This window comes from Centroberyx affinis, unplaced genomic scaffold, assembly GCF_046629955.1.
Source record: "Centroberyx affinis isolate AG114_WGS23_722 - 3 ecotype Tasmania unplaced genomic scaffold, CSIRO-AGI_Caff_v1 ptg000029l_1, whole genome shotgun sequence".
In the NCBI taxonomy this organism is placed as follows: domain Eukaryota; kingdom Metazoa; phylum Chordata; class Actinopteri; order Beryciformes; family Berycidae; genus Centroberyx; species Centroberyx affinis.
The window spans coordinates 438,556-491,003 of record NW_027278743.1 but is presented as its reverse complement, the minus strand read 5'-3'; the positions used below and the strand labels follow the sequence as shown (position 1 = coordinate 491,003).

General features: G+C 39.2%; 1 protein-coding gene and 1 long non-coding RNA gene across 3 annotated transcripts; both read left to right on the top strand.

Moving 5' to 3' along the window:
- The first annotated feature begins 2,381 nt into the window (after positions 1-2,381).
- On the top strand, positions 2,382-4,285 carry LOC139641221 (uncharacterized). The gene is made up of 3 exons (XR_011694975.1): positions 2,382-2,519; positions 3,251-3,319; positions 4,195-4,285. It is a non-coding gene; the product is annotated as an uncharacterized lncRNA (long non-coding RNA).
- Positions 4,286-25,857: 21,572 nt separating this feature from the next.
- Positions 25,858-52,205, top strand: slc38a9 (solute carrier family 38 member 9). Of its 2 annotated transcripts, none has more exons than XM_071515633.1 (15): positions 25,858-25,972; positions 30,841-30,981; positions 31,855-31,984; positions 35,691-35,809; positions 36,166-36,229; positions 37,934-38,027; positions 40,022-40,192; positions 40,468-40,527; positions 41,906-42,115; positions 42,631-42,738; positions 43,449-43,555; positions 45,316-45,429; positions 46,760-46,908; positions 50,539-50,628; positions 50,978-52,205. In XM_071515633.1, the coding sequence occupies exons 2-15, from the start codon at positions 30,884-30,886 to the stop codon at positions 51,141-51,143; spliced, it is 1,680 nt and encodes a 559-aa protein (XP_071371734.1). In that variant the 5' UTR covers positions 25,858-25,972; positions 30,841-30,883; the 3' UTR covers positions 51,144-52,205. The 2 variants fall into 2 exon arrangements, with proteins under 2 accessions (XP_071371734.1, XP_071371742.1); XM_071515641.1 differs by lacking the exon at positions 25,858-25,972 and adding an exon at positions 26,102-26,247.
- Positions 52,206-52,448: the final 243 nt, after the last annotated feature.

Below are 52,448 nucleotides of genomic sequence, written 5' to 3'. Positions count from 1 at the left end.
TATATCCCACAAAATCTATGCCCATAACATTGTTAATATAGTTTACATAGGCTTCATTTGATACAAGAATACAATATTGTAAATAAATTTGTCATGGGACCGGTTGTTCCATTGCCTGCCTCTCCTGCTCCTTTCACTCCCCAGTCCTGCCATTCTCCACCTGTCCACCAGATGTCCTCAGACTTCCCCTCATCACCTGTTCCCCCCTCCTGCTTCCACCACACCTGTCTGTCATCGTCTGTCCCATTAGCTTTGTGTCCTTGTTCTGCTTTCTCCTGCCTGTCATAAGCCAATCACCTCCCGGACTCTCCCCTGCCAGCCAGCTGTCCCTCATGTGTAATCAGTCTGTGTGTATATCTTGTCTTGGTTCCTTGTAGTCCTTGCCAGTTCGTTTGTTGTGTTCCCCGTGTTCCAGTTTTGTCACCAGTGTTTCGTGTTGGTCTGCTTAGACCATTCTGCCTGGTTTGTAGTCTTAGTTTTGCCTTTTGCCTGTCAGCCAGTTTGAGTTTTGCTTTTTGGTTTTCCTGTTTTGTACTTGCCTCAGTTCTTCATTAAAACTTCTAGCTTCAAAAAAGCTCTCTGACTGTCTGCATTTGGGTCCTAGCCTCTGCCCCTCCTGACAAAATTATTTATTGAACTAACTTGAACTCTATGTGAACAACTGAATAACTGATTAAGATGTTTTTAGATATGTATTTACTATGTGTATATAATATACATATTATATTATATTATATTAAAGCATATTGTAGTGTATTAGAGCCTATTGTAGTCTAATTTTACATGTTTAAAAAGATGTCATCGTCAATGGTGTTGGCTCAGCGGTCAAGGAGTTGAATTTCTAAAGTAAGTTTGTGCTTTTCAAGCTCCAGCTTCTCTTTTTTCCACTCTTTTTCCACTCTCTGTCTCCATCTCTACTCTCAATATTTCTTTCTCTGTTAAAATCTCATGGCGATCCGGACTTCATCTCTTCATTGCTTGAGAGGTTTTAGGTGAGGGGGCTGCTGTGTCGGCCTGAGTCTTTGTTGTCCTTGGTGCTGAAAGTGGTCTGGGGGGATTAAAGGAAACATTTTTTTAACCTTATCTCCATATATTGGTATAGAAACTACAACCGCTCTCTTCTTGGATTCTCGTCTCCGCCTCAGGGGGCGGGCAGTCCGACAGCGACCAGGAAGAGGCTACTTACTCCCCTTGTGGAAGCGTCTCTGCCGGGAATCGAACTCTGGTCTCCCGCTTGAGAGTCTGCAGTCTGACTCCCTGCGGGTCACGTGACCCATAAAGTGGTGAACAGACTGACCAACAATACCATCCATAGAGCCCCTGCTGTTGCGGGGCTAAAAATATATCAAATGTGAATCACTGGCTCACTTATATATATTTTTATGAGATCTTTTTAAAACTTGTGAATTATGACAGATTTGGTATAAACTGCGATATATTTTGACATACTCTGCAAATGTTCTGCAACCACAGCCTATGATGGGAAAACAGTGTAAACCGCACTCTTCTTGGAACAATGCATATAATATGTTTATCAATGTGTTTGCATCTGTCCATCTACAAATAAACCACATACACAAAAAAAAGAGGAAGATGGTGAAAGCCACAGAGCAAATGTGTCTATCACAATGGAGTATATTTTCCATTTACAGATTAAACTCCTTTAAAATGAATTTTTTTTAGACATGAAAACTCAAACATTTTGTTCCATAAGATCAGTCACATTACTTATGTATGGAGCAAGTTCGGATTTTAGATCATGACAACACAGGTTTGAGTCTTAGTCCTGTGGTGTCTGGTCGCTAACTAATCAGAATACCATAATAAATGAATTGCTACTTTGAATCAAGTGCTGAATTTCAATGGAAAAGACGGTGGTGAGCACTATTGTTTTTTTAAATATCTATTTTTGTACATGTAATGGTAGTTTAAGCACTTTTAAAGTTACAAATAGTTTTACATTAATAGCTACAAACAATGAGTTTCCTTTCTGGCTGGCCTGGCAGTCCAGAAATACTAATACACTTCCACAATAAGATTTCCATAAATGTGTTGAGTCACCAGCATTCACTGTCAGTGTTGTGTCATTTAAATTATGTGGTTCCCGTTGTACTTTCATTACCACAAAATGTATGCCTCAAAATGTATCATATTCATGGTATTCAAATTGTTTCATAAGCAAGAGAGCACCATTGTTTCAGCCAAACAAACATGCTGCGATCACTGATTATCTTCATCTTCAAATGATCAGACTGTCACGCACATAAGGAAGAAAGAGTCAGAGGGGTGGGAGATGTTTACCAACACACAGGATCTGATGTAACCTCTCCATGTGCTATTAAAATAGGATGTGCAGCTTCAAAGACACCTGTCTTGAATGCACTGATCAGACCTGTCCTCACTACACTTCTATTACACTGACCCTTCATCCATACTGCCAAGTCAGTGTCGTCAGACTGCAAGTGAGGTGAGAGGAAGATTAATTGACACGCAACATTTCTCTGTTTTACTTAAGAAGGGTAAGTCATTTAAAAGTCAAAGCTCAAAACATTCTTTTTCTCTGTGGCCTTCTGCTAAATCATCTGTATGTAGATGTAACAGGTGTTATCTTTATTTATTTCTTTTATTTATGTTTTACATATTTTATCTCTTTCTTTCTTTCTTTCTTTCTTTCTTTTGTAATGTAATTCTGAATAGTTGCAGTACTGTGTGGCCCTGAGCAAGTTGGCTTAAGAGGATTTTTATGTATTTTTTCTGTTTTATGTGAAGCACATTGGATTTGCCTTGTGTATGTAATGTGCTATATATATCAAGTTTGCCTTGCCTTGCCTTGCCTTGCCTTACATTGATATGTTTTAAACAAGTGTGCTCTTCATTATTGATTCAACAAATATTATATACATTATTTAAAGCTGCAGTAGGTAACTTTTATGGATTAACATTTGTAAGTAATAAAAATAAATAGGCATGTTTGGTGGCCAAAAACGAGCAGGATAATGTGTGAGAATCTCACAAACAGTGGTAGCTCCATTCCTCTGCTATTCTCAAACCCATCCGACCAATAAGGTGAAGTCTGAGGCAGAAAGCGTGACTCCGTCCTGTCAATCCCTCCTCCTGTCACTCACCGAGGAGTGGGAGGCGTATCAATCCTTGCGTTGATTTGAATTTCCAGAGATTTGATCTCTTTCCTCCAAATTTACCTACAGCAGCTTTAAAAATTTAAATAATTGAGCTTCTCCTCTCACCACAGCAAGGTGCAAGCGAGCTGTGGTATCGTACATCATGGAAGGGAAGGCATTTATTATCATGGTCTTATCAGGTTAGTGTATTTTGATGATCATATTTTTTCCAAGGAATTCTGATCAAAATAAAGTCAAATGTATCACACTTTAAGGTCCCATATTGTGGAAAACGGGATTTCCCTTGCCTCTGGGATGATAAAGGAGTTGGATGGTCTATCTAAACATGGTGAAAGTATCAAAACGCACGGTCGGCAACTAAATCCACACAATCCATATTAGAAAAGTGAGCCTCTAAACAAGCCGTTTGGACTTCCGTAACTTTGTGGCGTCACAAAGGTTCGCTCATTATCTTTTTTGTAACAAATAATAGACTAACAAAGTGTTTTTTTCAAAGCGGTTGAGCAGTTGTCATTGTTTATTACCGGAGAGTTTTCCCTACCTGTAGCCGCCGGGCCGCGGTGTCTCACGTTTCACTCTTGAAACGGTTAGCCAATCAGAACAGAGGGGTCGTTATTATTAATGAGCCTTAAAGACACGGTGACAGAAACAGCCTTTTCTTGGTAAGGCTCAGAGAGATGCTGGAAAATGAACATGTAAAAATGGATTGAGAGTGTTTTTGGAACATGACACCACACACACAGCTTTGAATGGACCTCAAGACACAAAATAAAATACTGGAAAGTGTAGGATGTGGGACCTTTAATGTACTTCATAAGAGTTGTTGGACAAATCAAGATGGGCAATACGCTTTCTGAATTCTTGATTCATGATTTTTAATGTGTGAGAGATACATGAGAGTGTAAAACAAATCAGGCATTGTCCATCATCTTTGCTTGTATCTTGTGCCTTTGTCATCTGTACACCAAGTAATAAATATCACATTTAACTGCAGTTAGTATTCACGCATTGTACAACAAATGCATTAAACTGCATGCTTTGATTGTCATCACAGGACTGTGCATCCTCCCCTCATGTTTTCCTCATCAGTACCACTTTGTTGAAGAACTAAAGACCTGGACTGAAGCCCAGAGCTACTGCAGGGAGAAGTACACTGACCTGGCCACTATAGACAACAAGGAAGATATGGACAAGCTGACTGACACTATAGGCAGATACTATAGTCAAGTGTGGATGGGACTGTATGATGCCATTAACAGTTGGAGGTGGTCTCTGGAAAATGAGGGTTACTATGGTGAAGGAGAGGCTGAATTCAGAATGTGGGAATCTACTGAACCCGAGAACATCTTCACAAAGACATGTGTGCTTACGATCAGTGCTGGGAAATGGGGGGATGCTCCTTGCAGCAGTAGATTCTCATTCATCTGCTGCAACGGTAAGAAGAAAGCAAAGTGAATGTAAGTGATAATAATAACAATAATGATTAAAACTGCAAGCAGTGATGGGCGGGCCCTCGCCTCTGTGTGCAAGTCGGGGTGTGCTGCAGTCGGGGTGTGTAGCAGCCGCGGCCTCGTTACTGGACATTGATTGGTCGATGTGGCCCACACCATGAAAATTGCATGTAAATCCAATGATGATTGTCACACAAGGCTTACTTCCTGTCGCCAGTAGGTGGCGCAATGCCTATGACTCCTAATTGGCGTGTAGATGTCCTCAGGCCTGGACTGTAGTCCAGCATGTGAAATCTGGTGCAGATCGGACGATGTAAACTCAAGTTATCGCAGCTTCCTGTTTCATGGCGAAACATCGTAATTCGCCGCGCCGCCATGGCAACGCCGTTCGACGAAAGCTCCCGATGTTCGCAACTAAGCGTCATCATGGTCCTACGGCTTTTCTGACCACATTTGAGGTGGATCTGGCCAACCCGCTGGGAGAAGCACAGCAAAGTTTAAAACATGTAATTTCCTGTCGCCAGTAGGTGGCACTATGACTATAACCGAATATTGGCATGTAGATGTGTTCAGGCTGGGACTCTCATCAAATGTGTGAAGTTTGGGCCAGATTTGACCATGTACAGGCCAGTTACAAGCCACTTCCTGTTTCGTGGCGAAACATGGAAATTCGACGCCACGCCACGCCCACGCCGTTTGACGAAAACTCACAGTTCGCACAACTTTGCATCGTCGAGGTCTTTTATACACGCTGACCAAGTCTGACGTGGATCCAATGAACCGCCTAGGAGGAGTTCGTTAAAGTACAACCCCTGCAAATGGCCAAAAACGCCCAAAAATGTCACAATCAATTCAAAATGGCCGACTTCCTGTTGGTTTTAGGCGCATGGTACCACCAGACTTTTTTTTAAGTCTGGACATGATACACGTGCCTACCAAGTTTCCTAAGTCTAGGACAAACGTACGGCGAGGGATACTCCGTTGAAATTTTGTAGGGGGCGCTATCGAGCCGTTTTGCCACGGCCATGCGCAAGACCCATAAAATATATAATTTTTCGCCACTTCTGATGCGTGTGCAAAGTTTCGCAACTTTTCGAGCACGTTTAGGCCCTCAAAAACGCGAGCAAACAATAAAAATAAAAATCATCACTAAGAACGAAATACAATAGGGCTTCGCACAAAGTCGTGCTCGGGCCCTAATAATATTAAATATTGGGTACATGTGACATTAAATAAAAAAAACACAAGACTTAACATACATTTAGAGTTTTTCTTGCTTTTCCATTTGATATTTTGTAATGCTACAAATCTGGGGATTTCTCTAGACCATTTACAATTTTTCCATATAAAATAATAACATTTAACAAAAAAAATCATATTCCTATATAAGATTTCCTCATATGTGATCATAAGATCTCTGCAGGTCAGTTGTATCCTTGCACCAGTGCATTTAAACAAAAAGTTGTACATGGATATTCATAAAACAAATGCATTATAGTTTCTTTTTCAATTAGACAGAAAACACAAGTCTCATCTATATAATCTCTCAATCTTGAAATAATCTGGTTGACTGGGTAGATTCTGGTTTCTTACAAAATGATTCACTGACAACTGTATTTAGCTGCAGTGTGTAAGTAGCCAATGACGTCAAATCTTTATGTACCTGGTGGAATGGTGATTTTGTTAGTACTGTGTGAGTCCAGGGCAATGCCTGCCTGGAAAAAGAGCATTCTGCTGTCTGATCAGCTCTCTCACAAAACAAACCAACCAACCACTTGTTCAGGTAACGTTTTAAGTGACAACTACGGATACTCTAATTTGGCCCCTCAATCTGTGTCGTCCCCTTCCCCTCTTTCAGCGTAGAGGCTACACAGTGTTGGTTAGCTACTACTGCTTTGACTGAGTTTCTGGATAACCTGTAAACCAGCAAAACACTTTAAAAATAGCATTGTGTAGAAATTCCTTCATGGTCATTGTTGAGGGCAACATCATTGCTGAGACTGCAGCATCATGATTTTTGCTAAAAAAAATATTTTCAGGGGCCAGTGAAGCTGACGGCTCTTCCAGATTCATCTTTGTGACTAAAGCCAAGACCTGGGCCGAGGCTCAGAGCTACTGCAGGGCGAGCTACACAGACCTGGCCAGCGTAAGGAACCGAGCTGAGTACGAGGAAATAAAAAGGTTAATACCCGCAGGAAACTTTGTGTGGATCGGCCTGTTCAGAGACTCGTGGAAGTGGTCAGATGGGAGCGCCAATTCATTCAGTAACTGGAATACTGAAAACAATCAACCAGGTCGCGCAATCAAAGAATCTTGTGTGGCTACACGTTCTGGCAAATGGGAGAATTGGCCTTGTGGTCAGAAATTTTACTTCGCCTGTTACAGTGGTGAGTTCTGTCACCACTGAATTCTGTCAATTCAATATTCACAAACAACTTCTGGTCATCATCTTTAATTTTTACTTTTTACTGGATGGAAAGCCTATTTTATTAATTTAAAATATCTATCCCTAAAGCTCTGAGAAAGCAGGTGGTGAGGGTGAAGCTGACCAAAACAGACTCCTCGGTGGACCTGGAGGACCTGAAGGAAGCCATCCTGCAGCAGGTATAATAATAATAATAATAATAATACATGACATTTATATAGCGCTTTTCTCTGTGCTCAAAGACGCTTTACAAACACAGGATAAAACAAATTTAATAGAGATATATATAAAGATAGAAATAGATGAGAAAAGGACGTATACATAGGGAGGAACGGGGGAGGGGGGAGGAGAAGAAGATTAGAGGTCAAAAGCAAGAGTGAATAGGTGGGTTTTGAGGGCTTTTTTGAAAGATGACAGAGTGTTGGCCTTTCGGATGTGGCTGGGGAGGGCGTTCCAGAGGGAGGGGGCGGCTGCAGCGAAGGCCCTGTCGCCCCAGGTCCGGTGCTTTGTCCTGATGGTTTGGAGTAGGTTAGCGTCTGCGGACCTGAGGTGACGGGTAGGGGTGTGGTGGTGGAGGAGGTCAGAGAGGTAGCGGGGGTCCAGGTTGTTGATGGCTTTGAAGGTGGTGAGTAATATTTTGAAGTGAATCCTGTATTTGATCGGGAGCCAGTGGAGGTCATGGAGGACAGGGGTGATGTGATCCATGCGGCGGGTGGAGGTGAGCAAGCGGGCAGCAGAGTTTTGGACATATTGGAGTTTATTGACGACATTGTTTGATGAGCCATATAGGATGCTGTTGCAGTAGTCGAGCCTGGATGTTATGAATGCATGTATGAGTGTTTCAGCGGCGGAGAAGGATAGAGAGGGTCGGAGACGGGCAATGTTCCTAAGGTGGAAAAAGGCTGTTTTTGTGATTTGGTTTACATGAGGGAGGAATGAGAGGGTGGGGTCGAGGATGATTCCAAGGTTGCGGACGTGAGTGGAGGGGGTGACAATGGAGCCATCGATGTTGAGTGAGAAATCCTGGGTGGAGCGGGTGAGGGAGTTTGGGCCGATGATGAGGACTTCAGACTTGTTGCAGTTGAGTTTAAGGAAGTTCTTTTGCATCCATGTTTTGATGTCAGTGAGGCAGGTGGTGAGGGTGGAATGGGTGACTGCAGAAATGGTCTTGGTGGAGAGGTAGAGCTGAGTGTTGTCTGCATAGCAATGAAACTGGAGGCCATGATGGCGGAGGATGTGTCCAAGTGGTAGGATGTAGAGGATGAAGAGCAGGGGACCAATTACTGAGCCCTGGGGGACACCATGAGTGACTGGGGCAGTAGTGGATTTGCAATTGTTGATGGAGATGAATTGATGTCTGTCAGAGAGATAAGATTTAAGCCAGGAGAGGGCAGTGCCGGTTATGCCAAGGGAGAACTGGAGGCGAGTGATGAGGATGGAGTGGTTGATGGTGTCGAAGGCAGCGCTGAGGTCAAGGAAGATGAGGATGGAGAGGGAACCAGAGTCGGCAGAGAGGAGAATGTCGTTGGTGACCTTTAATAGAGCAGTTTCGGTGCTGTGTCTTGAGCGGAAACCGGATTGAAATGGTTCATAGAGGTTATTGGAGTCCAGGTGAGATTTTAATTGGGAGGCAACAGCTCGCTCTAAGATTTTTGAGAGGAAGGGGAGGTTGGAGATGGGCCGGTAGTTGTCGAAGCTGTCAGGGTTGAGTCCTGGTTTTTTTAATAGGGGGTGACAGCAGCGAGTTTGAGGACGGGGGGGACGAGACCAGTGGACAAAGAAGAGTTTATGACTTTAGTGATCAAAGGAGAGAGTGAGGGGAGACAGGCCTTGACTAGGGTGGAGGGGATGGTGTCCAAGATGCAGGTTGGGGTCTTCATGCCAGTGACTATGGAGGATAGGTCCGATGCAGTGATTTCAGTGAAGGATGTGAATGGGTGATTGGAAAGTGGAGGGGAGACGGGTTCCGGATCAAAGACGGTGGAGGCAGAGGTGGTGGCCAGTTGGCTGTGTATAGTGTCAATTTTAGTTTGGAAGAGAGATAGAAATGAATCGCATTTACTGACGGTGAAGGAGTTGGAAATGATGTCCATAGGTTTAAGGAGTTTGCTTATGGTGGAAAAAAGTGTCTTCGGGTTATTGCTGCCAGATTGTATGACGGAGGAGTAGTGAGAGGAGCGTGCGCTGTTGAGGGCGTCTTTGTATTGCTGTTGGTGCAGTTTGTAGGCATCTGAGTGGACAGTGAGACCGGTTCTATTGGCGAGCCGTTCAAGCTGGCGGCCCTTTGATTTGAGGTGATGGAGGTGGTCAGTGTACCAGGGGGCGGAATGAGTGAAAAAGATAGACTTGGTTTTTATGGGAGCGAGTTGATTGAGACAGGAGGAGAGAGCGTCGTTGTAGGTGTTGACCAGGTCAGTGGGGGAAAGATTCTGGATGAGGGCGGAGTCAGGGATGGTGTCAGCCAATAGGGGGGAGAGAGAGGAGGGGTGGATGGATTTGAGATTCCGGAAAGTTATGGAGCGTTTCTGCTTGACGAGGGGGGTGGGGATGAGAATGTCCATGGTGATGGCCAGATGGTCGGAGATGGTGAGGTCGGAGCTGGTCAGGTTGCTGATGGTGATACCGGAGGTGCAGACCAGGTCCACTGTGTGTCCTTTTTTATGGGTGGGAAAATCAACATGTTGGGTGATGTTGAAAAAGTTCAGAATGTCCAGGAGTTCTGTAGTGGTTTTTGAGTCAGTTGAGTCGACGTGTAAAATTGATGTTTCACCATAATGCAGAAAGATCATTCTTACAGTTTAGGCTTTTAGCAATAGCACTAGGACAAAGCAAGAGCTAGGAAAAAGACAGAGGGCCAGCTTAAGAATTGCTAAAAGCGTTTTCCTTTTATTCCTGGCTTCAAACCTTTGTGAGGAGAGTGCTGATTTTTCACTTTCTGCCACATCTGTCAGTTTTCTTCATTCATTTGTTTGAATACTTTGGCTTACTCCTACACACTTTTCTCTACACTGTTAACCTTTGGAAGGAAGAATGTTCAGGTGTCACATTACAGAAACATCTTAACTGCATCTTTCTACCTCCCTTTAGATTGCAATTAATTTAATTTTGCCATTGCAGAAAGACCTAATATATGCAGACAGGAGTGAGTTAGGATCTAACCCACAGTTTGGACTGTGCATATTATAGAAGCATCCTAACTGGTGAAATTTCCAAACATAGCAGCCTCATTTTAATACACCCAAATGGCTATCCAAGCTGGTTATCAGCCAGCTATTACTGTACACTAAAATAATAAGTTAAACTTCAAACTAAAAACATTCCACTGAACTTGCAAGGTAAGTTTCAAACTTTGTCAAAACTACTGAGATGGTCAGACAGTGTCAAAGTGACGGAACAAAAAGTTAATTTTCTATTGCTACAACATTGTGGATTAACTATCTATCTTTAGCTGGATGGACATAGCAGTAAACAAAAAGCAACCATAGCAAAAAGTTGGAAATTGCCAGTGAATTACACTGTGAATATTCCAGTTATTATCCAGACAATGTGCAACAATTGCTCTGGTTGGTGTCAAGTACAGTTGCCACTGATGAACGATCGCCTAATACAGACAGCAGTGAAACATGAGAAACAAGAAAGGATGGTAATGTTAAAGGTCCCATATCATGGAAAACAGGACTCCCCTTGCCTCTGTGATAATAAAGGAGTTGTATGGTCTGTCTAAACATGGTGAAAGTATCAAAACGCACGGTCACCAACTAAATCCACACAATCCATATTAGAAAAGCGAGCCTCTAAACGAGCCGTTTGGACTTCCGTAACTTTGTGGTGTCACAAAGGTTCGCTCATTATCATTTTTGTAAGAAATAATAGACTAACAAAGTGTTTTTTTCAAAGCGGTTGAGCGGTTGTCATTGTTTATTACCGGAGAGTTTTCCCTACATGTAGCCGCCGGGCCGTGGTGTCTCACATTTCACTCTTGAAACGGTTAGCCAATCAGAACAGAGGGGTCGTTATTATTAATGAGCCTTAAAGACACAGCGACAGAAACAGCCTGTTCTTGGTAAGGCTCAGAGAGATGGTGGAAAATGAACATGTAAAAATGGATTGAGAGTGTTTTTGGTACATGACACCACACAAACCACTTTGAATGGACCTCAAGACAGAAAATAAAACACTGGAAAGTGTAGAATATGGGACCTTTAAGACAGGAAAGAAAGATGTTTACCGGTCCAGTGAATCTGATCTAACCTGGCTTGAATGTCAGAGGAAAGGTGGCTGGCTATAAAGTGGACTCCTACCATCATGGTAGGAGTCCACTTTATAGCCAGCAACTTATGCTCAATTAGGCCACAAAACACCAGAATGCTGAATGGTAGTAATGACGTGATGCTGTAATGGAAAAATGGAAGTTTTCTTCTTTTACTGTTGAGATAAGATCCGGTGGACAAGATTTTTAGTCTGATTCCTCTTCTTCTTCTTCTTCTTCTTCTTCTTCTTCTTCTTCTTCTTCCATTTATTATTAAAATTCTAATAATGGTATTATAATAGCAAAGTGTTTTTGAGACAGAAGTGCATCACAAACAACAAGGCAATAATAAACAATGTGTCTGTTTCTCAGTTGAATCAGAGACTGAAGGACCAAGGACTGAATGAAAACGTCAAGCTGAGATGGGTGAAGCAGCCTGATGGAAAGGTCTTCCACAAGGAAGAAAGGAAGGAGGAGAAGGAGAAGGATGAGCTGTAACCTCATATGATGCTTTTAATTTTCAAGTTGCGCTATTTCACTTGAAGTATTATTCATTACTTCACAAGAATAAAATCTAAAATTATGAACATGCTAGCATATTTGTGCATCTATATTTTTCACAGGGATCCTAAACCTTGAGGAATAACGTTTGTCTTCAGCAAAGTTTTAGTAGTTTAAGTTTCGGAAAAGTTTGATGGATTTTGTTTTGTTCTTGGTGGATTTTAATAATAATGCTAGTTTATGAAATAGCCATATTTAATTTTTCAATTTTAAGAAATGTCATTAATTTTGGATGTAAGTGAATTCTGCATTACTTACCTTATATATCTCTCTTATCTCTAATAGAATTATCTTTGTTTAATGATGACAACATGCACACACACACACACACACACACACACACACTTCACTATCACACTCACAATCACATCCTCATTTCCCTTAGATTAAATTTTCTGCAGCCAGCGTTTGTTATAATTTGTTATATTTTAATGTACTTTGGTTTTTCTTCTTGTAGACTTCTTTTTTCAGGTTCTGTTAACCAATTCAGTTGTGTTCTTGTTAAATTTTTCTTCTGATCTCTTGTTTGATTTTTCTTCTGATTTCTCGCTGATTTTTCTTTGTCTCTCTTGAGGTGAGATGGTTTCTTAAGCCCCTTGAAAATGACAGATGTGCAGTAACTGATCCGGTGCTGTTGGAAGACAAGGGCAGACGTATGGTAAAAGTGTATTGAGAGATCTGATGTAGATGATTTTCTGCCCACATAGGTGTTCTTCTAGAATAGGACAGAGGATAGTACATATCTTTAAAAAAAAACAGACAGGTCTACACTTTGCTGTATTTGAACACAAATTAAAACCCATTTGTTTTTATTTTTCAGAAAATAAATTAAAGGGATTTATTCATTTTCTATTTACTCTTTTTTAAAACATATAAATTACGACAGATTTGATGTAAACTGCAGTTTGTCTTTCTGTTGTACAGTTCTATGTCATTAATTCATTTTTATTTTCCTTGTTTGTAAAGAGCTATATCAATAAAAATGATCATTATTATTATGATGACTACTATTATTAACAATATTATTATTATCATTACTGCTAGTGCTACATATTTTGACATATTCTGCAACTTTTTCAACAAAAACCTCAAACAAACAGAAATGGATAAGATAGAGTTAAAAAATACAAAATAAATGTAAAAAAGAAAAAACACAATGCATAGAAATTCAGAAATATAAAATGAATAAATAAATGAGTAGGACAATGCATTTATATAGTCATTTATTTCCCTATTTATTTGTTTCCCTATGTATTTCTGCATTTCTCCCATATGGTAATGAGGCTGTACACTTAAACACGTGTGGCTGGTGTTCAACACACTGTTGGTCGGTCATTGTTCTGGTGCGTTGCTTGATTGGATTTACCTCACTTGGCTGACAGCAAAACAACTTTGCCTGCAACAAACTTCAAGTCCCATAACTTCACAACTAGACTGTAGAGGTTTTTTTAATCCTGTTTTTTAATATTCCATCACAGTTTTGTCCCGTGACGTAATGAGAATGAGATAAGCTTTCTAGGCTAGCTGTAGCTACAGGAGCGTCATTAGCTCATGGTCTAGCCAATGAGAAATGACCGTGATATTGAGTCATAAATTATTTGATTAATTTTGTTGGGATCTTTCAACAATTCTTTTGGTCCCATGTAATGGATATAGATTGTTTTAATAATAATAAATAATAATTAATTTTATTTATATAGCACACTTTAAAATACAATGAAATTCATGACGTCATGTACATTGTGCCTTCTGTGGCACATCAGCAGATGGTGGTCAGGTGGAATGGAGTGGAGTAATATTCATACTCAAAATGTCGCTAGCAAAGGTCAAAGATCAATAAAACAGAAGGTAGAGCAGTGATAAAAAAAAAAAATATTGAAATAAAATAAAATATAATAGTTTCAGACACAAGGATACAACAAAGGTGGAATGAATAACAGTCTAGGGAGATTGAATAAAATAACACAATGAGAATAAAAAGAAATAATAAGAGCCAAAGATTATAAAATGGCCTTATGATAAAACTGTTTTAAGACAAATTAAAGGAGAATAGGATTGGCCCAAGAATTGAGCCGTGTGTTACATCACATGCGATGTTAAATAAAATAAAAATAAAATGTGATTGAAAGACTGAAACTCCTTACTAGCATATTATGGAGCAGTTAATACAGAAATAAAAAAATGAATACTGAAATAAATCAGTTGGGAAATAAATGAATTATAACACATTTATTACTTACATTTTCTTTATTCTGCATTGATTTACTTGTTTTTTGAATGAATTATGTTCACTTTTATTTTGAATTTTTTCCATTGACTGGGTTCTCTGTATATTATTTTTATAAATGTTTTTATTATTGAATGTATTCATAGATTAATATATTTATTAATCAATTTCTAATTATGGCCGATTCTGTCCTCAATAGAAAAAGAGTTGGTCACTGGTCTGCCTCGAATCAATCTGAATCAACCACTAGGTGGCAGCAAATCACCACCACAGTTTCTGCAGACTGTTAATCATCCCTTTGTAGCCTATAAACACAGTCCATGTACAATGAAAACATGTTGGAAAGACAGACACACATACACATATACAGTACATACATATACAGACAACTGTGAATTTGTGTATTGGTATTGCTGTAAGTAGTACATTTATTACAGCTAGTCCTAGACTAAAAAAAATTGAATAACTGGAAATCTAGACAGAAATGTTCTTTTTTTTATCATCAAAGTGGCAAAACAATAAGCATTTTTCTGGCAATGTTCATGGACGATGTTCCCACCACTGGGCAACACAGTGAGCCATGGGGTCTACAATCAAATCTATTGGTTCAACAGTACTGATGCAACTGGGAAATGTTGTTCATTACATTTGCTCCAAAAATTTGCAATCTGCATTGACTTCAAGGAAGTTATTTATTTATTATACAAGTATTTCATTACTACCCAGTGCTGTATGTGTATTGGTAAATGTCTTAAATTGCATGGAGAGAAAGAAAAATACAGGTTCAAAGCTGTATTTCCACAGATTTTTGTTTTTGCTAGAGGGTGGCTGGACAGCTGAGCGGGCACTGGCATCCAGATGAAGCTGCCAGTTAAGCCAGCAGGGCCAGCCAGACTTACCTTAGCCTAAGCAGATACGATATGGATATGCGAGTTGGCCGGGTATCTGCTCTCTCCTCGGGCAGATGTGTAACTTTAGAATGTGGAAGTCCATTAGTTCTGCAATAGAAAGGTATATTGATGGTAGTGTTGTTGATAACAAAGGCACAAGTGACATCAGTACAGTGGACTTGGGTCTGCTGAGACTGGGAAAAGAGGGGGGTGTTTCTGGGATGCTGGAATACACTGTTGAGCCTTCTTGAGGTGTCGTGGGCCTAATTCAACGAAGCATCGGTGAAGGGATCTGCCCAGTTAATAACAACAGTGATTCGCCTACACTCACTGAAAGCTTGAGTAGATAGCTGGTGAATGTTGCTATCTATTTTATAGTGCTATAGATTAATACAGGATAGCCTGTTTTCTATGATTTGCATGGTAGTATATCATTCAGTTAAACTTTCGATTGGGCCTCTATATGAATGCTCACCTTGGATTATGGCACAAGGGATGCAAATTCATCTTTGAAAAACTGAATTTATAATGTGATTCATTGGCTCCCTTTTATGTTTTCATGTTTGAACCCCCCCCCCCCCCCCCCAAAAAAAAACAACAACTTGTGAATTATGACAGATATCTCAACATATTCTGCAAAAACTATGATGGAAAATAGCATAAACCACACCCTTCATGGTACAATGCAAATGATATGTTTATCATTTGCATATGTGTTTGCATCTGTCCATCTACAAATAAACCACTTACAAAAAAGATGGTGAAAGCCACTGAGAGAAAATGTGTCTAACACAATGAAGTACATTTTCCATTTACAGATAGATAAAACTAAAATAAGATTAAATCCATTTAGACATGAAAACTCAACATTCTATTCCATAACACATTGCTTGTAAATGAAGTCCAGATATTATATCAACACACTGAGGATTGAGTCTTAGTGTCTCAGACTCATCAGAGTAACATAAGAAATGAGTTGTTACCTTGCACGAAGTGCTTCATTTCAATGAAAAGACAAATTTTGGTGAGCAGTTGTTTCTTTATCCAACATCTATTTTTGTACAAGTAGAAAAATCATGCCATTTTTAGTAGTAGTAAGAATAATAGCGTAGCACTTTTAAAGTTACAAATAGCTTTATAGTACTTGCAACAAAAAACATAAAACAATGATGAAATCAACTATTCTGTATGAACTACGGATCTGTGATGTTACTGCTTCCTTTCCATTCCATTTACTGTATGTATTTACTGTCTGTATCATGTCATTTAAATAATGCGGCTCCTTTTGTGCTTTCATGAGCACATTATCACAACACCTGAGCCACTTTTTCAAAATGAGTAATAACTTGTTCATGATATTCAAATAGTCTCATAAGAAAGAGAGCAGCACTGTTTTAGCTAAACAAACATGCTGTGGTGACTGATTAACTTCATTTTCAAATGATCAGAATGTCACTTATGTAAGGAAGAGAGACAGACAATACACTACACTACACTTCTATTACACTGACACTTCATACTGCCAAGTCAGTGTTGTCAGACTGTTAGGAAGTTAGGAGTGAGAGGAAGATTGAGTGACAGACTACATTTCTGCCTTTTACACAAGAAGGGTAAGGCATCGCTTCTTTGAAAACAATATTTCTATCAGCTATTACATAAAGAGCATTTGAAAATGATTTCAATCAGGTAATGATAATGGTGGTGAGGTGATGATAAAATGAGATTTGACAAGAAAAATGTAGAGTACTTTTCACAAGTACAACACTACTTATGGAATATCTTCAGAGTTTAGCAGCAAATGATGTTATGGTTATCACAACACTTATTCTGAGATTGTAAATGCAAACTGATTAAAATGTATTTGTCAGCTGTGTAACACTTTCATACACAATAGTAAAGCTTTTGATGTTAAATGGAGGTGCTTGAGATACAAAATGGATTTCAGAGAAATTTGATGGCTAAACGTATCAGTCCACAAATATACATTCAACATAGTGACTGAATACTGAATGTAAAGTGACTGAAAGTGACTTTTTTGATTTTTTTTCAGTACATCCCAAATTTACCTACAGCAGCTTTAAAAATGTAAATAACTGAGCCGCTCTCCTCTCACAGTAATCATCTTATTCTGATGACACTGAGGTGCAGGCGAGCTGTGGCATCGTACATCATGGAAGGGAAGGTGTTTGTTGTCATGGTCTTATCAGGTTAGTGAAATTTGATGGTCATAAATTTTAGCCCCGTGACAGCAGAGGACTCTTAGTCTTGTTTCCAAGGAATTCTGATCGGCATAAAGAAACTCAAATGTCTCACACTGAATTTACTTCACAAGGAGTCATTGTACAAACCAAAGAGATAAAAAAGAAATTTGAATCTAGAATGCAATTTGCGTATAATTTGCGTATGAGTGTAAAACAAATCAGGCATTATCCATCATTTTTACTTGTATCTCGTGCCAATATCATATATAAGTAATAAATATCACATTTAACTGCAATTGGTCAGCATTCACCGATTAACTCCTTTGTATGCAGGAGTCACTGAGTTCACTAAATGCATTAAACTGCATGCTTTGATTGTCATCACAGGACTGTGCATCCTCCCTTCATGTTTTCCTCATCAGTACCACTTTGTTGAAGAACTAAAGACCTGGACTGAAGCCCAGAGCTACTGCAGGGAGAAGTACATTGACCTGGCCACTATAGACAACAAGGAAGATATGGACAAGCTGACTGACACTATAGGCAGATACTATAGTCAAGTGTGGATGGGACTGTATGATGACATTAACAGTTGGAGGTGGTCTCTGGAAAATGAGGGTTACTATGGTGAAGGAGAGGCTGAATTCAGGATGTGGGACATAACTGAACCCAATAATCTCTACCATGAGACCTATGCAGTAATGCATGTATCTGGAGGATGGTGGGATGGTCACGGCAATTACAAATACCGATTCATCTGCTACAACGGTGAGAGGAAAACAACAAAATGAGTACAAGTAATAATAATAATTATCAACATCGTCATCATTTTACATTCATTTAGATACAAACAAAAATTTCTACCATCTCCAGATGATGAACGCAGCCAATAACATCTCACCGATAGGGTGACGGTAAAGGGCTTTAAAGGACCGATCATTGCTTTGCACTGTGGAAGAAAAAATGACGTGAAATCTTTATGTACCTGATGGAATAGGCCCTTTTCACAAACATGGCTGCTGTACTTCCACAGGGTATAGATCGGTTCTCACCATTGGCAGCAATTTTAAAAAGCCAACTTTCTGTCGCCCATAACTCTGTCTTTGATGACTGATTTTGTGTTTCAACATAATGTATGACACAATACAGGTGCTGTCACTGACATATCTTTCTGTTTCTGTTGTCAGACGTCTGCAAAACTATAAAAAAAAAAAAGTGATTTGATCAAGGGTCACAAAATGCTGACAGTACAGAAATTACCGTTAGCCTTGGTTAGCCAGTTAGCATTTTGTGACCCTCAATCACAGTTATTTGCGCAGTCGTCTGACAACAGAAACAGAAAGATAACAAACAAACCAACCACTTATTGAAGTAAATATTTTGTAAGTGATTGCTTAGATCTTCTCATTTGGCCCCTTTGTCATCCACTTCCCCTCTTTCAGCATTGAGGCTACACAGTGTTGGCTAGCTACTACTGCTTTGACTGAGTTTGTGGATAGCCTGTATACCAGAAAAACACTTTCAAAAGTATCATTGTGCAGAAATTCCTGGTCATTGTTGAGGGCAACATCATTGCTGAGACTACAGCATCATGACTTTTGCTAAAAAATATTTTCAGGGGCCAGTGAAGCTGACGGCTCTTCCAGATTCATCTTTGTGAATGAAACCAAGACCTGGGCCGAGGCTCAGAGCTACTGCAGGAAGCACTACACAGACCTGGCCAGCGTGAGGAACCGAGCTGAGAACGAGGACATTAAGATGATGATAACCCAAGGAAGAGATGTGTGGATCGGCCTGTTCAGAGACTCGTGGAAGTGGTCAGATGGGAGCGCCAATTCATTCAGTAACTGGAATACTGAAAACAATCAACCAGGTCGCACAATCAAAGAATCTTGTGTGGCTACACGTTCTGGCAAATGGGAGAATTGGCCTTGTAGTCAGAAATTTTACTTTGCCTGTTACAGTGGTGAGTTGTGATCTACAGTTAAGTCGTTTTGAAATTCTGTCAATTCAATATTCACAAAAAATATTCCTTTTTTTTTTTTTTTTTTTACTTTTTCCTGGATGGAAAGTCTATTTTATTAATTATTAATATAAAATATCTATCCCCAAAGCTCTGAAAAAACAGGTGGTGAGGGTGAAGCTGACTAAAACAGACTCCTCAGTGGACCTGGAGGACCTGAAGGAAGCCATCCTGCAGCAGGTAATGATGTTTGATGTTTGAGCATAATGCAGAGAGATTATTTGCATTCTTACATTTTAGGCTTTTAGCAATAGCACTTGTCAAGTGTAGCCTGAGTATGAACAGTTGAATAAGTGGACATTTGTATATCATCACAAACACTAAATACATACATTAAAATAATACGTTAAACTTCCAACTGAAACTTGCAAGGTAAGTGTGTCAAAGCCACTTAGATGGTCAGGCAGCATTATAGTGACAGAACAAAAAAAATATTTTCATTTTCTCTTGCTACAACATTGTGGATTAACTAGTAATCTTTAGCTGGCTGGCTGGACATTGCAGTAAACAAATAGCAACTAGAACAAAAAATTGGAAATTGCCAATAAATGACTATTTTTGATGAACTGATTGGTTAGGGTTAGAAGATGAAAGATAATGGCGCAGTACAGACAGCATGCTACAGTATCAGCATGAGTGAAACATGAAAAACAAGAAAGGATGGTAAAGTTAAGACAGGAAAGCAAGACATTTACCAATCCAATGAATCTGATCTAACCTGGCTTGAATGTCAGAGGAAATAAAGTGGACTCCTCCCATCATATACAGCAGCTTATGCTGCATTAGGCCACAAACCTCCACAAAAATGGAAGCTTTCTTCATTTACTGTTGAGATACGATACGGTGGACAAGTGTATTACTTCCATTTGTCATTGTCGTCTTCTTCGTCTTTCTATTATAACTATTATTATTATTATTATTAGAATTATTATTATTACGGTGTTATACAGAAGTGTTTTTTACACAGAATTAAATAGCGCATTACAAACAAGACAATAATAAAGAATGTTTCTGTTTCTCAGTTGAATCAGAGACTGAAGGACCAAGGACTGAGTAAAGACATCAAGCTGAGATGGGTGAAGCAGCCTGATGGAAAGGTCTTCCACAAGGAAGAAAGGAAGGAGGAGAAGGAGAAGGATGAGCTGTAACCTCATACGATGCTTTTGATTTTCCATTTGTGCCGTTTCACTTGAAGTATTACTCATTACTTCACAAGAATAAAATCACAATAATTATAAACATGCTAGCGTATCCATACATCACAACTATATTTTTCACAGGGATCCTAACCCCTACAATATCCCTTCTTAAAGAAAATTGTGGTTTTAGTTTCTGTAGTTTTAGATTTTTTGCTATACAGGACTGAAAGCTTGAGGGATAAGATTTGTCTTCAGCAAAGTTTTAGTAGTTTACATTTCGGAAAGGTTTGATGGATTTTGTTTTGTTCTTGGTAGATTGTAATAATTGCTAGTTTATGAAATCACCATATTTAATTTTTAAATTTTAAGAAATGTCATAAATTGGATGTGAATTCTGCATTATTTACCTATAATAATAAATACATGTTTTTTTTTGTATAGCACCTTTCAAGTATAGAGCACAAAGTGCTTTCCAGAAGAAAGATAAAATACAACACAATGGTAAAAACAGAAACATAAAATACAAGAGCAAGGATAAAATACAAAAACATAATGATAAAAACCATAAACATAAAACACAAAAACAGCAATACAAAACACAATGTTAAAGAAAGAAATCTAAAATGCAAACACAATGGAGCACTAACATGTAAGGAGCGCCGCTATCAATCATTAGGGACTGAAGCTGAATCACAGCCCAATGGTTAAGGCAGGTAAACAAGGCATTACAATAATCAAGGCGTGAGGATATAAAAGCATGTATGATTCTCTCTGTATTGCTAATAGCTAATAACTGTTCTGATTTTTTAAATATTCCTAAGTTGGAAAAAGCATGACTGGACAAGTTTTTTTGTATGTTGCTTAAAATTTTAACTATAGACTCCTAAATCTTTAGAATCTCTTATCTCCAATAGAATTATTTTTGTTTAATGATGACAGCACACACTTCATCACACTCACAATTACATCCTCGTTTCCCTTTGATTTCATTTTCTACACTGTGTGTTTTAATTCATTATATTTTAGTGTACTTTGGTTTTCCTTCTTGTAGACTTATGTTTTCATTTTCCGTTATCCAATTCAGTTGTGTTCTTGTTTGATTTTTCTTCTGATTTCTTGTTTGATTTTTCTTCGGATTTCTCTCTGATTTGTCTTTGTCTCTTTTGAGGTGACATGGTTTCTTAAGCCCCTTGAAAATGACAATGAAACTCAACAAAATCACCGGTTACACTCCATCTCCAAATAAATGTACTCCAATATGGCACAATCCAGACTTTCAGATAAAGAATAAACCGCTAATCTTCAACTCATGGAAAAGACAAGGAATTACTCATCTGGAACATATATTTCAAGACAATTCACATCCTTTGAAACGTATGGCATCGGTCGTAACAGCTTTCTACAATACTCACAATTAAAACATTGTTTAAAAGAAAAAAATGGTTCTATCAAATAACACTCTTCAATCCCCACCCCCCGTACACACAATTATTTTTTTCATTATTTTTTATTTTATATTCTCTTTGTTTTTCCCTTAGTTGTATCTTCCCCCTTGTTTTTGTTTTTTGTTTTTTTTCTCTTTCTCTTCCCCAATACTTTCATATTGTCTTAAGTCTTGTGTTACTGCGTGTTTGTTGGTTTTACGTTGTCTCCCGTAGTATGTGCTATCATACTGTCTGTATATCAGTCTGTCATTTCGTTTGTTTTTGTATTGCACTTCCAAAATAAAGAAAAAAAAAGAAAATGACAGATGTGCAGTAACTGATCCGGTGCTGTTGGAAGACAAGGTAGATGATTTTCTGCCCACATAGGTGTTCTTCTAAAATAGGATAGTTTACAATAACAGAACTGCTATAACTCCCTGCTGGACTCTGCTGGATTTCAGGACTACTTACGGGTGGACAGGCTGTTCTATTATTGTATATGGCAAATCTGCAAATTGAGCTTTTCGGCTGATTTTAAGTTGCAATTTCTTAAACATGACACAGTAAAATGTGTTCATATTTCACAAGGGCACAGACATAGATGTACAGAAGAGGATTCCATTGGATGTCTGAACTAATTATTGAAAATAAGGTTTTTATAAAGGGTCAAAGTAGAGAAAATTTACCATGTAACTAAGACTAGTGCAGGGGCTTCAGAAGTGAATTTCTCCTCAATGCTGCAGTGAAATCACTTCAGTCTACTGATGCACATACTTTGAGACTTACAAAAGAAGAATGTTTTGGATTTCAAGACTACTTATGGGTGGACTAGCTATTGTGTATTCTAGCTATTGTGTTATTGCATATGGCAAATATGCGATTTGAGTTTTTGGCAGATTTTATGATGCAATTTATCTACAATTACACAGTAAATGTGTTGGATGTACAGAAGAGGATTCCATTGGATTTCAGAACTAATTATTTAAAAAAATGTATGAAAGGTCAAGATTGGGACATTTTATCAAGTAATTGATAGACATGCAGGATGTTACTAGTCATTTTCTGTTTCTTGAAGTTGGACAGGTGGCTGGCAAAACTGATCATTGGAAAATAGCATGGATCACTATCTTAGCGACAGTAATGGTTAAATACCTTGTAAGCCAAGTTGCCATTGGTATGTTGTGCTAGTTAGCTAATTCAAACTTGGGTAGTGTTGACATTATGGTGGATATTATAAAGTCATTGCTGTTTGTATAGGGCGGTACAGTGAAATGTTCCCAAACAGCAAATGTGCTCTGCCTTTCGGGACAGCCAACACAGAGCTGGACTTCTTTCTCCAAGTAGCCAACTAACTGTGCCTCTGATATCAACTAGCTGGTAAGTTTCACCTGACTAGCTAGTCTCGTACTGCTGTCCTCTCTCACTACTCTCTTAATGTTCTTCCTGATTATGGACAGCAAGGGTGCAGCTAGTACTGTTACATCTTAAGTTGAGAGGAAAGTCTACCAGTTAATCCACGCGACTGAGCCAGTGAGTTAGTAACAACTTGGATGCATGAAGTGGTTCACATATGATAAAATCACCATACTGTCAAAGTGAAAAGAAGAATTCCATGTTAAATTGAGAGGAAAGTCGACCAGTTAATCCAAAGATTTTGCACACTTCAGTCAGTATTTTTAATCAGAAACAAATTTCTCCTTAACAAAGGTATCAGAAAACTTGATCTGTAACTCAGCAAGAGACACTTTTCAGGGTTTGTCCATTGAGTTTTATTTCAGTAGAGTGTTAACAGTTCTTAATTGGAAAATGCACCCATATTATGGCAGCTACCTGGGAAACAGTGTCATATATGTGAATTATTCACCAAAGTTCCACTAGTGGACAGATACTCTGTGTGAGTGAGCGAGCCAGTGAGATACAACCTGGATGCAAGAAGTGGTTCTCATATGATAAATTCACCATAGGTACTGTCAACGTTTTCATAAAGAGTCTCTCCTTTTCATAATCTCTGAAGCAACTACAGTGTTTGTTTCTTGATTTCTCAGCACCTTGACCTCATCTCTCCTGTCCCAGCTTTCGCCATCAGTGGACTCTGCCTGTTGTGTGTCTAAGCTACTATCAACACTGCATTCAATCTCCCAGCAGCTACTACTGCTGGTTATCCTTCCCAGCCGGCCAGGAGACAGCAACAACTGGCCTTTGCTCTGATATCAGCTAGCAAGTTTATCATCTGTATCTTACTTTGACTAGCTTACTGCTGTCCTTTGTTGCTGCTCCCTTACTATTGTTCCTCCTAATTATGGATAGCAAGAATAAGTGCAGCTCTTAATGTTATATATGAAGTTAACATCACTCTAAATCTAGACACACACTACACAGCTGTGATTGTCTTAGACTGCAGAAACGGCAGTCAGTTCACACTAGACAACCAGTCCTTTGTAGATATCTTGTCATGCTTTCAGAATAATGTAAACACTAAACAGTCAGTCTGACAGGGAAACCCGACACATGCTTTTCTATTACAATACATACAGAGGTATAATAGTAAAGAAATGCATAGCCAGTTGTCATTTAGCTGCATAAGCCACAGTCAGAGCCTTCTAGTTCAAATACGACCTCTCGACTTTCCCGGCACCAACATGCCTCACGTTCAGCTTCTTAGCCGAACAGGAACAAAGACATGTATAGCTATGTGATCTATTATATCATTCACTCTATATCTATGAATGCATGGAGACGCTCTGGTCAGAGTTTAGGCTGGTAAAAGATTAGATGTGTATGTTACTGAAGAGATAAGAAATGAATCATTGTGTGCCTTCACTGTGTTATTTTGCTATATGATAATACTTCTGGTTCCTCAGAAATCTGTCTTGCATCCTAAGCAGTACAGTTGCACAGAGCTGCTCATATACACATACATACATGATCAGACCCCATACATACCTCATAAACATTTATACATATCCACATGATGTGCACAACCCACAGCTAGCCTGAGCAACGGGACCCAGCAGACTACATCTGACCCTCATAAGTCAAGATCCTTTACCTAACTGCCATTCAGCACTGATTGACTCTGGAATAAAAGAGTGCTTAATGGATGGTGGAGTGATGAAAGGTTCGGCTCTTTTATAAGAGTCGGTTTGATTCAGTTGGCCATTGTGCGTGGTGAGAGCGGGAAGACTTCTGATTCTTGTTTGCAGATGCAGTGTCTATCCAGTACCGCTAGAGGACAGCCTATTCATAAAAGTGGAAGCACAGAGAGTCTTTAAATAAATGAAAATGTGTTCATTCAATCAATAAAAACTGTGTGGATGAGAGGAAAGAAATTCCTTTATTGCTCTAGCTCTACTGGCAAACATTTTAGCATTTGAATGGTGAGGCTGCCTGCTCAAGAGGAGTGAAACACAATAAGTAAAACAAATAAACAAATCAAAAACAGTATTTATTTTCAAAACTGTGCAAACAAAATCGATGTGTACGGGTGCACTTGCCTTGCTGTCACATACTCTCTTACTCATTAGCATATGCTTGAGGAAATGGACATTGAATGTGTAGCAAGAAATAAATGAATGAATTAATGAATACATTTTATTTATTTATTATTGAACTTACGCATTTATGCATTTCTATAAATATTCCCACATTTATTTTACCATTTATTATGTGTTATTGCATTTATTTCTTTATTTATGTATGTATTTATTTGTTTATTTCATTGGTTCATTCATGCATCCATTCATTTATTTTTTGCTTTATTTGTTATTGCATTATTTATTGATTGATGTATTCATTAATTCCTTAATATGACAGACCTGGCCCTCCACAGATTCAACTCCATCTAAATCGGACGAACGCCATACCTGACCAACTCCATTTAAGGTTGACAAAGTAGGCTATTACGATTGACATGTGGCTGAGTGTCCTAAAACGGCCACCGTACAATTGTCGCTCCCGTATGGGTGGGTGCGCTCGTTTAAGGGTACCCAGTACCCTCCCGTTCACATGACGAGCGGAAACCGACCAGGGCGGAGCATTCCATAACAATCGAGCAAACGCCGCCCAGCCGCTAAATCATTGACCGACTGGGCGCCCTAAAACGAGCGCACCCGCTCTTTATGTGTTGACGTCAATTGTCTACAGTGTGTGATTCACAGACATTCATTCCAACTAGTTGTTTTGCTGACAGTGCAGGGACACGATGAGCTGAAGACACCGGGAAACACCCCTGCAAAGTGTTTGGTAGGCATCTTTGATTCTAGCACGATTAAACTAACAACCAGGTTGAATATCTCTAAGGCAGTTTAAACAATTTGGCCTGTTTAATGTAACGTGTAAGTTAGTCCCGATGCGTTTTCATTTTAAGTAACGTTACATTGCAGCCTGAAGAGAGAAGGAAACTGAATGTCGGCATCCGGCACCTGATTGTTTTCTTGCTCTAGTTCAAAGATTACAGACCTCTTCATTCGTTATTTCAAAAGACATCCAACCCTAGCAAGCGGCAGCAATTTACAAAGGTAACCTGACCAGGTAACGTTACTCTTTTGTTTCCTGTGTCTACCGGACCCATTCCAGAAGTTGAAATTTTACAGAAGTAACGTTAGGCTGCTGCTTGTGTGTTTGTATATGTTGTGACCAAAGGGAAGCGTAGACCTAAGTAAAATCCAGTCCTATAGGTCACGTACTGTGAGCAAATAATCATTAAATTGCCAAATTCCAGGAGGAAAGCTAGCTCTCTAGTCAAATAGGTCGCCTGCCAGTTAGCTAACGTTAGCTAGCCATGGAATAGGATTGATGGCATTCTTTGTAACATTCTAATTGTAGTGAAATCAGATCTCAACTGTTCCTCATCATTGAGGCATATCAGATATTAGGATAACTGACCTGGCAGTTTTCACGTTGCCTCTGCTCATCCTTACCTCAACCCTCACCTTAAATAGTGACTAAGAAATAATTTTCCTGATGATCAGCTCATTTAATGTTGGCTGTCAACCATGGCATAAGATTATTATTGGGTAGCAGACTAGCAGTGTGATGTAGTGTTTATACCATGTCTCTAGAAACACTTGATACAAACAATACATACAACCACAATGTGATTTAATAAGTAAAAGTTGAGTGACAACACAGTCTGACTGTGCAGAATATTTCTGAGCCACACATCTTTCTAGATGGCATTGGCTGTAAACAACAATTTAAAAATGTCATTACAAAGTGCACATAATATAATTTGGATGGAGAAATTGTGATGGTCAAGTCATCTCATATGTAATTACTACAGCAGAATAAAATGGAGCAAATATCGCGATTGTTATTATTGTCACATTTTTGTATTGCTATTGAATTTCAATATATTGTTCCATTCCTAGAAATAGTTACAAAATAATATTCTTGTGATTTGCGCAGGATCCAATACGTTTTTATTTTGGGCAGGGAAGCAGGTCATGTTGGAAGCAAGAGCCTAAGTGAATATCAGGCAATCACATCATAGTGTAAGCAGAGCTTGATTTAGCTGTCTCTTGGCACTGTCTCACTAAGTTGATTGTCCCTGTGTTCCGTCTCTGTGATTGGTTAAGATTAAGAAGCAGCTCAGCAGCAGGTACAGCTCCTCTAACTTTTTCCCATCATGCTGACTCTCCTGCCACTATTTTCCACCTTCTTTTGCTGTTGTTGGCTTAATATTGATTGCTTTTAGACTTGTTATAACAAGTCTAAAGAAGACAATATACTGTCTTCCATTACACTCAAAGTTACAAGGATTTGTGGTTGTGTAATTGGCTCGTATGAACAGTGCTATACTACGAAATATACAGGTGATAAGCCTAAATCTAAAAGAATGTGTATTTTCGCGACCCTTTGGGCTTCAAATTTAAAAAGTGTTTGTATAGGGCTGGGCAATATGGTTGAAATCAATATCATAATAATCATAAGGATTTTTCTCGATATCAATATATATCATGATATGGTTCATGTATGCAAAATCACGTTAAATAATCAAATTAATGTTCATCTCATTGAACCGAATGGTAATGTTAGGTGTGATGTCAAACAAAACAGAAATATTCAAATAATATTCCTACCATACCTCATTTTATGAGAGTTTTTAAGTAAAATTTGGTTGTCATCATCAATTTAGACAGCAGAAATGTGTGTCACGCTATTAAAATATCTTCATATCATCACGATATGATTCCACTGAAAGACGATAAATGATAATATTGAATTATCACCCAGCCCTAGTTTGTAGTCAGGGAGATGTGATGCATTACGAGAAATGACTTGTTCATTTAGACTTGTTGCAAAGCTAGCATGAAGGAAAGGGGCACTGTAGCCTGCGTGAGGTGCAGTCAAATGCTCCCTAGTCCCAAACTCAGTCTCTGTTTTTTTGCAGGAGCAAAGGTTTCTCAGGTTATGCTCCCCAACAAGCCTATTATTACCACATTTTATTTTGTCCCAGTTGCTAACGTTTCACTCATCTTAGGAAGTGAATTGCTGATAAAACATTGTTTACATCATTTTGTAGTGTAGCCTGCGGCTATTTTGCCTCTTTGAAAAGTAAAAGGAAGGGCAAGTTTTTAGTGGGCCTAGACGTGTTGGATTCCTTGCCTTTTTTAGTTTATAGAATTTTAGTTTTCGGTCGTGGATGGATATCTAGCAAGAAGTGTATGCCAGAGATCTAAGTAGGCTAGACATTCATATCAACATTCTCAAACTTTAGAGATTATTGGTAGATTTAGGCTATTAGTTTAGCGCTGTAGAATTGAATGCATTTTGGGGAGAAACACTTACACAGTGTCTAGAGTTCTGCGGTATATTAAAATAATGCGTGGGTGATTAAATAATGTGAAAGTTTGAGTTTGAGTTTATTAGTATTCACAGTTAACAACTGAATAGAAGCAGAATTTACATTAATAAAAATAGAAATATATCTATACATGATTATACATCATAAAAATGTAAAACTATACATATCTATATACACACATGCACCCATACATTCATACTCATACATACGCATTTACAAAATACAACCATACACTTACATGCAACCATGCATACATTTAAATACATAAAATGCCATAAAAAACAACAATATACAACACAAAACACAAAACAAACAAACAAAAACAGACCCCAAAGACTTCAGCTATCCATCTTTTGTTGGTCTTGTTGTTGTTTTGTTAAAATGTGAAAGTGTTCATCAGGAACCAATAATTTTGTCAAAGGACACTTCTTCACCTCATACTGAGTGATGGTCACTCACTTGGTGATTGTAAAATGCCATATTGGTAGGAAATGCATGTGCCATCATGGGAATACTATGAATAGCTTTGCAACTGTGGTGGCTAATCTGCGTAAAAAAAAATATTTTTTGCCGATGTATCCCCATCTTAACAAGTCATTTAGTCTATTATTGAGTCCTAAAATCCAAGTGAAAAAATCTGCCACTGAATGTCTTCACTTATTTTAAGAAAATTAGGATTTTAGGACTCAATATTAGACTGAATGACTTGTTAAAATAGATTTTTTTTGCATTGTAGTTACAAGAGATTGAGCCAGCAAAGCAGTTTTTTACTTGCCAGGTTTGTAATTTATTGAGTTTGTCCAATGCTAACAAAACAGCACACTCTCACAGTGTATTGAGTGATGCTCGCCCGCCCAGTGTTCGTATTGCAATGTGTTTGTGACTGCGATGGCTAATCTGTGACAAAAATATTTTTGCTATATATTATTTTCACTTCATGTTTATAGTGCACACAGTATTAGTACTTTTAGTTGCAACTGCATTTAGCTAGCAAAGCAGCTTTTCCTAACATGGAATTTATTAAGCTAACCTACCGGATCGTAGTTGTAGAGTGTGGTTATACTGATTATTGCAGGACTGTAGTAACTTAAACTACAGCAACAGTTGATGCTGCACACCTGTCTAAGCGCTGTAGGACTGGACAGCATCTGTACTTGTCTGTGTATTTAATTGTAATAGAGCAATAGAGTACTTCCATGCTACAAACAAGTAGAGTGAGGCATAGGGCTGCAACTAACGATTATTTGCATTGTCGATTAATCTGTCAATTATTTTCTCGATTAATCGATTAATCGTTGCAGCTCTAGTGAGGCAGTCCTCTTCCTGTTTTGGTAGAGGCCCCTCCTTAAGTCAGTCCTGCACATTTCTGCTACACATCGTACCAGCCCTGGCGACAGATGGCATAAACACATAGAAAGCAACACATAGCCTAGAATAAACCAGTTTTCACCACAATGGTCCCATTTCTTTATAGCCATTAAACTATGCAATCAGAATTAATTTGAGAATGATATATTGAGGTAAATATTCTACACACAGCAGCTTAAAGGTTTGGAAAATAAACAGGCAGTGGTCTTCTGTCAATACTACAGATATTCTAACAAGTGCTTGCTCTTAGAACTGACCTGTTTTGTGAACAAAAGTCTAATGAAATGTGAAACAACCCTGTGGTGAAAGTGTACTGACTAAATTTGTTCCTCTTTCTTTGATGTCATTATTGTCAGTAATCGGTTGTTGATCAGTCCTTGGAAGGTGGAAGGTTGTTTGTCATTGGCTGGCTGATACAGTGATTAATTGATTAATGCTGATAGTCAGCTTTATCTGAAACAGTAGCGTTACAATGGTTTATCAGTAGCAGTATACATGCAGCTGTTCAGGTAAGACAACAAAGACGGCTCCCACCACCGGCTCAGGGCTTATTTTGCAATGATGACTTATCACTCATGCTTTCACACATTCTTAGCCCTGGAATATGTAGAGCCCTAGAATATCTAGAGTCCTAGGTTAAGAAAAATAAGGGTCAATCCACTTTAGAAAGTGAATGAGGAAACTTCTAAAGTCCTATAGTACGGTTAGCCTGGATTAAGTACAGTATAAAAAAGGGTGTTGAGGGTACTAAGTGTGAGGATGCACTTAACCTCTGAGCTCTAATTAGTCAGAGATGGTATCAGCACTGCAAAAGCTGGTCTAACTAGGGGACTACACACATAGAACAAGCTACTGTTCTTCACAAGTAATGTTTTATGGTCGCTCTCTGTCAATCTTTGTCCAGTCAATTCCTTCTCCATAATGTGTTTTCGCACAGTCAGGTGATGACTGCAAGGCACTAACTGAAAGTAAGAAGCATCATGGAGGAAGACTGCAAACCACTGCTGGGCTCGGTGCGAACAGGAGAGAGTTACTCACATAGAGGCTCCACAGACTCACTGGACTTCAAGGCTAAAAGGTAGGCTATACCGAACGCCATACCAGTCACAAAGACAAAGACACCTAGATGTGTACCCAAGCGAAGGCACACCCAAAACCCTGACACGGAATAACACAATGCCTGTGAAATGCGCTGCATAGTTTGAAATTAATCTGCATTGCTTGAGCTTGTGCATGACACACTATCATGCCTATTACAATGTAATAGGTCCATCCTGTAAGATACAACTGCATGTTAGTCTACTGCTGTTCGCACACCTATGGTCAGAACTTTATGTTGTTTACTGGATAGCAGATGAGACCCGTTCTAGGAGTTAGTCCTCCTGGACTTTCCTAGAAAAGCAATTACCAGGATGTTAGCTATTTGTGTGTGTGTGTGTGTGTGTGTGTCCTTGCCTCCACCCTAGCATCATTCCCAGCCACATTACCAGTTTGTGTGAACTTTAATCCAGTTAGGTATTTCACAATGACCAACTAGCTTGCTAGCAGATACAGCAGATACACCCCCCCCCCCCCCCCATCTCTTTTAGTGTCTATGAATTCCTTAGGTCAGGCCTTCTTTAAATGTTCAAAACAAGTGGGTATGATTGCTCCCTAGAAATATTACTGGCCTCCTAAGGACAAATCAGTCCATGACATTGTAGTGTTAGAATACATCCTCATTATAACAGTGTTTTGGAAGGTTCAGTTTATCAACAGACCCAGTGCAATTTCTCTACTCTATATAATTCATAAATTGTAGGTTTTGCTTACGTATACGTTATGGTGCTGCTCACTAGCTCTGCATGTTTTTTTCAGTCATATGTAGTTGTAATTTAATTATTTACTACTGCTAAAATAATCACAGAAATATAAATAGTCCCCTCATGATCTGTCTCCCTCATTTTCCCAGGCCTTTCCATGTGGAGCCCAGGAACATAGTAGAAGATGACCCCCAGGAGAAGGTGTCTGCCGAGGCTGCCATCCTGAACAGCAGAGTTCATTACTACAGCCGACTAACAGGCTCTTCTGACAGACTACTGGTAGTTTATTTATAATCACTGCATATTCCATTATTTGTTGGACAACAGAAACGTAAAATAAGTGCGCACCAAACATTACTGGAGCCAATGCAAAAAAGAGAAACCAACAGTTTCTATCAATGAACCTGTTTTGGTGTAACTAAATTCATGCCAATTGATTTTACAAGCATAGGGAATGTAGAAAATGGTTGTCAATGGATCTCTTGTGATCCCAGAAGTCTTGAAAAATGGTTTGAGCATGGTTCATGTCACAGTTCTTTTGACCAGTGAAAGCTGCTTTGTGTGTGTCACTCAAGTGTAGAACATCCAACTCTGTGTGTCAGTAAGCCTCTCACCCTTGGTTATAAGACTTGGTCATTAGTTATCAGCAGTGGTGGCTGGTGGCACTGGTTCTATTTGAGACTCTGCCAATAATATTTAGGGATATAGACGCAGTAGCAGTGGCATGTGGTGGTAGGCGAACCTGCCTAAAGTCCACCCAAACTTTGGACTGTGAAATATATTGCCCACATTTTTAAAGGATAAGTTCGGCAATTTTGTCTCTTACATACCTGTAGTCAGTGGTGTCAGTGGCCAGAATTCACTGGGGGAACCCCCTCTCTAGGGGTGTCCGGGGGCATGCTCCCTCAGCAGATATCTTTTTGGAAAATACTTCAGTTTAATGTGAGAAAATCTGAACTTGATTTTAAGGTTAAACACATCCCCATAATGGTCTAAAATAACCTCAGCATAACATTACACAGACAACTAAAACACTTGTATACTGATGGTAACTGTTGGTGACAAAGGTGTTGATTTCATTTTAGAAGTGGTAGGGACATTTAAGGCAGTGGCTGTTGGACTTGTCCCTCAGAAGAATTTTTGCTCACTATGCCGTTAACTGCAAATGTTTTATCACCCTTTGACTTCAGTCTAGATGTTGGAACGGCCAAGAGTCCTTGGTTTGAAGACCTAAGGGGCCTTGTGATCTGATATGGATGAAGCAATTCAGTGATGTACTCAGGTGCCTGGTCATGCAAGGCCTTATATGTAATTAGAAGAATTTAATTTCTGAACTTTATTGGCAGTCATTGTAAAGAGGCTAAGGCAGGTGTAATGTTTTGGTCAACAATCTTGCCGCAGAGTTTTGAACTAATTGGAGCTGACCCAAGGCAGACGGATTCAGACAGGTAAACAACGCGTTGCAACAGTCCAAAGGCGACATCACAAAGGCATGAATAACTCATTCAGTGTTGTGAATAGAAAGAAAAGGTTTTAATTGGCTCTGATTTTGGCAATATTCTTAGATTGAAAAAAGCATGACTGTACCAACTTCTTGACTTGATGTTCAAAATTTAAGTTTGATACCTAGATTTTTTTGACACATACTTAACATTGCTCATAAAAGAGCCTAGGAACTGCTGAATTTGTTAAGAAAAGCATTCAGGACCAATAATAAGAACTTCAGTTTTATCTGAATTTAGCTGGAGAAAGTTGTGAGCCATCCAATCCTTGATATCAGCCAAACAATCATGTAAAATGGTCAGCCTACTAAAATTGCTGGGATTAATTAATAGATACATCTGAGTGTCGTCCGCATAAAAGTGAAAACCAATGTCATGTTAATGGATAATTTGCCCCAAAGGTATCATATAAATAGAGAACAATATTGGGCCAAGAATTGAGCCCTGCAGCACCCCACGTCATGTCAGGGGCTGATGATGTAAAGCTACCAGTGGAAACCAGTTTAGGGCAGTTCCAGAGACACCAGCACATTGCCTCAATCTATATACTAATAGTAGGTACAGAATTAATCATTTTAGTCTTTGTAGCAGTAAGAGTAATAGCAGTAGATGGAGTATTAGTCGCAGCAGTAGTAATTGTGGTGGTAACAGTACAAGTAGCAGTACTAGGTGTAGCAGCAGTAGAAGAATTTATAGCAGTAGAAGCAGTAGTTTTGGGGTAGTAGCATCAATCTTTGTAGTGGTTAACAGTAGTAGTAGTAGCAGTAGTAGTAGTTGTGGCACTTTTAGTAGTAGTTCAGTACTAGTTACTGAGATGTTTCTCAGTGATATACAGGGGGTTCCCCAAATTTCTGAGTAGCCAGCCAGAAAAGTAGCTGGCTACTAGCCGGTATTCAAGTACAATTCCAGCAAGTCAAGTCACACAAATTTCTTACATAGCAAAGGTCCAGACAAGTATCCATATTTTTTTTATAATTAATAGGCTTACATGGTTATGGTATGTGATAAAACATTATGTTACTTACCCTGTCTTTGGCAGCTTCAGGTAAAAAAAATCATGGAAAAGCATGGAGTTTATCTGTCTGGAGTGGACAAATTGCTTAGGGCCTGTGCACCCTATCCCGCACTGACAACTTCTAATGACTTTTGCAATCTGTGATTAATTATGTTTATATTTGGGTGTATCTGTCTCATAGGCAGTGACATGACCACTACCATTTATAAAAATAAAATAAAAACCCAATTAGTTTTGTAGGCGGGGCAAGACTCTGGCACCCTCCAGTGGCCAATGTATCAGGGTATTAAGCCATTTAACCAGTAGTGTTCTGTTTCCCCACAGGTTTACAATACACATTTTCTGTAAATATTTATGGCCTTCTTCTGCTGAACAGGTGACACTGCCATATCGCCAATTATGGCATTATGGTCTGTGTAACGGATACTTCCTCTTGGCCCCCTCCTGTTGCAGTCATGGATCATCTTGCTTTTTGAATCTACCGTATTTCCTCTAATATTGGCCCGGGCCTTTATTTACCTCAACTGCAGAGGGTACCAGGCCTTTATTGGAAGCAGGCTTATATTAGAGACAGGCCTATATTTGTAATTCCCTCTGTTTGATAAGTATATTTGCTCATATTTTAGTACAAAACCTCCTTGTTTTCTGATCTGCTTCTGTTGGGGTTCGTTAGGTAGCTGTTTTTTTGTTACTGCAATGCATTACCGATAATTACGGTAATCGCCAACGACATGCTCCAGAGACTTTCGCCAGGCACCAAGAGTTTACCGGTATCCACCGTTGTTTTTAGTGGCGACCAGCAGCTCTATAGCTTGCTCTATCGGTCGGTCGGTCGGTTGGTTGGTTGGTTCACAAAAATTTCCCCACCCTTTGGCGGCCTATAGCCACACAGTGTGTGTACGTGGTCGCAGCTATTGCAAATTCACGCTTGTTTCCTTTGTTTTTTTCCCCGGCCTGTATTTGGGGCCGGCCTTTATTTGTTCATGTCAACCACGGCCCTGGCCGTTATCGGAGAGGAAATTATTAGAGGAAATACCGTAATTTAATGTCAAGCCATTTCTTTTTTTTTATTTCTGTGACGGTAGCCTAACGACAAATCACTATAATAATCAATGTAATATTCCTATAATACTCGGATCGGGACTCAGTGAGTGTCTGTGGTACACAAAAGTGAGTTTATAGTAACCGTATCATGTTTTTTTTTTGGCTTCTGTAGTATCGCTGTAATATTCCTATAGGGAATTATAGTTTTGTTGTGATATTTATTTAGTATTAGTCTAAAATGTATAGGAATACTATAGTTTCATATGGCCCATTGTTATGTATTGCATACACACAAATTTGGTGTGAACAAAAAGATGTGGTAAATGGAGCCTTTATTGGTTGTGCAGTGATCTATAAATCAGATTAACTAGAGCACAGACTGTGAGGACTCAAGTTTTCCTGTCTCTGGTTGTGTTTCCTCCAGAGTCCACCAGACCATGTGATCCCCCGGCCAGAGGAGATTTACATTTACAGTCCTCTTGGGACTGCATTCAAGGTGACAGGTGGTGACCATTCCTCTAAAAACCCAAGTATCATCACAATGTAAGTACTATTAGTCTTGACCATTGTTATGTCCAGCCTTGGGTAAACTAGACACAACCTGAATAATACTCCCCTCTTTTCCCAAGGAAAACCAGCAAGCAGAATGGCAGTTTAACTGTAGCAGTTTTATTATCCCATGTATGACTTTTAACTTCAAGGTGGGCATTGAGAGAGAGAGAGAGAGAGAGAATGAGAATATCATATAGCAATGTCCACAGATCAACAAATAACCCATGGTCGTAACACCATTAATAAACTCAAGCTGACCTGAACAGTTTCCTCATACTTTTTCCACTTGAAGGTTGTGTGTGTTTGACTGCTTTGATTGTTACCTTGCTCTTCCCCTCTCCTCCCAGATTTGCCATATGGAACACAATGATGGGCACATCCATACTCAGTATACCTTGGGGTATAAAGCAGGTGATTTATTTTTCCCCACAAACTCATGAGTGATTGGCTCTTTCACAGCCATATCTGAAGTGACTAGTTGTATTGACCTCAGTTATTGATGAAATGGCAAGTGGTTTGTTATGTGTTTTTTAGGGGTCCAAGCACGTAGTGCGGGAACCCTATTGTATTTGCTGGAATTCTTCTTCTTTCTTTCTTTCTTTCTTTCTTTCTTTCTTTCTTTCTTTCTTTCTTTCTTTCTTTCTTTCTTTCTTTCCGTCTTACTTTCTTTCTTTCTTTCTTTTTCTCCTCTAAAAGTATCTACAGCTCAGAAACCATAAGTCCTACAGCAACCGTATTTGGCAGGTGGGCTCCTATGGCCCACCACTACAAAGCAAGGCAGCCCATGCACATTAGCCAGATGGTGGCGCTATAACAAGCAACTTTATGTTTTGGCCAATAACTTCTGACTGATAACTGACTGTGATCCCACAGTGTTGTCCTCCTAAACCGTACATTACAGGAAAAAAACAACTTGATTTTTGAAATCGCCATACCTTAATTAGTAAACACCCCAAAAATTATAATGATATCTTGAAAACTGAGCGCACAGTAGATAGAAATGTGCAGCTGCAAATAGTTTGATAAATTGACAATGTGATATGTTCAAGATAGTTTGATCAATCTTCATCAAACTAAATACAAATGATGTCTGGACTGTCAAGATGATGTCTTTACAGACATCATCTTGACAGTCCAGACATCATTTGTATTTAGTTTGATGCCATGTGTAAATTGATTAATGTGGCATGCTAGTAGAGTTATAATATTCTTTCTGGGGCTTTCAATATGGGTTGGACTAGCACCTGTGACCTATCAATTGTCCCTTTGTTTTGTTTCCCCACTGTGGCATACACCAAAGTGGAAGTTGGCAGAGTGGTAAAGCTCAGGTCTTGGGACCACAAGGTTGTGAGTTCAAGTCCTTGATGGACTGAAACCATTTTGAAGTTTCATGAAAAGTAAATCAACACTAAATCACACAGTGCAGAAAACTCAAAGCAGGTGTTTGACATCATCTGTCAGTGGCAAAATACCTGATTGGCATCACTGATTGGGGTGTGGCCAGACCTTTCAACCCATAGAGAGCAGTGCAGCAGCAGTTTTCTGGGCCATGTGACTTACTATTGTTTTATTTGTTAATGGAGAGCACTACAATGTTCTATAAAGTGATTAGCACTGTCAGTCTGTCAATCATAGGTTGCAGTATCACACTACTTCTCCCTTTAGTTAGTTTCTCCTCACTAAACCCATAACAGGCGTTTGGCTTAGTAGGTAAAGCATCAGCCTTTCATGTGGAAGATTCAAATCCAGACTTGACCTTTACAAAGTCATTAGTCATCAAGGACAAATAATAGAAAGTTTGGCCAATTCCAGCAAGGTGGTTGCAATGAAAAGATTAAGTTGACAGAAGTCAGGGCCAACACAAAAGCCGGTGTTAGACTGCATGTTCGATCTTTACAACATCAGTTTTTGTGTGTGTCTTTCTACCTTCTGTAATGTTTTGTCTATCTGTCTGTCTTATCAAATTGTGCTTGGACCCCGCAATCACCGCTTGCGGCTATATTTATTTTAATATCTGTCTGCAAATCAAATTTCCCTTGCAGGACAAAGAATGAAAAGTGAATTGAGTCAAGAATCACATCAATGCCGGTGATCTCTTTGTTTTTTTCCCCTTAGGCTGGCTTCACTCTTGGGATTCTCATTCTCATCTTCATGGGCCTGCTGATGCTCTACTGTTGTTACAGAGTGCTCAAATCACCAAAGTCAATACGTGAGTGCAGCAATGCTCTGGCTTACAGTTACAATTCCATTTTTAAATAATTCCTATTCCCATCCCCACCACAATACCCCCGCCAAAAATAAATTATAGGTACACTTATACATATTGTAGGTCAAGGCTCAAAGGTAATATTTTAGAGGAGAAATTCTAGGGAATTATTATACATATCCCTAATAGACAAGTATTCGTCCAACGGACCAATTTCCGTAGGGGCTGGTATAATAACAATGGGGAAAAGCCCTCTCGGTTGGCCAAACACAAGGGGTAGGTTGTTATTATGGCTATAACTATTGAAAAAAATGGAATCTTTGTGTAGCTTGGTCTGGTATTGTGGTGTACAAATGTTGGGGGCAAAAAGTCGAACATTTCATATCAAAATCTGATATGGCCAAAATTGACTACACTGTGCACTTGATTTGGCTTGATCCAAGGAATCTATGGAAAAATGTTGTTTCTAAGTTAAACGGCTCAAAAATGATTGGCCAAAACTTAAAGTTGCTTGTTATAGCGCCACGAGTAGCGGCTGATGTTTCACACCTATCGGCTTTGTTTGGAACTCTGAAACTGTAAAACACAGCAACCAGACACTTTTAGCGGAGAGAAAGAAGAAGAATACTAATTATAGCTGCAAGCAGCAATACGGCAACTGGGCTCATTCTAGCTATTTAGTAGTTCAGGGAGAAACAAGAAAATAAAATATATTCGTATTCATTCAGAATTCTTTGTAAGCCTATATAAAATCTAAAACAATTGCAAAGCAGTAGCACATCTAAGAAGAGAGAGTAATAATTTTTCTGCTCCTCACTGGTCTTGAACCCAAAACCTTTGGCGCCAGGGATATCACATTTGCCAGTTGAGCTATCTCAGAAGTGACACACTTTTAGTTGTTTCCAAGTATACGTTGTTGTTTTCAAGATAAATTATAAAAATTTCGATGCTGTGTCTAGACAACAGAAATGTCTGGAATTTATTTTTTACAGAGATTGAATGCTCCGTTAGCAAAAAACTGATGTTTAAAAATGTAATAGCTTGACTGTAATAGCTTTTATGAGAGCAGAATTCAAGAAAATAAAAAAAAAATCAATGAAGTTTGGAGACATACGGTGAGTTACTGTTGCAGCTTTTTACAGTACCATTTACAGTAAAACATTTCAATACACTGTGGGCTCAATTGTTGATCTGTATGGATTGTTGATCGGGTACAGTCTGAAGATGCTGTGTACCAAGTTTGGCGTCCATTGAGCAAAAAATGTGGGAGGAGTTAAGTTTTATGTGTTATAGTTTTTGAAAAAATCAGAGTGATGGACTTCATAATTTGAATTAGGTTGTGTATGAAAGTTTCTTCTCACTTGGGCCGACATTTTGGTTGAAGTTGCAAAGCCTTAACATGTACGGCTGATTTTTAATGAACTGTAAAAGTTTTGAACAGTTTAGACAGTTGCTATAGTGCCACCAGGGGGAGAACTGGCACTAAACATGAGTATAGGTTGTTATGGACCGAACCGGATTGCCGTGCATTTTTGTTCATGGAAAATCATTTTTAGTCAAAAGAAAGAAAGAAAAGAAAAATAATACCAGCAAAAACAACAAGGGAAACAAATACAATAGGGAACCCTGATTAATCATGGATTGCAAAAGTTGTTAGATGCTGTCTGTGTGCCCGTTCCCACTCTTGGCCATTGTATCTCTGTATCTGCTGTTGTACAAGTGCAGTGGGGTTTTTTTTAGGTTTTTTTTTTTTTTACATTTTTAGGACTGACAGACCGAACAACCGAGTGACTTATACTAGCAGCTGGTCGCAGCTAAAACTTCTTAATATACAGCTAACATCATGATAAACTATGATTCACTTCACATGTAAATCAATGGAGAAATTGCAACAAAGCAACAATTTATCTTCATATTTGGACCAATTCAAATAAACTAAAGATGAGAAGAGGATGTAAAACACTCACTGCTCCCTTGTTTCTCTGTGTTCTCACCAGCCTATGTGGACACGTCAGATTGGGAATTCCCTGATGTGTGTAGATACTACTTTGGCAAGTTTGGCCAGTGGTCTAGCCTGGTCTTCTCAATGGTGTCACTTATTGGAGCCATGGTGGTTTACTGGGTCCTCATGTCCAACTTCCTCTACAACACTGGCAAATTTATCTACAGTAAGTCATACTACCTTTGTAAGTATGAGAAGGGAGGTACTTATTGTTCGGTGCCTTTTGGTTCATTCTTTAAAGCAAAGCACCTCACAGCCCTAATTGCATTCACATTTAGTAGTGTGGCCTGATTGGAATAAAAATCCCTAAATCTGACTATCATTGGCATGTTTTTACCACAGATACATTGACATGCTATGCAGTGCATTTTGATGTTAAAATTTGTTGATGCAAGAAGAGCTTTTGCCTTGATCTGATGGCACTTTCTCTCCTCTCCATAGACTATGCTCACAACATCAACGTGTCAGATTCAGAGTTTGGGACCAATGGCTCAGATAAAGGTAAGATCACATGCATTATCTGGCATAAAGCTGAGCAATAAACATAAAGTGATAGCCAGTTCTAATGGCCAGTGTCAGTACAAATTGTTTACTGGTTTAGTAAGCCTCAGAATGTACCAAAGAATATTATTCCATGCTGTCCGTCCATGGCTAAACTTGCTTAACATGCAAATATGACAAAGACTAGAACAAGTATGCAGGATGTCTTGGGAGAAAGAAATTGAGGATACAATTGATGGATACTATGAAAAGCAAGTTGTTTCTATGGTTTTGGAAACCATGCTTCTGGCACAAATGAATAACTTGTCAGGCTTTTTGTCAGAGGGTCAGAGACATCGGGGCTTGTAACAACGCATTATTTAATAACACCGCATTATGTAATAACTTGACGAAATGTAATACATTTTCACTTCATTATATAATAACACCCGCATTTTGTAATAATCTGCTGCATTTTGTAATACACAGCCTGAACGCAATATGTAATAAATTTCCCCGCATTTTGTAATAAATTATTACATATTGCGGTGGTTATTACAAAATACGGGAGTTGCACTTTTTTTATGATGAAAATGTAATAATACAGTGCATTATGTAATAACCATCTATGGTTCTTTCTATCGTGGCTACTTGATAGTAGTTTTTGCAAGATAAAACTGAACTGTTTGTATATTAGAAATCCACTGCAAATGAGTGTGTTGTTAGGCTATATGCTGTGGTTGTTTTTCACTTAATTACTTAAATTCTATGAACCCTTAAGTACAGTTTCTGTTAAGCTAAAAGAATACAATGACACTTAATGTAGTTTTGACCAATGAAAGATACTACTAATCTACTGAACTAATAGTATCTTTTTAAAATTAATTTTGAGTCAGTATGATTCATGCTAGAATGCATAAAATAAACATTGTTGTTATAATGTTATAATGATTTTTATGAATGAAGAAATCCATTTTGGTTGGTTATTACATAATGCACCATATTGTTACATTTTCATAAAAAAAAAGGTGCAACTCCCGTATTTTGTAATAACCACTGCAATATGTAATAATTTATTACAAAATACTGGGAAATTTATTATATATTGCGTTCAGGCTGTGTATTACAAAATGCAGCAGATCATTACAAAATGCGGGTGTTATTACATAATTAAGTGAAAATTTATTACATTTTGTCGAGTTATTACATAATGCGGTGTTATTACATAATGCGTTGTTACAGGACTTTAAAATGTGCTCTTGGATGTTTGTTGTGCTCCCATTTCTGGACTGCACACTTCATCATAGGCAGAAGAATTGACTGTCTCCTAAATCGCAATTTTAAGTAGAAACAAGAGATGACTGCCAAGATGATATTGCTTTACCAATTTGTTCACCAGTAATCTGTCCATACCCAAACACTGACCCCGGAGGTAACAACAGCATCAGTGTCCTCTACTTGGGTGACAGCAGCAACAATACCTCAGATGTAGCCCTGTTTGACCACTGGTGGAGCAAGACCAACACCATCCCCTTCTACCTCATCATCCTGTTGCTGCCACTGCTCAACTTCCGCTCTGCCTCCTTCTTCGCCAGGTTCACCTTCTTGGGTAAGATAATGAATGGGCAGAGGGATGATATGAAGGGTTAGTAGAAGTGTTTGATCACCCTTGTTGTCATGGAAGTTTGCGTGTTCTACCTTGACTGTAAAGCACTGTGGAGAAACCATAGCAAATACAAACACTGGATTGGGAAGTCAATACTACCTTAAAGACTTCCAGTGGATTCTAACATTGTATTTATGTAGGGTTTTACAAGAGAAACTCAATACAGAAACAAACAGAAAACAGAAAAACTTTGACCAACTCTTGGTCTATATAATCCCGCTTCCCCTATCCCAGTTATGTCATTATCCTCCCTCTTCCCCTGTTCTCCCACTCCGACCCCAAAAGGTTTGACACAAACTAAGGACGGGAAAGGGACTTATGAGTAACCTAAATATCTCTGCTGGTGTATGAGGTAATGGGGTCACTGTGTATCAATAACAGATATAAACAAGTATGATGTCAGTTGTTTGATTTTTTTTCTGGATGTGCTGTGCATTGCCTCATCCCTATCCATTCAGGAACCATATCAGTGGTCTACCTGATTATCCTGGTCACTTATAAGGCCATTCGTCTCGGCTTCCACCTGGAGTTCCACTGGTTTGAGTCACCCCAGTTCTATGTTCCAGGTAAACTTCATATAGATTATAGCAAGGTGCTCAATGCCTTTAATCCTGTAATGACCTTGGTAATGAGGAAGTTTGGGGTTGTTGGTGTATAGTGCCCCAGTAATAGTTGTTTTTACCAGTTTGATTTAGACATCTTACAACCTCGGATCTGCTTGACAAACTCATGCATTGTCCCATTATAAATGTGTGAGGATATTGATTCCTAGGCTTGAAGTCGAGCTTATAAAGGATCCTTTTGACAGCAGAAGTAGTGGTTCAGGTTTAGAAACCTAGGCCCTATAGATTTGGAGTTAGGCTGAACACATTTGTACAATTTTGCTGTTCTTGGCCAACATATCTCAGAAAATGGGGCAAACTGTAAAAATGAGAAAGACAAATCATTAAGTATTTAGGATGGGAAATTACCCACAGTCACCAGCTGAATGCTGTGAAGTTTCAGTTTTGTCTGGTAATTATGCAGTTTGTGAAACTGTCACTTTTCAAGGTAACTAACCATCGTTTGGAGATGTCTTAGCTGATAAAATCATGTAATGGTGACTTTATGACTCCATCAGCTACTGTATTTGGGGGATAAGGGTTTTCTTTTTATCATCATACAATACCAAGAGTACTATATCTTATATACAGTAGGATGGCAAATCAATACTTTATCAGATTTTTTTAAGTTTTAATTTTCTAAATTGTTTGCCTCGTATTTATTTCCTCCCTAGAATTCAGACTGCTCTTCCCTCAGCTGACAGGTGTTCTCACACTTGCCTTCTTCATCCACAACTGCATCATCACACTAATGAAGAGCAACAGGCACCAAGAGAACAATGTGAGTCTTAGCCACCTGTGCTAGTTCATAGCTTCACACAACACTGCCCCTGTATTCATTATACAAGCAGGGGAGTGTAAGCCATTCAGTGTGGTCCTGAAAGGTCTGGTCTTGAGTTCCAGAAGTTCTATTGCGTCCTTTTTGCTGAGTGCATTATGTGAGTCATCATCTACGATGACAGCTGCTCTAATGTCTACCTCAGAAACGAGGAAAGAGGAGCCTTGACCCACTGCCTTCAAACAGTCCACTTACTGGTTAAAATTAATTGTACCCACATTCATAGGCTAAAAACACCTGACCCCGCTGGGTTAAAAAGACCCCCAGGAATAGACTTCTTACACGGGTCTGGAAAAGTATGGCAGAATATTGTTTTTTTAAAGATTATTTTCTGGCCATTTTTGCCTTCATTTTAAAGTTGACAGTGGAGATTGACAGGAAAAATTGGGGAGAGAGGGGCGATGACATGGCAACAAAGGTCCCAGGCTGGATTCAAACTTGATGTCACGGTTACATGGTATGTGCCTTAGCCAACTCAGCCACCAAGCTGCCCCAGAATATTGTTGTTTAGTCCCACTACACACATCAATTTATATTTATTGTACTTGTTGCCAAAAGTGGGTCTACAACTATATTAAATATGTATTGATTCTTATTTTTTGGGGTACAAGCCTGCCATTTAAATTTTTTTCCAAAACTGTTTTTTTGCTACTCCTACAAATTCTGTCCAGTCTTCATCAAATTCCAAGCACATAGTGCTGGAACCCTATTGTTTTTGTTTGGATTATTATTCTTCCGCCGTTTCTTCTTCTGCCCTTAAAGTATCTGTATCTCAGAAACCGGAAGAGCTACTGCAGCCAAACTTGGCAGGTTCAAAGTCTCAGTCTCTTTTTTTCACTACTCCTACAAATTTTGTCCAATCCTCACCTAACCAAACAGCATATCCAGATGGTCCTGCACAAAACTTCTCAAAAGGATTTTGATATTCCTTACCGTTTGGCCACAATTGGTTGTTAAAGTTCATAAAAATGTTGCAGACGTGGCCTATATTACAAAAACTTCCATAACTTAAGAATGCTTTATGATATCGTAACCAAATTTGGTGGTCATGTGCAGGTAACTCGTAACAAGTGAACCTGCAAAATTTGGTGGCATTATGCCAATGGGTGGCCTTATAGCGACATCATAACTTTAAATGGCCATAACTCATTGGCTTTAAGTCTGATACACTTGAAAATTTGCACACTTCATTTTTGCGCAAAGGCCCAACATAACATGATATAGTCATACTCCTCATACTCATCAGCACAAAATTTGATGGGTATGTGCAACTATGGACCTTGTAGGACTGTATAAAATTTGTGATGAATCGGACATCGGGGGGCACTATAGTTACAGTTAAAAAATCTCACTATTAAAATGAAGGCATCTCTTGCTCTAATTTACCTATAGATATGTAATGGATGTCAAAAGATTCACCTGGTCATGACAAACAACTTTGCCAACTGTCTATCTGCTATTGGCTGGTCTTTGGTACCAGGTGATGTCACCACCTATTGCACTCTATAGAAGGTGACATCACCTGGCACCAAAGACCAGCCAATAGCAGATGGCCAGTTCAGTACCCTTCTTTTCACCATTAGGTGTCAGGCTTCACCACAAATTTGGGTTTGGGGGTTTAGTTGCTCTTTAACCTCAGATAACACAAAAAGAGGAGACCTGGTGACTGGCTTTGTGCTTGACTGGCGCCTTTGTGATTCCAGGTGCGGGACCTGTCTGTGGCTTATCTTCTAGTAGGGCTGACCTACCTGTATGTTGGAGTGTTGATCTTTGCAGCGTTTCCCACACCCCCACTGTCCAAAGACTGCATCGAACCAGTAAGACTTTCATTTTCTTTTTTTGAGATGTCCTTTACTGTGTTGGATGAAGTAGTTCAGTGAGTAAGACAAGAGGACAACAGTCATTAAAAAGTGAACTGAAAAGTCCAGTGTAGAAGAATTACATCTGAAAAAACGACAGTGTTCATTGTAAAAATTGTAATACAATGTTGAAATACAGCACGTTTACAAACAGTGACAGGGAATGCAGGAAGATTCCCCAGGCTGGCAAAGTTGCCGCGACACTATTTCTGCCTCCCGACCCCGGGACAGCTGTTCCTGTGTGTGTTTCAGCGGCTGACTGACTGTCAACAGGCTGCATACTGGACTCATCCCTGACCACGTAACATTCCAAAACACCAACAGCCATCAATAATTCTGTCTGTTTTCCGACGGATCAGTGTGGCCGCAGCTAGTGGAATTCAACACACACACCGTGGGCCTGTACAGGATCTGTACTTGTTCTTTTATATGTTACAGAATGTTGTAGTCTTTCTCTGCTCAGTTAAAACACTGAGCCAATGACTTGGCTTTGTGTGGTTAGACTATGTTGTTTATAAGAAAAATTATCCCTGACATCCAAATATATAGCTAAAATGTTCATAGTCCTAAATTATGTAGATTAATACTTTAGCCTAAATAATATGGTCCTGTTTAATAATTCCACAACATTGCTGTGCCTGTATAATGGGTGCTGTATAGCCACTGTAGGGCCTATGACATTTTTGAAACACTATTGTATTTGTTAGGATTATTAGAAAAATGCATCAGCTTTTCAAACCATTTGCTCGTAACTAATCATAATGTCATCTTTGGACAAATTAGCATATTGTGCTTGGACCCCACCAATTTCCTCTTGCGGCTAGATTTAGGAACCCTGGTACAACTACCGCTCCTATCACTACTACTAATTAAGCAAATACCACTACTACTACAAGTGTTACAACAACTACTGCTATTCCAATTACTACAATTGCTAATGCTACTAGTTCTACTGCTGCTGCTGGTACTGTACTACTAGTATTACTGCAACTACAACTATTGCTACTTCTACTGCAACTATTATTACTTATACTACTACTACTGATACTACTACTACAGGGTATTAAAGCAGTCATTTATATTTGAGCTAAGATATTTTAATGTTTGTTTTGTTGTTTTCGAATCCCTAATAGTTGATGAAATGCAGCCAGAGATCTATCTTTACAATTGTTTAAAGAAGTCATACTGTCATCTACAGTCATTGAGATGGCAATTTCTACAGTTCCCCACAAACCCCACTGTGCAAGATAAGCCTTTATTCATTGTCTGCTTTCCTCTCTCCCTGCAGAACTTCTTAGACAACTTCCCTAGTAGTGATGTGATGGTGTTTGTGGCTCGGACCTGCCTGTTATTCCAGATGACAACAGTGTACCCTCTGCTGGGATACCTGGTACGAGTCCAGATGATGGGCCAGATCTTTGGCAACCACTACCCCAGGTAGCTCTCCTGCACTTGAACAAGTGTTTAATGGGCATAATGATTCAAGTTTTGATCAGCAGTAATTTTGTGAGAGTACTTGCACAGCAGACTACATTTTATTTAAATCTAAAAACAAAAGAATAATGTTTTAAATTAAAATCAGGGTATCTGCAGGTCCTGCAAGAGTGAGTCAGCGCTAATGCACTAATGTTTTTGAGTTGTAAACATGGTTGTATGGGTTCTGTACGTTGCTTCACGAATAGAAAAGTGTGACTGCCCCCATGACAATGGATCACTCACATTTACAGAAATGAGTGATCCGTTATCACAAACATATGTGATGATACAATATGTAGCGCATTTGCTTTACTAACAGTTGTACTTCATGTCCCTTCATAATTAATTTCCCGGTGTCCTTTGTCTTGTACTGCCCATTTATAGTTTCAAATCTTTAATTAGCTACGTTCAATCAGAAATAAGCTGATTTCACCAGCTTTGTTTCTTTGCTTTAATTTTTTTTTTTTAATTGGTCTTAAAGGATAATTTATTATTTTCAACATGGGCCGTATTTTCCTCATTTTTGCCATCATGACGATTGATTTTGTTCAAAATTTCACTCATGGGGCATCCTGGTTGCTTGGTTGGCGGAGGAGTGTACCATGTAACCACAACACCCTGGGTTTCAATCTGGCCTGGGACCTTTGTCGCATGTCATCACCCTCTCTCTCCACCCTTTTTTGTCTCTCTCCACTGTACTGTCAAATAATGCAGAAATGCCATAAATAATCTTAAATAAAAATTAAAAAAAAAAAATTACTTAACTGTAGAGCTTTATGTACTTGTAATTTGCAGGGAGTGCTGCTCTCCAATACACATTCAGAGTGCCAATGGAATCTCCAGTTGAAACCAAAAAAATATTTAAAACATACCCTTTCAACACAGTAACACTCACACTTTAATAGCCCGTTGTATAGTGGTTTGTATTTCCCTCCTACATCTGGTCTTTACACAGCATAGCTGGTGCGGAATAAACTCGTCACCTCCTTGAGAACTATGAGATTGGCTCATACAGTTCGACAACAGAGCGTCCTACGTCAGAGTGTCCTAACGTTGCGTGTGCTTGTCCCGTTAATGTTATGGCATTGCTCACATACGGAACATACAGAACTTATATTCATACTTCATCACAGGCTTCTTCTCCAATGTGCGTAGAAGAGTGGTGAGATGTTACAACGCCTGTTCTCTGTTGTTGGGGAGCCGTTGACTTGGTGTTCTGAATGGGAGTGGTGTTGTCCATGAACATCCCTCTATCCATAAACTCTAGAAAGAGCCTATCTTTAATGGAGAGTCAGACTATAGTCGTCCTTGGACCTATTAAAGATGGTAGTTCCCAAGCTGTAGTTGTCAGAGATAAGAGTGTCAAACATGGAAGATACTTCAAATGAGGGCTTAGAATGAATTTCTCTCGCTCTTGGACCCGGTTTTGACATGGAGTGAAGAGAGACAGACGTCCATTGTCAAGAACATGGGTGCTATCCTAGGTCGAGCCTTTGCACATAGGGGGCAGCATGAGGACCATTCCATTTTTCCCCACACCTTGTGCACCAGTAGAATGTCATGACCCATGAGAAGCTGAATCTGGACTTTGGGATCCAGAGGAGGGATGAGATGATAAAACGTTTTCAGGTTAGAATGGTACTGTGCTGCCTCAGGACATGGTATTTCAGCCCTGTTGTCAGTCATGTTGTTACATTCGATCAGCATAAGCAGTGTCACCTTGGTTGCACCATCAAAAGACTCCACAAGGAGTAGGAGGAGTGTAGCTCTTCTTCCCAATGTTTCAGTCACACCCACACAGGTGCAAAGGGTATATGGTGCGTCCGATCCCTGAATGTGGAATAACTCAAAGAAATCTGACCTGGCGAGCAATTTATTGCTCTGGTCATCCAGAATCGCATAGACTTTGGTCGCCTTCTCTGGCTGGCCCTTTGGGTAAGCCTTGACCAAGGAGATCTTAGAGCAGGACCTCTTTGCTTTCTACAGACTTTGGTGCATTTTGAGGTGACAGCAGGTTGAGGAGCTTCAGCTTCTCCCTCCCCGCCATGCTTGGTTGAGGTTGAAGGGGGCGGTTAGGGTTAGGGTGTAAGGCTGTAATATGAGCATCACTATCGCATCCAAGCCACTTCAATGGCGCTCCGAGACAGTCCCTGGATAGTATTCATGAAAGAGGACTTCCAAGCCAAATCGTTTTCTGGGCGGTCATCAAACTTAGTGAGCCCTGAGTTAAGAAGCTCTCTGCATGCAAGGTACCTGGATACATCGTTGGTGTCAGTGTCATCACTGAGTGGTGGCTGTGGTGTCCTCTTGACAGGTGAAGCAGAGGATACAGCGACCGTGGCAGCAATGGCACGTCAGCTTCAATTGTTGTGTAAGTAGCTCTCACTCCACTGGGAGCTGTAGAATAGTGGGGCCTTGGTGGGGTTTCTAGTTTGAGCTCATGGATGATCCCTCATGTGGTAGAATTATTTTTCCCATGCTAACATTCTGCTGCTGCCTCCAGAACCTTGGTCTCAGCAATGGCTGCAGCTACTTTTCTTTCTTACTGAAGTGCTGTTAAAGTTGCTTCCGTGCAAGCCTCTTCCACTTTAAGTTGAGCCTTTTCGATCATGACTTAAGACTCCTTGACAAAGTCAGCTCTAGCACGGGTGGCTTCCAGCTTGCCACGAGTTACGCTAGCTGATAAGCTCCGTGGTCCACTTGATGAAATGTCCTTGAGTTAGCTTACAAGCTAGCAGCACAGCAATGACAAGCTACAATTAGCTTAGCTTAGCCAATTTATCTTAGCATCATTAAAGTTCATTTTGTAGTCCCAACATGTTGTTTTTAACATATATATGTGTATATATATATATATATATATATATATGTGTGTGTGTATGTCCATTTACAAATAAGTCAAACAAATAAAAAAAACTCACAAGCAAAGGATCTCCAAGGCACAAACAGTTGTAAGGAAGGAATGAGAGTGCTGACTACATGGGAAAATCTCCCCACATGGAGAAAAGTAAACTACTTCCTGCTTGAACTCTAACCTTTCAGACATGTAACTTCAATTAACCAATGAGACTATGATAAACCTCCACTAGGTGTCTCCAATAAATTACACAAAGGCTACAAAATGTGTGCCTTGACAGCAGGTCTTATTGCAGTGTGGGTGTTAATTTGTTGAAAGGACGTGTTATATCGCTTTTTGGGTTTGACTGTTGGAGATTGCATTGGCCCTCTGCATGTGTATTGGAGAGCAGCACTCCCTGCGAACTAGAGGGTTAGGGTTAGGTTAGGGCACTGTCGTGCCTAAAGCTCTACAGTGAAGTAAGTGACAACATTTTGAACACAATCAATTGGCATGGTGGCAAATTATCCACTCAGTTCCAGCTGGCATTAACAAGGTCTTAAATTTGGCTTTCTGAAACCTGCAGTTACCCTGAAAATGAGGATTCCCAAATTATTATGTGAACATTCCTTACTTGAAGGCATCTATTGTGATATGTCATCTACCTACAGATGAGCGCTTAAAGTGTCTGTCAGTTATCAGTCTTGTGTAGTAAATTCTATTTATGCTATCCTTCTCACACTTTCTCTCCCAAGTTTCTTCCATGTCCTCACTCTGAACATCTTAATTGTTGGAGCTGGTGTCATCATGGCCAAGTTTTATCCCAACATTGGATCCATCATACGGTACATTAAGTCAACACTGTTTTAAAATTGTTTCGTTATTCAAATTATAAAAACAGCTAAAAAACAGTTAATCATCAATCAATTATAATATAAATGAATCTATTTGGAACAACTGAATAACCTAAGAGATTAATTTGATAGACTGCAGTGTGCTCAGAAATATCTTGCATTGCCTTGTATGTTCCATAAGCAAAGTTGAGAATTAACTCCTCCCCTGCCAGCAACTTTTAAACTTTTTTTTATTATTTAGGTTCTATAACCTTGTGGAACACACTGATTTGACATGAGGCAATGCTGCTGTAATGAATTGTCTGTATTGATGATGGTAGCTCTCTGTCTCCCCCTGCAGGTACTCTGGTGCAACATGTGGCTTGGCTTTAGTATTTGTCTTCCCTTCCTTGGTCCATATGATCTCCCTAAAGCGGCAGGGGGTGCTCCGCTGGCCATCTGCCCTCTTTCACAGTTTCCTGATCCTGCTAGGCATAGCGAACCTGCTTGGCCAGTTCTTCATGTAGAGACAACTGGCATCCAGCCTGTGTTATTTTAATGGATATAGGCTTCCCACATAAAGGATTTTCAACATGATACTGTTGAATTATTTTATCTGAATGGTATTTGTTTGCTCTCACATGATGATGTGTAGGTACAGTAGAACATCTGTACCAGCCTTGCCCAGCCATAAGTCTTGAGCTATTGCGGGCCTGTTTTAGTTTAAGTAGATTCTAATACACTGAGGTACCTCCCTGAATCAAACATTAACTATGCAATTTTGAGTGTATTACTTTAATTCTGTTTTTATATGTGAGGAGTTTATGATCATTAAGAACTGGTAGAAATAATACTTTTTTCTGACAGAATTATCTTCTATCTTCTACAGCCTTTCCTTCCACTAACTATTCTACTTAGAACAAAGTATGAATATTAGAAATACGGTATCTGGTGTTTTTGAAGAGACAGTCATGTCATGTGTGCATATCTGCTGTAACCTGTTGTAATCAGTTGAAAATTTGGGCAGGATCTCTTAATGTGTATGAGCAGTGTTGAGTACATGTGTTTGATGTTTGGATTGGCTGCGTGCATATGAACACTTTATATAGGTCAGGAATCCAAAGTGCCATGTTTTAGCAGTAGTAGGATGGACAAAGGAAATATGTAAATATGTGTGAAAACAAGCCATTATGTAAAACTATAAGAACTATAGAGATACTTGTTTCCTGTGTAGGTTGATGGAACTCGTCCAAGATTACTTGGACGAGTTTACTCCAGCAGTTACTCCAGCAAGGTTACGTCCACTCCAGCAGTGAGTAACACACTAAAGAATAGAAATTTTAAAACTTTTTCATTCTGGTCGCCAGTGTTTCTACTATATTGTTATGATAGCAACAGGACAAGGACACATTATGTTTGACAGTGAGGCTCATCTGCATGGGTTTTTCGGCTTGACCCCACCCCAAGTCTAAATTCATTTGTATATATGTGGCTTTACAAGCAATGTATTTTATGTGGATATATGTTTGTGGAAACTATTAATGCAGTACAATTGCTATTTTCTTATCTATCATAATAAATGAGTTAGCAATCAGTAATCAATAATGTTCAAAATTATCATTATTGTCATATTCAGTTCTCAGTTTTTCATATTACAGTAGCAAGGCATATACTGTATATTCTACAGTACAGTACCATGGCCGCTGAGGAGTTTTTGTTATTGAGAATTCAAGTTGAAAACATACTTTAATAGGGCATTAATGGGGGTGTGCGGGTGGGGGTGGGGGCTCAGTGGACTCTTTTTTTTAACCAATACAAAAACTTTGGCTTCA

Excerpts from the sequence above, each read along its gene's own strand:
- slc38a9 (XM_071515633.1), top strand. The coding sequence starts at position 30,884 with ATGGAGGAAGACTGCAAACCACTGCTGGGCTCGGTGCGAACAGGAGAG. Across the intron at positions 35,810-36,165 it reads AACCCAAGTATCATCACAAT|ATTTGCCATATGGAACACAA; the intron begins GTAAGTACTATT and ends CTCTCCTCCCAG. Across the intron at positions 42,116-42,630 it reads CGCCAGGTTCACCTTCTTGG|GAACCATATCAGTGGTCTAC; the intron begins GTAAGATAATGA and ends CTATCCATTCAG.